The sequence below is a fragment of the Xiphias gladius genome, chromosome 11 (assembly GCF_016859285.1).
Source record: "Xiphias gladius isolate SHS-SW01 ecotype Sanya breed wild chromosome 11, ASM1685928v1, whole genome shotgun sequence".
In the NCBI taxonomy this organism is placed as follows: domain Eukaryota; kingdom Metazoa; phylum Chordata; class Actinopteri; order Istiophoriformes; family Xiphiidae; genus Xiphias; species Xiphias gladius.
The window spans coordinates 8,899,956-8,972,044 of record NC_053410.1 but is presented as its reverse complement, the minus strand read 5'-3'; the positions used below and the strand labels follow the sequence as shown (position 1 = coordinate 8,972,044).

At 40.8% G+C, this 72,089-nt stretch overlaps 2 protein-coding genes across 3 annotated transcripts; one reads left to right on the top strand and one right to left on the bottom strand.

Moving 5' to 3' along the window:
• The first annotated feature begins 16,821 nt into the window (after positions 1–16,821).
• atl2 (atlastin GTPase 2) lies at positions 16,822–33,746 on the top strand. 2 transcript variants are annotated; one of them, XM_040139458.1, is made up of 14 exons: positions 16,822–16,967; positions 22,261–22,427; positions 22,822–23,034; positions 26,113–26,244; positions 26,478–26,582; positions 26,688–26,738; positions 26,838–26,894; positions 27,332–27,424; positions 27,731–27,869; positions 27,992–28,119; positions 28,498–28,554; positions 28,679–28,750; positions 29,096–29,527; positions 33,210–33,746. In XM_040139458.1, exons 1-14 carry the CDS (start codon positions 16,895–16,897, stop codon positions 33,327–33,329), a joined length of 1,839 nt encoding a protein of 612 aa, XP_039995392.1. In that variant the 5' UTR covers positions 16,822–16,894; the 3' UTR covers positions 33,330–33,746. The 2 variants fall into 2 exon arrangements, with proteins under 2 accessions (XP_039995392.1, XP_039995390.1); XM_040139456.1 differs by having other exon boundaries at positions 16,823–16,967; positions 26,110–26,244.
• Positions 33,747–38,771: 5,025 nt separating this feature from the next.
• LOC120796602 (equilibrative nucleoside transporter 1-like) lies at positions 38,772–59,112 on the bottom strand. Its single transcript, XM_040139613.1, has 13 exons — positions 59,020–59,112; positions 50,490–50,580; positions 50,182–50,263; positions 48,900–49,081; positions 47,673–47,812; positions 46,041–46,175; positions 44,609–44,706; positions 44,214–44,295; positions 42,888–42,973; positions 42,424–42,532; positions 41,638–41,723; positions 40,341–40,540; positions 38,772–39,349 (listed from the first exon to the last, which is right to left on the bottom strand). The coding sequence occupies exons 2-13, from the start codon at positions 50,516–50,518 to the stop codon at positions 39,238–39,240; spliced, it is 1,341 nt and encodes a 446-aa protein (XP_039995547.1). The 5' UTR covers positions 50,519–50,580; positions 59,020–59,112; the 3' UTR covers positions 38,772–39,237.
• Between the last annotated feature and the right edge of the window lie 12,977 nt (positions 59,113–72,089).

Here is a 72,089-nt window from a genome sequence, read left to right as displayed (position 1 = left end):
GAAGACCATGTCACTCACAAGATTGCTGAACAACTCTATGTAGCAATGAGGATTCAGATATTAGAAATACTGTACCGGATACATTTTAAATAATTACAGGAAGTAAGCAATTTTTCTAAAACTTAGCACTGAACTTATAATAACTTTTTTGGGGGGTGGGGGGGCTTTAAGAAACAGCTCATGCTCAGTGGAAAACTGTGATGTTATGGATAGGGGGACTAATTTTCTTCCTTGCAAAACAAGCTGCGTAGCTTCTACCAGAAGAGCGAGTTCATCTGGTTCAGTTCCATTTCACTGTCCTCTGAGTCTTTTGCTCCTCTCTGCTCCATAACTGCCTGATCAAATACGTCCCCTCTCCTCCTCGTCTCTCCGTCTTCCTCCTCTTTCATCCCATCCTCCTTTCCCCTCTCTGCCAATTATCTCTCCGTCAGTCTGTCACACTTTGTAGTTTAATAAAGGCGTCCTAAATTGATGCCCATCCCGCCTTTATTCCCCTGATAAAGCACAACAATTAAGGCTCATGTCTCTTTGCTCAGGGCCTTTGATGGCGCACAAAGCTGCACCCAGAAAGAGGGAGAGGTGGTGGAGCTGCACTCATGTTAGCATACAGCTCTCTCTCTCTCTCTCTCTTTCTCTCTCTATCTCCAAAACCAATGCATGCACATACAGACAGAAAAAAATGTGTACAACACTTTATATCAGAGGTGTGGACTTGAGACGCATGACTTGGATATGAATCTGATTACTTTAGACTCGACTTGACAAAATCATAAAAGACTTGCAGCTCAACTTGGACTTTAGCCCATTGACTTGGAATGACTTATGTCCTCACTATGCTCAAACATTAAAATGAGCAAATCTTGAGTGGGCCCTTTTCTGCCAGCACTCACGGGAGCCAGGCCAGTCTAAGACTAAACTATGAAAATGTTATTTTTTTCAAGGCATAAGCACCAGCCAACGACTGATGACCAAAATCCGGGAAAAACACACTGCAGGTGTGGCAACAGCCTGAGCAATAAGCCACGAAGCAGCAGTCGGGAGACTGATTTTGTCAGTTTGACACACAGGCGCACACACACACACACACACACACACACACACACACACACACACACACACACACACACGATAAAATCTTTAAAGGCCTGCGCTCTGAAAAAAAGGCCCCCTACCACAATCAAAATAAAGCTCTAAACTTTTCAACAAAGTATTTTACAAAAAAAGACCATAGCAGCACCAAGATATAGACAACATTAAAAAAGATAAACCATAAAATTAAAAAAAAAAGGATTAAAACAGACTCCCCAGTTTGTCTTAATGTGAAAGGAAGCACAGAAGCTCTCAAAGCGTAAAACTCTGACATAACTGACAAAACTCTGACAGAACTGGCTGAACGATATGCAACTGGTGATATGTCACCCAGAGATATTTCACTGTTCTACCATTACCATCTGTGTCAGCCACGCGCTGTAGGCGTGGATCAGTGAGCTGGAGAGATATAAGGTGTGAAAGTCAGCAGGCTTCATCTTTTTTATATGTTCATGTGTCAGATACGTATTTGCTAAACATTTCATATCTGCTGCTGTTCATCTCATTTTCTGGTTTTAAGGGTTGTGATCAACAATTAGTAAGTAAGGAAGTAAAAGTACGTGAAATAAATTTATAAAGTAAATCTTTAGATTAGATGTCTAAAAGGAGTTTACTATAAAAGTTAAGAGAAAGACAGGGAATAGAGACACAATACAGAAATAATAAACAAAACAAAGATACAAATTAAAAAGTAAAAACAAATCAAGTCCAAGGAAAAGTCTAAACAGTTATGCTCCACCCAACTTGATGTTTCAGCCTTGTCAATCAACATGTGGAGATCTCAATTAAATCTTTGAGTTTGAGTTATTCTTAACTTTTGTTACAAATGTTTAGAAAGCTGAAGACACATTGGTTCAATGAAGGATTCAAAACTACTTTCAGATTTCATAAAATGCTATCTAACCCCCAAATTAGTCATAAGAATAATACTTGATCTAGTCATTTTGCCTTTAATTTTTTTTTTTAATTATTATTTGACAGTAATAAATAAAAAACAAAACAAAAAGCTTAGGACTTGGGCTTGACCCGGGACTGTATAGCCAAGACTTGAGCCTTTTTTGATTTGCATATGCAGCAAAACACAGTATACATAAACACAAACTGAAAACTAGAAAAACACACACAAACACACACCGTGGACTCAAAGCAGTTTACACTGACCTGCCATTAGATTTGGAGCTGAAACGAGACTCTACCTGGTATTCGGTCATAAACAATAGTACTGGACAAATGAGAATTTTAGACCTGAAGATGATGCTGGACTAAAAGAAAGTGATTTCAATTCATCCTGAGGGGGACATGAATGTCTGTTCATGGCGATCCAACCAATAGTAACAAACCATTACGAAGTATAAATGCGAACCTCACGGTGGTTCTGGAGAAAAAAAAAAAATCACAGGATCACCAGAGTCAGTAGGATTCAGCCTCAGAGCACCAAGAATGTCTGTACAAAACTTCATCACAATCCACGCAGTTGTTCTTGACATATTTCAATCTGGACCAAGGGGTGGACCAACCGCCCGAACGACATTACCAGCCCTAGGGCAATGCCGCCAGCACAGGTAAAACATAAACTAGACAGTCAAGTCAAGTCAAGTCAATTTTAGTGTCTAGGAGTCTGACGTGAGGGGGGTCGGTGGTGCGTACGCGGTAAGAAAGGAGAAGCAGGTGTGACAGTGGAAGGTGCTAGGCCCTCTTACGCAAACTTACATCACTGTCTCAAACACACGATGGTGTCTCAATGCAAATATCTGTGCATATGGTCAGATGACAACTTAACCCTCCAAACTGACATTGGTAAAGAGAGTTAAACCAAAATTAGCTTTTTATTTCTGTTTCAAGAAAGGCTTACCTTTAGCAGCAAGAAAAAACCTTGTTCAAATTTACATTTTTATCGAGACAGTCTTTCCAAGAAAAAAAACTACAGCATCAGGCGTTTCAGCTAATTCCCAGAAACAACATATGTTTACGCTGAGTGACAAAAGCCCTCTTGCAGCCAGTAGCGCTTGTATCTGTTGTTCTTGAGGGCAGTTACAAACGACGTATTTCGTTGTTTCACCGTAATGTATACTGTATATGTGTTAACTGGAGAAAAATTCAAATTACAAAGGAAGATTCATGTATAGCTTTTCATTTTTCAAGCCATTCTTGATTAAAAAAAAAAAAAAAAAAAAAAAAACTCCCTCCCTACTTCTGTAAAATTTTTTCTCCTGTTTCGAACAGTCATCAGATGCTCTGGGTGGATCACCTCCAGAAAAATTTATTTGGAAACGTTACCTTTATGCCAGGCATTCAAACTCCACATTTAAAGCATGTTTTATGAAGGATGTATCTGTTGTAAATTGTCCCACTCTCTTCTTCAGGCCCTATGACAATGTGCTATACTGTATGTAAATGTTGTAAATTATTTATGTGACTCATATAATCTACTCTAGGCTGCCATTTTGACCGGGTCTCTCTTGTAAAAGAGATAATGTATCTCAAGAGACTTTCCGGGTAAATGAAGGCTAAATGAACCCTGCTGCTAAGGTCCTCACTATTACATGAGAAACAAGACAGTGAGGAAAAACACTAGTGCCTCTGAAAGCATCAATGAGAGGGTTTATATAGTTAATAATATAACACAATGTAAGCATATTGTGTTTTTATATTTATATCTATCTCGATCAGAGCTGAAAAGAAAAAAGTCTTTACTTAGGAGCAAAACTTTCTGTTTCTGAGGAAAAGAGACAATTGTTTGGAAATGATTGATAAGAGTCTTGAAACAGCAAAATGTGGTAAACAATCATATTTACTCAGGGTATTTCAAATTTGGTCGATGAGGATTAAAGCATAGATAATTACTGAGTAAATGCAAAAACATTTAGAACAAAAAAAGGAACATTTAAAAAACACAGCATGATTCCTGCAAGAATGTTCAACATGTTACCTTTGTTTACTGCGCTTTTTTTGTTGTTGTTGTTGTTGTGTTTTGTTTTGTTTTTTTGTATATGCCATGACACCAGGGGGTAAGCTGTAAATTTGAATAGTGAGTGGAAGTAAATGGAAAGGTGTGAAGGAAAGCAGAAGACACATTAAAATCAAGAGTACCTCTGTTGTTATGCTAGACAACCGAAATCGTGTCTGCACCCTGTTATTATACCGCATCTTTTCGCCAGAGATGAATGTGAGGAGAAGTGAACACAAACTTTTCTACCCAAAGAAACACGAAAAGATCTAAGACAGAATATTTCTCTCAATTATTCAACTGTTGGATTAGAAAAAAATGAACTTGGAATGTTAATTAACCTGTTACCTGTTCTGTGGCTGCCTACAGAATTTTACAAGACCCTTCTGTGCCGTTCAAGAAATAATGTACTTTTCTCTGCTTATGCGCTGCCAGAACAATAGGAGAAGTCTCATTGTTTTGAGGTTGCTGAGTATAAAGAGGTAAGGTTTTCTGGTAACACTTTACAATGCTGGTGCATTAATATGCATTCATTAAGGCTTAAAATGCTTCAATAAAGCATTTAAATGTTGCACTATTTTCTGCATTGTTGGACAGTTTACAGTATTTTTTGTATGTCAGATCTTCAACTGTTACGTAACCAGTAACTACAGCTTTCGGATACATGTTGTGGAGTGGAAAGTACAATATTTTCCTCCGAAATGTAGTGGAGTAGAATAAAATGAAAATACTTAAGGATAGTACAAGTAACTCAAAATTGCACCTAAGTACAGTACTTTAGTAAGTGTACTTTTATACATTTCACCACTGGAACTGACACAGACACGGGCTTGTCTGTGCTCAGACAAGCTGCTTCTTGGTGTTGTCTGTTAGTTTAAGTTGACTTTGAGGTTTGAGTCCGTTGGTTGTTGTGCTTTTCCTCTTCTTTGGCTATCGTTTGGTCAATCCGCATTTTGCGAGGGGCAGCACCAGCTCAGCAATATAGTTACCTGGGATGCCGGGCCTTGTGAGTGAGTAATGTTGCGGACACAAAAGCCCTGACAGCAGAAGTGTGGAGAGAGTGATGAGACCCCCTGCCGGCGTGTTAGCTAGCCTGGCCTCGGAGCCTCGTCTCCGGCTTTCCCTTTCAGACTCCTGCCCCTGAGAGCTCGGAGCCCTGGAGACACCAGGGTCCTTGGAGAGGCCCAGCTCCTGCTTTACCAGTGGTCACTTCTGATGCAAATTTTGTAGGTGAATTGAACATTTTTTCAACATTTCTTTCCCAAGTCAGGAAAAACCGATGTGCATGTTCAACATTAAGAGCCTGCCCTACTGTACCCTACGGTGTTAAGTAACAGGATTATTATCAGTGTTGGAAGCTAAGTACAGTTCTGAGGTACTTGTACTTTACTTAGGTATTTTGACTCTCTGCTACTTCATATTTTTACTCCTCTACATTTCAAAGGGAAATATTGTACGTTTTAGTCACCTACATTAATCTGACAGGTGCAGTTGCTAGTCACTGACTACAGATTGAGATTTTACATACAAAACAACAATGATCATCTTATTGTTAGAGATTAAACTATCCAAAAGTATATAAAATACTTAAAATTAGCTGCACCTCAACCAGCAACAACATCATCATGCTTCTTACATGGCAATGCATCAATAATAATAATAGTATATAATAATATAACACTCTGAAAGGGACATTTCCACATAACAAGTTCTTTGATATTTTAGGTGCATTTTTTTGCTAATACATATGCACTTTTACTCAAGTAAGACTTTGAATGGATAACTTTTACTTGTAACAGAGTACCGCTCCTTAAGTAGAAGATCTGAATACTTCTTCCACCACTGGTTATAGTAAATAAGTAGGTGCCTAACTAAGCTTAAGATGAAATAAAAATGACACGACAGTGATAAATACTCTATACAGTTAAGTTTACTCACCATTTTTCTGGTCGTTCTGTATCGAACCAATAGTTTTGCCATTGCCCACTCACTGTCAAAACCAGCTTAGAAACATACCATGGAAACAGATTTAACTGTGTGTCTGTGCTCTGTTTGATGCTCTAGTCCTGAGTACGGTTTACTTGACAAAACAGAACAGGTGACAAGTGTTTAGGCCTACGGAGAAACCAAGAAACACTCATCACCTACCTTCAAACACAAAACCTCAGTGCAAATGTGTCCAAAAATAATTTTGGTTAGTGTTTGGATGCTTCACATGGGAGACCCGGCCTTCAACCCTGCATCTGTTAAACGCTCTGGCTACGGCCACGAGGTGACCCAGCACCACCAACTCCTGCTGCCGCCCCGGTCTTCGCCGGCCTCTTGTCGTTGCCAAGGTAAGCGTCATGGTGACCATGGGATCGGCTGCGGGGCTCAGAGGGACGCCCAGCCGCGATGGGGCGCGTGACACGATGCTCAACAATCAGACGCCATGGCAACCTGGCAACAATGCTGTCGATTCAGCATCCCGACCAAACTGTATGAGGGGTTGAGGGACAATAAACCTGTTGCTGAGTGGGGGCGACACAGTGAGGTGTTAGGATCAAAGGCTCGTACTGGACGAGGCTGTACTTTGATACCTGCAGAGGAATAACAGCAGCTTAACAGGTGAAAAATATTATCCCAAAGTATTTCAGGTCTTTCCGTCTTTTTGTGTCTCTCTACTTCTCCAGTGGTGGAAAGTAACTAAGTACATTTATTTCAAGTACTGTACTTATATACAATTTTGAGGTACTTTACTTGAGTATTTGTATTTTATCCCACTTTTTTATTTGACGCCACTAGAGTTCAAAGGGAAATATTGTATGTTTTACTACATTTACCTAACTGTTTTAGCTACTAGTTACTTTTCAGATTAAGAATGTAATATTAAGATTTTAAAGGAAAAAAAACATTTGATAAGCTCAAAAAATACAATATGTTGTTAAAGATTAAATTTGAATTATTTTGACATGTGACAGGTTACAGTCTATTCGTTGCTTGCAATTGCATTAAAGAGTGATTTCTCCTCTAAACTTCTCAGATGGTTTTCATTTAAAAGTTTATTAACAAAAGCAAATATTAGAGAAAAGTTCAAGAAAATTAATTAAAATTTGTGTCATAAATGTCCTTTTTTTATCCTCTCTACCCAATTAATTATCTCATAGCTCATTCTGGAGTTGGAAATAAAATCTGAAATAAGAAACTATGAAATGGGAAATCACCAGGGGATGATGGATTCACCACAGCGATTTTCTGTGGATGTGTTGTCTCATTTCCTTGTTATACTTTACAACAATGTGAGAGAGAAACATAAAATGGCAAAGTCTATGTTACTATAGTTGTAATACCAAGATCAGGAAAGGGCCCTAGGCAAATGAGCAGCTATCATCCATTAAGCTTGTTAAAATGAGTCTAAATTACCTGCACAAATTCTCACCATGCACTTGGAAAAGGTAACCCTTACTCTGGCGTACATAGGTAAGGTAGGCTTTAACCCTGGAAGACTTTCCCGCCGCAACACGAGGAGACTCACAGTGTATGTGATGTCGGAGCCAGCTCCCGCTGGATACTGAAAAAGTCTTTTATCACAAACCACTAGCCGTTCAGTTCAGGCCATTAGTATCCTATCTGATCATTAATTATCCTAGTCTCACATGCCTTTTTTTGTGTTGACACCGGAGCGTTTGACATGTGCACTAAGAGCCCTAGACAATATACTGTACGAGGTATCGCAATGTGTGGTTATGACTTCAATATACATATCTGTGCTGATGACATATTGTTAATGTTGTACAACCAGTGCCATTCATTATCATGACCGTTTAACATCATTAAAGAGTTTGGAAAGTTTTCTGGGTACAAAGTAAACTACAACACGAGGGAAGTGATTCCTGTGAATCAGTTTACCTTCTCCTCACATTTTAGTTCTGCCCAGTTCATTTGGAAAAAAATAAGGTATGAGGTACATGAGAATTAGAATATAATATGAATATATGATATTAGATCACTGATTTCAAAGATATCTGAAAATAACACTGCAGGTCTTTTAAACATGAGAGACAGCATCGCAGATGTTATTGTTTGCGATTTTTTTTGTGTATTGAATGTAATGTCATGTCATGGTTTATTGGCTTATTGTCTGTGATAATTACAAAATATAAATTTGAAAAAAACAGTAATAATATTAATATTTAGCAGATTTTACATCAAATTAAAAATATTTTTGAATGAATAGCCGAATTCTTTCTAGAGGGCCTGCTCTAATCATTCAAATACAGCATTTATTTATTAAAATAATGTTACATCCATGTTGTTACACATTTCAGTTGATTCCTGTTTTTTTTTTTTTTTTTAAGGCAAGGCGATCTTATTTGTGTTGCATCTTTCAAACACGGGCAATTCAAAGTGCTTAACACACAATAAAGCAAAGAAAAAAAAATTCAAACATAATAAAAATAAAAATAAAATGAATTAATATGCAATAAAATATGCAATATGCAAAAATATGCAATTTTGTCAAAAATGTTAAATTAAAACAAAATACCAATAGACAAAAATTATAATAGACCATAAATACAACTATGGAGTAGTTAATAAGTCGTCAGTTGCCCCAAAAGAAATTGAGAGTCCAATTTCAGTCCAAAAGAAATGGTTCAATCAAAGGCACAGGAGGAGAGCAAAGCTTTCAATTTAGATTTGAAAGCGCGAGCACATTAAAGATCACCAGGAGGTTAGTTCGACCTGTGTGCAGCACCGTAGCTAAAAAGTACCTTCAACATGTTTGGTCCTTACTACAGGCCTAATGCTTCATAAAGATCTAGCAAAACTGTTGGGATTATATACTTCAGACAGACCAGAAATGCATTTTGTTCCGAGGTTAATGATTTATAGACCAGCATCACCGCTTAAAGCTTTGCTATAACTAAGTGGAAACCAGTGTAAAGGTTTGAGAGCATCCGTTATATGTGCCCTTTTGAAACTCTGGTGGCAGCGTTCTGAATGAGCTGGAGTTGTCTAATGGTCTTTTTTGGGAGACCGGACCAGAGACTGCTACAATAGCCCACTCTGCTGGAGACCAACGCATGAATGACTTTCTTCACAATCTTGCCTGGAAATGGGACCTCCATATCTTTCTATTTGTTTGAGGTGGTAAAATGTTGACTTAGTTATCGCCTTGGCGCGGCTGCTGTAGCTCAGACCTGAGTCTAAATGTCTGGTCAAAAGAAAACACACAAAAAAAGAAAAACTTTTGCAAGATTACATTCCTTTTTAGGCCCAGATGAAATGAAAGCACATCAGGAGAAGCAGGGAAATATCAATATACATACGCCAGTTTTACAAAGTAGTGAGGCAATGAAAAACTGTGAACCTTGAACTCTGATTTGCCTCTTAATTCAAACTGACCACTGCACCAAACTCAACCAGGCCTACACTGCCACCATGTGGAAACAGTGGGAACTTGTTTTTCTTTCCTCCACAATATCCTGGATATAGTCTTTCTATTGATACATCTTGCAAAGTAACCCTCACATGTACGAGTTTAGGCTCATACAAGCATCCAATAGCAGGAGATGGATATTATAGTGTGTGATGTAATGTAACGGGGAGATGTGCCATCTGTGTTGTTGTATCCAGTCGATGGCTTGATTGTCTAATCAAAACCCGTGTTGGCTTCTGACAATTGATGAGAGATAAAGTACATTTTTTTACATTTTAAACAGTGAAAATTTATGGTTTTTTTGTCAGCTCAAAGAAAAAGAAAAGAAAAAAAAATGCTGAAAATGTATTCTTCCCAGCAGCACACAGGCTAAAGACACACAAAATCTATAAAATAGAATTAAAGAAATAAATATACATTGCCACACATGCCATATACATTAACTGTTGCAAAAGTGCAAAAAATAATTAGGTCAGAAGTACATCTCTGAAAGCCTGATAGAAAAACCCTGTAAAACGATGCTTACTGTATAGACACTGGCTCATTTGTGCAGTTTTATAAGCCAGAAAGATTGTAACCCACTAGTATAAAAGGTTGATGGAGAGACTTCAGAAAGAGGAACATTTAAATATTTTTCTTCTATTTGGGTACGAATATGTAGAAAAAAAAAACAACAAAAAAAACATCAATAACACACCTCCAGATAAATTATCCTGATGATTTTATTCAAAATTTTTCAAATCTTTGGTTAATTCAGGACACAACATGGATGCAGTTGGGTTCTTGAAGACCTGAACTGGGAGGTCATCTGCCTCCGCAGTCAATGATGCACCCTGAAAAGAGTCATTCAGATTTGAGCTCTTATAAGACTCAGTGTGCTGAATTTATCTTTTTGATTTACTAAACCTATTTCAGCATGAGGAGTCTGTTTACTTACAGCTGCAGCACAGCAGGATATCTCATCCAGTTTTTCATCACCCTCCAGGGAACTGACCTCTGGCTCCTGTTTATCAAGGTGAATCTGGGTGCGAGGTGGGTAGCCCTCAACCACAAATCCAATGAGCTCAGATGGGGGGGGCGTAGAGGTAGCAACCAGCAGTCTCACAGCCTCGATCAGTATAGGGGTCAAGGTAGTTGGAGCTGAAAGTGACCTGGTGCAGAGTCTTTAATATCCAGCTGCTTTCTGTGACCTCGGTGCTTTGGCTCATGCAAGAGGGAGCCTCAGCGTCAGTCCGCAGACTGCATGAGGCCTTCACCGGGGGAAAAAAGTCTTCCTTTAGGTGAGGAAAGTCAACACTCCAGCTGACTGGCTCCCACATGTGTGGACCTCTGAGTGCTGGAATAGATCCGGAGGGTCCAGATTCAGAAAAAGCAGGCTGAGATGGCGAGGAGAAGATACAGTCCAGCTCAGAGCTGTCGAGGGCTGGAGAGTAAAGATATATTGCTTTTTCACCAAGGACTTTTGTAAGATTACATGCAAAGTATTCATCATTGCCACTCTTTAAAGCATTGAAGCCACTGACTGTTTGCATCCATGCTGAAAGACAGGAGATATAGGAAAGCTTACAAAACAGCAATTAACTGTTAAAATTTAAGATAAATTTCCTGATTTTGCTATTAGGGCCTAGTAGCACCCGCCCTTTTAACTTGCTCCCTAGCTCTGTCGATGTTTGCAACTGAGCAGGGGTGGAAGGGGTATTCACATCCTTTACTTAAAGTACAAGTGGCGCATGTAATGTAAAAACACTCCATTAAGTAGAAGTCCTGCATTTAAAAGGTGTATCCTCTGTTCTGTTTGGTAGTTTAAGGGTTTATCAAGGGTTTAAGGGTTATCAAGGGTTTTCGTGTAAAATCTGAATCTGCAAAATAAGTATTAATTATAGGTGTCAAATAGTGCAGTAAAAAGTACAATATTAGCCACTGAAAGAGTGGAGTAGAAGTATGAACTGGCATTGAATGGAAAAATACTCAATCGTCTCAAAATTGAGCTTAAGTACAGTACCTGAGTAAATGTGCTCAGTTACTTTCCACCATTGCATCTGGTGTTTCAAAACATTAAATGTGGAATCTGGGGGAACTCTTGGACAAAAATCAGGGACACTGTTTCTAATCGGTTACATCATAAAGTAGATGAAACCCACGAAAAGACTCGCGGCCTAGTTCTAGTCTCAGAGACTAGACAACAGGCAAACATCCGTAGCAACGACTAGCCTCGCCGATCCAAGACCGAGGCCTCGAATGTCTTACTACGGTCGATGCTTTGGTCAGGACCGTAGGCGACGCTTAACTCGGGTTGGTGAGAGTGAACCGAACCAGGGGGAAAGTTTTTCTCTGTCCGCATCCGACCTCTACGAGCATCAATCACGTAATAATGACCTTCACTGCTGATGAACGGAGATATGACGTTCAGAGATTACGTTCATTCATATTATATTATATTATAATTTTGTTCTTCTTTACAATACACATCTTTGTGTCCTGGGTGTCCTTTCGTGATAATATATGAGCAAATCGAAGGTAAAAATTGCTTAGCACGTGTATCCTACAGAGAAAATATTGTTTCACTATGATCTTTCAATGGGGGGGGGTTATTAACTATCTGAAAGGCCTCTCAAGTGCAGAGATCTTGCTTCACTGCAATCTATGGTCAGTGAGGAGTTACTACAAAATTTGCAGAATCAATTAACTCTAAAAATACCTAAAGGATTTGTTCAAATGCTCCCTCGGGTTCTACCTTTGGAGCTACCAAAGTTTATGTCATGTTAGTTTAGATTCCTGGAGATGAAATTGTTTTAGAAGTGTGTCCAAAATCGAGAATTCAGTGACAATTTAATTTCTTTTAACATGTCCTCACTTGCCACGTGTGGTCGAACTCCAGAAAACATTTCTGCGTTGATCACAATCGTGTGTGATTTCTCTCAGGGATTTGTCTTTGAATTTGACAGGTCCCGCTTGGGAAGCTTGGTGTGTGTGCATCCTCCTGTTTCTCTGCCACGTTTCTGTGACACTTGTGCTTTAAAAGTTGTCTGATGTATATATGTCAAAACCATTTGCTTGGACTTACTTTCTCTCTCTCTTTCTCTCTCTCTCTCTTTCTTTGTCTCTTCAGGAAATGTATTTTACATTATAGGCACTAGAGGGAGCCTTCCAGTCAGGCGACAACATTTCCTGAGCTCAAATAAATGTACATGTATATGTAAAGTCCATCTAAACTGACGCCCACACAAGGCCAAGGGACTGATATAATAAATATGACACGAGTTTTGATATGAGGGAAAAGATGAGCCCAAAGCAGGACAGCAGGGGGAATAAGCCATCGAGAAAGGCCCCGGGCAGAAATACTTTGCACTCCTGGACAGTGCCTCCATACCACACTCTCACACACACACACACACACACACACACACACACACACACACACACACTCATACTGTACATTCATACAGGCCACACATCTGGAGTTCAGTACAGGTCTGGGGGTTCTGTCACTGTTCTCTGACACTCTCTCTAAATTTATCGGGCCTTGGTCACCACGTGTGTCTCTCATATTTCTGCTGGCCGACGGAACCGGCTAAGAATAGAAGAGCACTGACACAGATTAACACAGCTGGTCTCTCACTCTGCCTCACGTTTTCAAAAAACAAACAAACAAAAAAAAACTATTATTTTAAAGCTGTCACTCTTACAACCATGAACCTCCTTCTTCTGTGCATCTTGACCTTTTCCTATGTTTGACTACACTGACCTCATCCATTATAGTGCGAGGGAGAAGGGGGAGAAAGGAGAGGAGCTCACTGAGGAAGGTGCAGTCCAAATGAACAGTTCAGGTCCATAACGACTGTAGGTTTTGATCTGTGGGAGCAGTATATTTGTCAAGCATTAAAGTGGTTGTGGGGGCAGGCAAATAACTGTTTTCTCTCTTTTTTTAGCAGTCAACAAGAGGACAACACTGGGCTGGTGTATAATACCTCTTTACCCTTTCAATCTGGACTCATGGACCCGGATTCTGTTGTCTTAGTTTCCTAGCAAGACTTTCATATACAAATTCAGTACAACTGCCTGCAAAATACCCGAGTTTACAACCAAGAAATCTCCTTTCCATGAAACTTTATAACTACGCATGTGTAGTTGCACAGGACAGACAAGTGAGTCCTTCATTGACTCCTAAATGTCACATCTAATCCCAGGATGGAGCAGGATGTCCTGCATATGTGGGGTTGTTCCACAAAGAGAGAGTGTTGATCCAGCACTCAACAGACAGCCAATCACAGACAGCCAACTGAAACTTGATTGGCTCATCTGCAGGGTTATTTGTGGCGAGCTTTGAGTCAATCTTCAGTTTGCCTGTCCATTTCATTTTTCCTCTGTCCTTGTCTTCTTAGCTGTTTGCAAATGTGAAATTGACCTTGCTGATGCGTGCGTGTTGGTGTGTTCAGGTCATGTCAGCTACAGTTTCGGTTGGAAAATTACAAGAGTGTACCTTTGAATGCTTTCTCCAAAGGGCATCTTAGGTAACATCACTTAGTTGAGCCTTTAGATCAGCTAAATGCCAATGTAAACAAACCTCACTGCTGCCGCTAACGCAGACAGACCAAACCAAGCCTACTGACTAAAACACACCTACTGAAGCCATCGTAATTTATACATAATTTACTTGGCAAAGGATCTGTATCACGTACTCTTCCTCAGCAGATGGAGTTTGCTCAGTTGTCAATTAATTTTTCTAAGCACTTTCAGGACTTCAGAGATACCAAGTGAGGTTGTTTAGTTTCTTCAGTGTTGCATTTACCACTATAATTTAACTAGAAAAAAAGGTTACATAAGCATACCTTTAGACAACCGAAACCACAGCATCCTCCATTTTCACAATTTGTATTGTATAGCATGTTTACTGGTTTTAGACCTCACATCCTCCAAACCAATAAACCAAAGGCCAAGCATGCCCAGCCAGGTGGAATTTCACACAGGATTACAAGGCCTGAAGAAATGCCACCTTCCTATTTCCGTATCTCTTGTCAGCCCGATAGTCTCGCCACAATGTCAGTACAGCCTAATGCTGGACATGAACAGCTGGGTAAGTGTATCCACTGAAGTGAAGAGCTTTTATGACTTTTTGTTTGGCAGTCATCATCACCAGGAGCAGTTAAAACATCACATAGCTAGTAGGTGGAGAACATATCTCTACTGTTCCATAGATGTCTGTCTAAACACAAGGCGATAGGTCTTATCTTTATTACGAGAAGTCAGCCTGTGAGAGCAATATTAACCTTCAACAAGGTGGCGAGTACACAGAGGGAGGAAGTGTGGTTCAGTGTGCAGACATTATACTATGGTTGCTAGTGGCCGAAGGAGTTGGATAGGGTAACAGTGAGTGATTGAGTCAGTGAGTGAATAATCAAATATATGAATATTATATGACTGTCACCGTTAAAAAAAACTTAGTCTATAGCCATGCTACCAGCTCTGCGAGCATGCTTGATGTTTAGCAGATATGTTTACCATGTTAAACATTGTAGTTTAGCTTGTTAGCAAGCTAACATTAGCATTAACATTAGTACTAAACACACAGAACAGCTGAGGCGGATGGGAATGTCATCAGTTTTGCAGGTATTTGGTACATCAATGTCTGTACCAAATTTCATTGCAATCCATCCAACAGTCTTTGAGACAGGTCACTCAGAACCACAAATGTCAACCTCGTGATGGCGTCAGTGAAGTCATTAGGATTCATCATCTAGGGACCACGGATGTCTGCACAAAATTTCATGGCAATCCATCCAATAGTTGTTGTTCATTTCATTTCAGTCTGGAGGAAGGTGGTGGACCAACACACCCACAAAGTGACATCGCCATCCCTAGAGTCACACCGCTAGCATGGCTAAAAAACAACAATACATGTTTTTTTTATTTAACACTGTTTAAATTTGATCTAAAATGTAATTTATTTACTTGACATCTCAGAGCCAAAAAAATCAGTGGAGGCCAAACATGAAAACACACAGTTTTTTAAAGTATTTTTTAATCCTTTATGTAACAATTCCTTGTTTTATAAGATTATTATGCACACTACTGCTTTCATATGTTGCAGTGGATAATTCTGACTTTTCATTGTGATCAATAGAGAAGAAGAAAATAGCTGAAAGCTGTATTTGAAAACATGCTGCTTATGGCAGAGAGGAGAAGGGCCTAAACAAAATGGAACAAGTGAGTCTCAAGACACACTGAGGAAATGGATCCAATTTCCTCCAAGATTCCTATTTAACATTCCTGGGATGGAAAATGATGTTGTTGATAATGACAACATGAGCGGATGAGTTTCTCTGAAGACAAAAAAAAAAAAAAAAGACCATAAGGCCCAATACTATTAAAAGCAGGGAAAGATGGTGATACTGTGGTCATAAAAGTAGAGTTGCAGCTTCAAATGTATCACGTCTGCGAATGAATATCAGGTTGTGAGTCATCTTCTAACACTGAACAGAAAAGATGATAAATTATGACCCGTATTAGCTGATGAGTAAACAACACCAAAACTGCTGATCTAAACAAAAAACATTAGTTTGTCTTTTCTGCTTATAACTATTTTAACTTAGCTATCAATTTTGTGTTGAAAGCCCTAAAAGACCACTCAGCCTCTTGCTGTAAATGATAAGTAGAAATAGAAAGAAATATACATGTAAACAATCTTTTTATCTGTTTAGGATAATCAGGGTCAGGATCTCGTAATTATATCTTCACTTGTGTGGACTGATGCCAACTTTTACAAGAAACAGGATGTATAATGTTACCGTTGATTCACTGAGTTAGACTGTGTGTTAAAACTTGAACTTCTAGGTCTATATGTGTTTAAATTTTGGAAAAATAAGTCTATCAAATTAGCTATTAACAGTTCCGTTTTGCCTTGTGCCATTAAAAGTACTGACAACTATCAATGAAATACTTTGACACTGTAGAAATCTTAAAACCCTGATGATTCTCAGGTAAGTTCTGAAGCGCTCCGATTCCCACCCCATTAGTCTTCATTATCTAGTGATTGTGAGCCAGGTAAGCCAGTAACAAAAAAAACAAAAAACAAAAAAAAACTCTCTCGTGAATAAAATGCATTTCCCTTGGCCAAAACTCCCATATTTCCAAAAACAATACTGGTGACATGCACCTGGTCCCCAGCCCAGGGCAATACTCTTGAAGGGGTGCAAATTCTTTGTTACGCCCCTGAATTCAGGCTACAGAAAGTACTTTTATGTAATGCTAGTATACTTAAAATAATATGTGCGTTTAAAATTATGAAAATAAATAAGTGTGAAATTAAAAAAAAAAAAAAAAAATAGCTTGCGTGGTTGTGTTGTTGACCCAGCTGCGGAAGCCTCGGGTCAGTATGAACTCCAGCGTGAGAAGAAAGAGGCATCTTTGACGTCAGCCACGTTAGATTTCAGTAGTCCAAGATGGCGGAGGTGAGCGGGTTGAGGAGCAGAAATCACTTTGAGCCCAGCCGCAAAAGCAGAGTCGTTGACGAAGGTAAACCGGTGTTGATTTTATCGAGTAGGTGTGTGGCGGTGAGCCGATAAGGAGTAGGAAGCTGAGGGGAGGGGAGTTACAATTTAAAGCGTTTCTGTTTCTGTCGTCTTTGTCCTCGGCAAACTCTCGCTTTTCCGTTAGCCAGCGTTGTGTTTTCAGTTGGAGACCCGCGGTGTCTAGCCAAATGTGGTACCCCTGCTAGAATGTGCCTCCTCTAATTCGTAAAACTAGAGAAAAAACACAACCTAAGCTGTATAAAAATGACCTAGAGGGAGATAAGTTTTGATAGTCTGCGCTTTCTCTGCGTGTAAACATGTTTCCCTCCGTAACTCGGGCTGAATAACTGATTCTGACCCGGATACAAAATTCAACCGCGACACCTGTCGGCGCATTTGTCCGGGCGATCACTTTCACCTGGCCCACAGAGGATCAGCGGCTCGTCTGTGGTTTCTTGTCTCTGAAACTGCCTGTAGTTACAATCTCCCCGAATTGGCTTCAGCTGCGACGTTTCTGAACTTTTATACAGTCTGCGTTATATCAGTTTCCCGTAAGGGGTTTTCAGTCTACACACACCACATACAGTATGTTAATCTACTCATCCCACTAATGACTCGGATATTTTTAAATACTCTATTATTAGTCTCTTCAGTTTGCCAGCAGACTTATCCGCGTAATTGCGAGGCTAATTTTGTCGTCTGAATATAACTAGATACACCAGTGTACAGTATAGGCATTTTACTCTCAGAAAAAGACAAGTAATTGTTAAAGGATGAGTTCCCAATTTTACAAGTCTGTCCCTAAAAAAAGTAGTCAGGTGCCCGTATGCACACTGAAAAACAGCTATTATTTGATCTAAGCATTCCTCCTGTTCGTACTGGCCATTAAAAGATCCCCAAATGATAGTGCACTTTTAGTGTAAATGATGGTGGAGAAAAATCCGCAACCCTCAATATGAGCAAAAATGTATTTAAAAGTTAAACTGAAGCCAGTACAAGGATTCAGCAGTCTCAGTTAGTCAAATTAAGTGGGTATGTTCTAGAAGTGCAACGAATAGTCAATTAATCAATTGGTTGATTGACCGATAATTAATCGCAATATAGTTTGTCCCCCATCACTTATACTGAAATAGCAACCTAACTACTGTTTTAAGACAGACTCGAGAAATTGCATGCCGATCCTTTAATCACTATAAAAGGAACACATGATTCCTGATGCTGGCTTTTCTTGCTCTGAGGTAAATGCACTTTGGTTTGGTTTGGTGTGGTATCTAACTCAGCTTAATATTGAATATCCCGCAATGGATCTAGGGTAGTTATAAACGTGGATATGATTAATTTCTCTTTTCCCAAGCTTCTGAAAGTAAACGTGATAACTATTTCTTTGACTAGGGTTCTTGAGCTTCAGTTTTGAGGTTGTTTTTAATATCAGGATCAAGGTTGTTTGGATCCATCTCCCCATCACAGCGCTGTCCTTGAATAGGATTTAAGGCATCGCAAAGAACAGTGTAGAGCTGAAACAATAGTTCGATTAATCAATTAGTCAATTGACAGAAAAATAATACGCCACTATGTTGTTAATCGATTAATTGTATTAGTAGAGGCTTAAAATAAGCTATTTCCTGCTTCTAAATTTGTGAGGCTGTGTGGCTTTTCTTTATCTTCTGTGATGGCAAACTGAATATCTTTGGTTTTGGACCTTAGGTAGGACAAATCTGAAGCTGTCAGCTTGAGGTAAGACTGTTAAGAAATGTGATTTATTTATTAGTTCATTTATTTAATGGGATATTTTATAGGCTAAACAGTTACTATTACTCGACAGAATGATCTGGAGATTAATCAATAAAGAAAATAATTATTTGCAGCCCTAGTATGTGGTGATAACTGCTTCGGCAAGTGGAGGAAAGAAAGCCACTGCCAGCAACCTGTTTGTCAATACAGATTCGGTTTTACTAAGCTATAAGAGGAAAAACAGTCCTTTTCCCCTGCCTGTATGACAGAGGAATAAAAACGGTGAAAAGAAATGTACTCCCGCACAATCTCCACTTTAGTCTGTTACTGTTACCATTCTCTAAACCTTGTCGTGACTGGTAAGCAAATAGTAAATAGTCGGTCTCCAAAGCTCATCACTGAGATAAGGACTCCCTTATGATAACCCTTATGCCTACTTTCATACAGGCCATCTGACTCTGTGGCAACAGCATTCACTAACTGCGGCTGCTCTTAATCTGCACTTTGTCCTCACAGATTCCTGCTTGGTCTGCTTGCTGCAGCTGAACATTTGCCCTCCTTGACTCGTGTCCAGAGAGGCCGAGTCAGGTTGTCTCTCGGTGCTGGTGTGCAGGGAAGTCAGCGTACCTGCATCTTAATAAGCTACAGCGGATTCCTCACTCTCTTTCATAACCTCAGTCTCTCAAGTCTTGACACAGAATAAACAAATGCTGTCGGGTCACTAAAGCAGATTTTTTCTAAATTGTTTAAAATGCATAGGCTGGATGTCACAAGGCTAGAGGAGCATGTTGAAACCCTGCTTGAGAAGCTCTGGCACTAATGATCAGTGTTGCACCACTAGAGAGGAGATTTTGCATGAATTGTCCCTGCTTTCTAAACGCTTAAAGTGCCAGTGTTTCTCTCTCACGATCCAAATGAAAACGTCAGATGTCGTAACCAACAGGGCATCAGCAAATATTTTACATAATCTTGCCTGCTTTACTCCCAAAGGTTTGTTAATTTCTTCATTCCCACACTAAATATCTTGAAAAAGCCAGGGAAATCGTCTCTTTAAAAGTGTGAAACCTCCTATATTTAGACAGCTGCTTAAGTTAAGTGGACCATGGCCTTATCAAAGTCTGCTTCAGATATAGTGCAGGAGTCCAGGGAAAGGAGAGCTGATTTGGGAAGCAGGGCTGAGATGTAGGGTAGCTCGCATAGACACACACTATTCTTGCCATGTATAGTTAAAGATAGACACCCATCAGAACTGGTAGGGATGCAAGACTGAAACAGCTTTGTGTTTATGTGCGATGCTTTATGCTTTGTGTGCGTGATGTACTAAACAAACTCCTCTCATCCCTTGGTAACTCGGTGTGTGAGTGTATGGGCAGGAAAACATGCAAGCCAGTTGACATCTGCTTGGTGCCTCCATAAGATAAGTAAGGTGGCTAATTTTAGTTGTGCCCTCGTTTTCTGCAAGCTGAAGAGTAGGACAGTGCGTTATTCACTTTATCATGAAGTGTGAGTGTAGTAGTAGGTGAAGATATCAGCAAAGCTAATGGTTTTTCACTGGTTGTTATGCTTCCTTGCATGCTTATTGTGTGTTTTCTCTCACACACATTCGGCTGCAATACAGACTCCTCGCAGTCCCAGCAGAATAGTGTCTTTGTGTGGGTCTCCTCTATGGCTGCAGTCTGTGCCTCTTCATTCGGCCGAGTGCTGCTCTGGGTTTGATGGGAACCTGCACTGCCACAGATTGAGGAAATGTGCAGGGCTAATTTGTGTGGTGAGCAGATTACTGTAACGGCCCAGTGCTTACAGCTGCTCTTCAAACAGTAGCACAGCATTGCTGCTGCCCTTTGCGAATTCTTAGCACCCCCCAGGTTGCTCTTTCAATGTCCATTTTATAGTTGCCCCCTTGAGGGAAAATATTAATTATTTTACTATAAAATCTATAAAATTTTGGGAAATAGTGAAAAATGCCCAATTTGACATCCTGTTTTTGTTTAACAGTCCAAAATCCAAAGGTATTCAGTTTACAGTGATATAAAACATAAAACGCAGCAAATTCTCACATTTTTAGAACAGGAAACATTGAATTGTTAGCATTTTTACTTGGAAAAAACTGACTTTATTGAAAAATGACAATTATAAAATAGTTGATTATTTTTCTGTCCATCAAATAATCATTTCCGCCATAGCGTAGACTAGTGGGTTGACAGTGCACAGAACTGTTGATTTTGCCAATAGAGAACCAGTTTTTTTTTTTATGGAAATGCTTGTGATCTACCGATGTACTTGTGAAAAGGGTGTGCTCTCTGGCTCTCTTGTTTTCTAACTAAGGTAATGCGAAATCTAATTTCTGTGCTCAGTGATTAAATGAATAATAGCGCTACCTGGAGCATAGTGGACAAGCTTGTAATGCACGCTTTTATACAGTATACACTGCTCTCTGCCTGTGTCAACTACACGTGGGGTTTCAGCATCCAGCTGTCATCACTGTCATTGCTCTTTCAATAAAATACACAGACTCTTGGAGACATTTGATAAGATTGATAAGTTGATAAGATTTTCTGCTTTTCTTTGTCTGATGTCAGTGATTCCAGACTTAGGGGTCAGGACCCCAACTGTGGGTCACAGGGTAAATCTGTGGGGTTCATGAGGTGCCTCAAAGGATAGGGTAAGAAGGAAAAAAAACATACATTTGAATTCTTGTCTCCAGTTTTCCTTTTTTTTTTTTTTTTTTTTTTATTTTTGATAAACCAAATAGTTCTGTCTCTTTGGGCTTCAAAAATGTATTTAAATGAGACAATATGAGAGGTTGAGATGTCAAAATTTCTAACTCATTGACTTCTAACACCTACAGTAATGGGTCTCAATTAAGATCTGCTTTATTACAAGGGGTAACAAGCCTAAAAGTTTGGGATGTGTTCAGGAGTAACAGGAGCTCATAGAAATCTGGTGCACTTAAATAATCGTTTGTTGCAGCCCTAAAACTAATGCTACCAAGACAAGCTCCTCATCTGTATCCAGTTCAGTTTGTGGTTCAGATCACTCGCTAATACTGCCACCGTGGCATTGTGACAGGGAGGAAGGACGACAGTTTTAGAGGAAACGTGCCTTAAATTTAATGGAAAGACATCAACATCAAAATGACCGAGATGAAAAATGTGCAAATGCTATCCTCATAAGTTCCTTTTCATGTGTCCTTTTTGCTGGCCCTTTGTGATTTTCAGTGCAAAGCTATTTTCGAGCTTGACCTAGATGGGAAGTCCAGAGTGGTTGACAGTATTTAGCCCAGCACAGAATGCTGGAAAGATTCCTGTCCACAATTTGACCCATATAGGGCATTTCAATTTATCTTTAATTTGAAACAATAGTCTCTCTCTCATGTAAACAAACTTATTACAATGAAACTTGTTCCTTAGAAAAGCAGTTTTTGATTTTACCACATAACCCTGCGTCCGAATTCTTCTCCTCATCCTTACTTTTCGCCCATCGTCTGCAAACTAACATGCAGCATGGAGTTATATAACCAGTGTAATTTTGTCTTTCTCTCTCTACTTTGTCCTTGTTATCCAAAGGCTTGAGTGGAATGGAAGATGTCCCCATTTTTCGGCATAAGCAGAAGCCTTGTTTAGCCAGGCCCGAGGACCTGGATGATGAATTGCTTCCCAGGACCATGGCCTCAAATTCGGGCAAAAATGCCAGCCTCACCCCCTCACCAGATGAAGGGATTCACGAAGAGGAGGTAAAGTGTTTCCTTTTTTACACATGGATATGGACCAGAAACGTTGTTGAAAGACCAAAGACACATTTTAAGGAAGGGAATAGGCAAGAATGGAGAATAGTCCAAATAAATGTTTTCCATTTAACATAAGTTAAAGGCAATTAGGGCTGTAACTAATGGTTCATTTTAATATTTATGAATCTTATAATTATTTTCTTGATAATTACAAATCCTCGATTTCTAGCTGTGTCTTTGCTTTATGTCAGAGTCCTTAATGTGTTCTTTTTGCCTCATTTTCTCCCTAATGCTTTTTTGGCTGATCGATTGTTGGCTGTAATTTTAAATTACCTGTCTCCTCCATGAAACCTGCCTTGTCAGCACAGTGTTATCACTTGAACCTCTCTCATGTCTTCAGGCTGTGATAGAGGAAGAAGAGGCCAGGCCCATCCAGATTGTCCTGGCCAACGAGGATGAGCACAGCTTTGAGCTAGACGCTGCAGCGCTGGAGAAGATCCTGCTGCAAGATCACGTGAAGGACCTGAATGTGGTGGTTGTGTCTGTGGCAGGGGCCTTCCGCAAGGGCAAGTCCTTCCTGCTGGACTTCATGCTGCGATACATGCACAATCAGGTGAGGTAAATAATGTGTGATTTTCATGCTGTTTCTGGACAAACAAGAGTGCATATTCCTGTGGGGGTAAATTCAAAAGTCACACTTATTCAGTTAAGTCCAAAACACATCTACGATCGTAGAAGACTAAGGAATCCAGAAAATATTCACAGTGGAGAAGAAGGAACTAGTGAATTTTGTTTTGTTTTGGTTTTTTTTCTTAAAAATGACTCGAAACAATTAATTGATCATCAAAATACCTGCCTATTAATTTACTATCAGTTGACCGATAGAATAATCGTTGCAGCTCTACATGTATAGTTAAATCCTCCACTGTTTCTAAGGAGATAAATTCATATAGATGTGACATTAACTTTGTCATAACGTCTTCAAAAATCTTGTGACATGAAAGTATCCTTGTAAGATGCTGACTGCCACAGTGTATTTTTTAATAATATCAAAAAGGAGTAATCTGATCTGTTGAAGAATCACAGATGTTTTTACAAAGGCGCAGACATTGAAATATCGATTTAATCAATTTTAAACAGGCCAGTGATGTTCTCACTTACATATACACTCAGTGGCCACTTTTTAAGGTACACCTGTACAGTCTAATGCAATCCAATACAACAGCCCAGCCATAAAATCCACCTTTACAAAGCTCATAATGTAGGTCTTTGGTGACATTGTCGGAAATGTGTAAATTCAATTATATATTTATTACTGAGGTCATAGTGAAAGGTGATGTTGTTTTGGACTACATTATATAGAGAGGCGTTTCTAATTTTTTGTCCACCATATTTATAAACATGAGGGTGGCAGAGTATCAGAAAGACCTCTCAATATAATGCTGTTCAGTACAACACCACCACTAAGTATAACATCAGTGCTAAAAGATCATTTAATTAACAACTGAACATTATGGGCATCATAAAAGTAGATTTTATAGCAGAACAGTTTTGTTGCATTGCATTAGACTGGACACGTGTTCACGTGTCAGATCTGATACTTAAGGCACATTTTTAAGCAATTATTTTCCAATGCTTATAATTTAATCTGACCTCATAATCTTTTAAAGTCGTACACAGTGTCAGCGAGATCAGTAAAAGAAATTTTTCCCATTTTTACCATTTCAGCGAGGCCTCTGTTGGAGGTGTTGAGGTATGTGCTCAGTAAATATATAACAGCTTGCCCCTCCTGTGGGGCTTAATATTTTGTAAAATTGGCAGTCAGTTGAGATTGTGAAAACAAAGGTGGGCTTGATGAACAGGTACAGCAGATGAGATTACAACCAGTACTAGCATGTCCACCAGAATGTGACGAGCAGAGCCAAGTGCTTCTTGTTGGGTCCCATACTCAGACAGGTGAGTCAGACGTGCAGCAAGGTGCATGAATAAAACAGGCAAGGCGGTTTAACTAGTCTTAACCTCCTGGTTGGGTGAGTCTTGTACTGTTGTTCATTATTTAGAGTTTCATAATGGGAGTTCTAGACTTACAGTAAGTAATTTAATATTGTAATAAAATCGTTGTCAAATGACTTTTTTATTAAGAGTTTCAGTCTTTTGCACGGCAAACTAACCACTTTGTTTAACACAAGTGTCAACAACTAGTCCTTCAGACCTTCTAGCAGCAGCTTTACACTCAAAAGCAGCCGGGATCACTTTACACACTCTTGCTTATTCTCTCTTACGCGCGCGCACACACACACACACACACACACACACACACACACACACACACACACACACACACACACACACACACACACACACACCCACACCCACAGGAAAGACGGAGGAATGTTATGATCCTTTTCTCACAGCTGTTGGGCAAGCATGATCTGGGCATTCGTGCAAGTCTGACTGCAGCTGCACGTGTTCACATTTTTCCCAAACACTGATGCTATTTATTCAGCATGTGCGTCTTTACATTCAGCTATATGCAGTGGTTAGTGTTACAAATCATATATGTACAACCTTCACCTTCATGATTTATGTGGAGTACTATTGGACTGCAGGAATTTGCTTTTATCAAATGACAAATTATTATCTTTCTCTTTCATAAGATTGTGGTTAGTCATGCAGGAGACATGCACTGTAATGTTTTAGTCACCAGGAATCTGTGTTCATGCATGCTTTGACTTGCAAATCAGGTATTTGCTTTTGAGTTTGTTTATACATTTCCTATTTGTGGTTAGTAGCTCTCCCCACTTGTCAGCCAGAAATACAGACTAAGTCACAATGTGTTGCTTTTAACTGAAGCCTTTTTTTTTTTTTTGAATTTTATTTAGTTTATTTATTTATTTATTTATTTAGTGGTGGATGGGGCTGGTTTTTAGAAGGAATGACATAAAAAGTCACCAAGATGACAGTATTTGACAAAAAAAAAAACATTAAATTTTGTGGGAACTTTTAATTTTTGTTTTTATCTAATACTGTTGTACTGAGCAGCCACCTATCATTCAGTGTCTTTCCGAGTGATCTGTTCACATCTGTTACTGTGGGCGCAATACACTGTAAAAATCATGAGTATGATGGTATAACTCATGTTGCGTGTGATACTACGGTGCCCTCTTGTTGGTTAGATTAGCAAACAGGCAAACAAGAAAGAACTCAAGATTAGAGACCTTTACCGAGTCCTAATATTCGTTTCCAGTTAACGCTTACTAGAAGTATGAATGTGCTGATGAAATTCTAAAAAGGGTTTGGAAACATTGTGGTCACAGAAAAACAAACACACTCTTTTCTCTGGTGAAGGAAATTTAATGATAGTACAACACTGCAATACAATTTATCATTTCACCACATGTACCTGATAATAACAGCTATTGGTGAAAAGTGAAATTTTCCCCAGGTGCTAATCTCAGCCAGATGCTGGTGGACTTCAGTCAGTTGACCTCTAGCCTGTTTTTCACTCCTCTTTTCGCTCGTACCATTATCTCTCCACTTCCTCTCCACAATCTCTCTCTCTCCCGTCCTTCACGCTTCACCCCTCATCTGTCCTGCTTTTCTGTCTCACCTAATCATCATCTTTGTCCATTTCTTTTTCCTCTCATTTAACCCCCCCTCCCTGTCTCCTCCCTCTTTCCCTCTGCAGCAGAATGAGTCGTGGATGGGAGGTGATGATGTGCCCCTGACAGGGTTCACCTGGAGAGGAGGCTGCGAGAGGGAGACCACAGGAATTCAGATCTGGAGCGAAGTGTTTGTGGTAGACAAGCCAGATGGCAGCAAGGTAGGCAGTTATCAAACAAACAATAAAGTCCTTAAATGAGCTTCATGAGAAAATGTTGTTACACGTGGTTAAAATGTATTTTTGGGAGAACCTGATAATTATCAGATTTGTATTCTCTTTGTGATGTTTACACGAATACAACTTTGAAGCAAATGCACAAAAAACAAATACCAAGCAGGATGTAAAAGATGAAGTTGGCAGCATATTATATTTGTTGTATCTTGTCCCAACAGGTAGCTGTACTCCTCGTTGACACTCAGGGAGCATTTGACAGCCAGTCCACCATAAAGGATTGTGCTACCGTGTTCGCCCTCAGCACAATGACCAGTTCTGTACAGGTAAGACTTATAGCATGCTTTGTTTTTGGAAAATATCCTGTTCCTTTTTTTTCTCTTGGAATATCTACATTGAATGTTTCATGTTGTTTATTACTGTGTTTTCAGGTGTACAATCTCTCCCAGAACATACAGGAGGATGACCTGCAGCATCTACAGGTTGGTGTAATCTCGTCTCCCTCCAGGGAAAAGCAGCACCAAAGTCTGTTACAGTATCCCCTGTTTTCTGATCGTAATTTGTTTTTCTCTCATATGCAGCTCTTCACAGAATATGGTCGGCTGGCAATGGAAGAGATCTACCTGAAACCTTTCCAGGTACTGGCTGCTTCTGTTGGACCGTGTGTACATGCATGTAGTGGGGGCATTTGCCCAACATTTGTATACTCCTAATTAATGAATGCCATGTACCATTGAAAATACACATAGGTATAACAATAGCTATTCAATTAACTAAGTAGGTGCATAGCACAACGTATTTTATTTTTAATGAATAATAATAGGGGATTAGTAAATATCAGAAGTGAGAAATGCAATTTCAATAAGAATGGACCCTGTAACTGAAAACAACAAGGGTATGGACAACAAGAGTCAGAAAGTAAAAATCTTTTTTGTTTGTTTGTTGTTTTTTTTTTTAATATTTTGTTCCCTTAAAACATAGAAATCAGATCACTAGATCAGATCTTAGCTTTAATTCTTCTTCCCAAAATCAAATAACGTGTCTAATTGTGTCTCCGTGCTGTTGGTTGTTTCAGTCCCTGATGTTCCTGATTCGGGACTGGAGTTATCCTTATGAACATGACTATGGCCTGGATGGAGGAAACACCTTCCTGGAGAGAAGACTACAGGTGAGAATAATTTTTTGAATCCGTTGAAAATGCACATTTGTTGTTTTGAGCATAAAGTTTGTTGGACGGAGGAAATATTTTTCTACTGAAGATATTTGGGCAGCAAATCACACTCTCACTTTTCCTCTCAGACACACCGCACCTCTTTTTTGAAAAGCGCAAACATTGTTAACGTCACTGTCTGTCTCTGTTAGGTGTGCACAAATTTGCTTAGTGCAACATGTGTTTACACATTCGCACAGCAGTCAATGACAAAGACAAGCACACACTTTCACTATGAAAATATATTGCTGTCTGCTGAAACAGGTAAAACAGAACCAACATGAAGAGTTGCAAAATGTAAGGAAGCACATCCACTCCTGCTTCTCCAACATCGGCTGCTTCCTGCTGCCACATCCTGGCCTCAAGGTGTCCACCAACCCCTACTTTGACGGCAGGCTGAGAGGTGAGAAAACAGGAATACACGTGTACTAATGAATAAATAATGAAGAGTGATAGCTAAAGCCTGCTTGACTGAAATTTCATGCTCCGTTGGGACAATAAAGGGTGTGTGTTTGTGTGTTTCAGACATCGATGGTGATTTCAAGAGGGAGCTGGCCAAGCTGGTGCCTCTCCTCCTGGCCCCAGACCGACTGGTAGAGAAGGAGATTGGAGGCAACAAGGTCACCTGCAGAGATCTTCTGGAGTACTTCAAGGTCCTGCAGGATTTAACTAAAGTCCAGTTCAGTTTTCACACTGATAGGTCACAGGCTGATAAATATAAAGCCTCAAATTGTACACTCTGCTAACTACTCTGCTAAGACAGAATTAGTCATTTAAGGGAATAAACGACACACAATTGATATTTAGCCACAGTAGACTGATTCTGTAAACAGTGGCATCCTGTAGAGAAAAGGAAAAAACTTGAAAACTTCAGTAATAAAGTGAAGACACAGTGTAAAACCAATGACACTGGTTACCAACAGTATTCCCATTTTGCCATCCAATTGTGTTTTGCAAAGCTTGGTGTTAAACTTTCCATTTAGTTAACAGGAAACACTGGTGTGATAATCTATTATTTTACATTCCTGCAGGCTTACATAAAGATCTACCAAGGTGAGGAGCTGCCTCATCCAAAGTCCATGCTGCAGGTTAGTTTCTGTCTCAGAACTGAAGGATCTTATTAATAACGGGTCACACTTGCTAGCTTTTATTTCTCATCTTCTGTGGTCATCAAAGATATCTTGAATCTCATTGTCTTTTCCTGTTTCTCAGGCGACAGCAGAAGCCAACAACTTGACCGCTGTGGCAGGAGCCAAAGACTTGTACAGCAAGAACATGGAGCTGGTAAGGACATGTCCGTCTTTCACAATCGTCATGAACCACAATTAGTTCAATGACCCAAAGGTTGCCAAAGTTCAGGGAACAGCGGGTGTCATTTGAAGGATAGCAGGGGGTAGTCTTGGTTTAATTTTAGTATTGTTTACAGGAAGGTTGCAGCACACTAACAGAATAGTTTAAAACATATAATATCTAATAAAAAATCCTGCAAAATGGGGCCTAGTGAGTATCCTAGTTGCATGCTACCAAGAAGTCTGAGACCATCTTTGTCTTATCTTTTTGTCTTCATCTCTTCTTTTAGTCACACACTCTTCCTCTTGTCACTTTTACTGACATGTCTGTACTTCTCAGATCTGCGGTGGAGACAAGCCGTATATCGCCCCGGCTGACCTGGAGCGTTGCCACGAGGAGTTTCGCGAGCACTCAGTGCGTTACTTCCGCTCCGTGAAGAAAATGGGCGGCGAGGAGTTCTGCCAGCGCTACCAGAACCAGCTGGAGTCTGAGCTGGACAAGGCCTACACCAACTTCTCCAAACACAACGACGGCAAAAACATCTTCTATGCAGCGCGCACACCTGCCACGCTGTTTGCAGTCATGTTTGTCACCTATTTGGTGTCTGGGGTGACGGGCTTCATCGGGCTCAACACCTTAGCAGCGCTGGCTAACCTGGTCATGGGCGTGGCCCTGCTGTCGCTCTGCGCCTGGGCTTACGTGAAGTATTCTGGAGAGTTTCGGGAAGTGGGAACAATGATAGACCTGGTGGCCGAGACACTCTGGGAACAGGTGGGTTGATGATGTGAGAGGTGGGAGGAGTGCGTGTATGTTTGTGTTTGTCCAGGTCAATCCACATGGTGAGAACAGAGATTGTCCAGTAGGAAATAAGTTACTTTTAAAGATTTGGCTTATTTTTGGTTGAAGGGTAACACTCTCAACAGTTAAATGATTCGTAAATTCGTAATGGTTGTTGTTGTGACATTTAGGTATGAAGATTGAGTTGTATCAGCTAATCTAAGCTAGAACTGATACACTTTAGGTCAGATGTTTTTCAACAGGAAATGTTTGGCAGATATGGAAAATGGAAATGGATTAGATATTACAGCAGTTGTAGGCTTATCAAAGGTTGTGCAGTATCAGCATGTATCTCCACCAAGTAACAAGAAATTACAGTACGGAAAAGCCAAAGATATAAGAATCATCTGTTGATTATTTCTTTCACTTAAACGTTTAGACTATGAAATACTGTAAATGGTGAAAAATAGCAAATCTTTATTTCTGAGAGCCAAAGGTGATGTCTTCAAATTGAAATTTTTGTCATACTGGTAGTCAAAAAAATAACAATGTTCCATTTAAAGTGATATATAACTGAGGAAAACAACAAATCATCATTTTAGAAGCTGGAACCAGCAAATGTTTGACTTGTGCTTGATAAATAAGTTAAATGATCAGTCAGTTATGATTACAAAAAAAAGTTCTTGTACGTCTTAAAGTCCTAGTAACAGGATCCAAAAATCATGACTAGAAGAAAAAGCAAACACACTGTGCATCACTTGTACTCACTTTATTATCGACATTTCCGCCTTCATCAGGGAAAATCCATAAAAACCATTAGTTATGAGTAGCAGGCACGACAAAACTGATTTACTGTCAAAACTGGTTTATTGTTAAGCTGTTAAGTGAGCCATCAGTGTATATACTTTCTGGTCACAACTGTTTAATAGCCTAATTGATGCCTATCAGAAATGTTGGGTTGTTATGTGTTCAGTTCTGCCTTTAAAAATCCACTGTTGGTCAGGCTTTAGTATTAGATTTAGATCAGATTAGGGCAATTACATTTATGCACTTTCCAGTAAAATAAAAAGTCAAACATTGTCGGTTTACTGACACCTTTTCCTTGCCCTACTGTGTAATGTTAGGGGCGAGATTTAACCAAAAATGTTTTAAAATGTGTTGGTAGTGTATGTTTCTACAAGTTGTGATCTTAAGCTCTGTGTGTGTTTTTGTTTTCAGTTCTTTTTTGGTTTTTATCTCATCTGAGAAATGCTTTTGTTTTAAAGGACCATCACTGCATACATAAACATAATCTGACCTGATGCAGAGTTTATGAAAAATTATGAAAACAAGAGATTAGTTTCAGTTAAGTTTGAGTTTAGGTTGAAGTCAAAGCTTAATATAACAGTCACATTAATTTTTAAATGAGTGTCTTTTATTTTTAATTGCATCTTCTTTCTCGTGGGATAAAACTATATATAGTGCATGTGCATGCGTGTGTGTGTCAACGCCATTGGTTTCTACTGTAGTTTTCCATATTAGTTCGGTTTTACTTAAAGTTCCCCTTGTTACCTTTTATTTCTAGGTGTTTAAAAAGCCTGAGACAAGAATCCTCCCTTTGGTTTTCCTTCTGTCTGCTACATCCCATCATCCACTTCACAAAGTCTAAAGAACTGTTGTTTCATTTCACCTTTCAGTTCTCCTCCCCACTGAAATTCCGTCAGCACCTACTTTTAGTTTTCTCTCTCTATCTTCATTCCTCGTTTAGTTGTTGACCCCAAGTGAATAGTGTTTGTGTTTCTTATCTTTCTGGAGTTTCATCGGTGTTTGGGATCCACCACAAACTCAGCCTTTCACGTATCCTCTGACTTCTTCCTTCCTTCCTCTGCTTCTATCTCTCTTCCCCCCTCCACTGCTTTGCAGAAGACGGTTAGAAAGGTGAGAGGTGCCGGCTCCCGTTTTTCTGATCTTCTGCCTGCCATTTCAACATCCTGCCTGATTTCCTGCATTTCTTTTCTCTATACTTTCTTCTCCCTGTCCACCTCCTGCCAGAAGTCTCCTTTGTAATCTTTCTATTGAGATCAGACCCACTTTTCTCACTCTGTCAACATAAGCTGTTTAAATTTTAAAAATCTCTCATTCTTCATCTTCATTTCATTTGGTTGACAACAAAACTGCATCACAGCCATCTGATAAGGAGTGGGACACGCAGCCGACTGTGAAAATCATTATTTCATTGCCGAGATGTGGTCTGACAAAGTTCTCTTCTTAAATTAGTTGCTGAACACACACAACCTGGTCACTCTGCCAAGTGAAAGCTGTTACACCTCCATTCAGCCTTCTCCTGCTCTGTCTGATCCCCTATGCTGTGTTTTAATGCAGCCAAAACCATTATACAGTTGTTCTCATTTACATCATTTTCAGTTTCTGTTGTCAGACAACAGAAACAGCAAGTATGAAACAATTATTTAATCGTGACTCATAAATGCTACACGTTAACGAGAGGTCATTCCAGCGCTTCACCGATAAAGTCCTTTAATTGTGACGTCATCTGACAAAATCAACATAACATTGGCAACATCTCCACTGTGTATTCAATTATATTAAAATTTAAAATGAACAGTCACAGGTGACCAAAGCTTGTCTTAACTTCAATACCACACAGCCTCCAGCACTCACTGGCCTGACTCTTTGCTTTGGAAAACTAACCCATACGCACTAAAACACCAAGCCGATTTTTTTCAGATTTACACATTCTGGACGTCGATTTTGGAAAAGCTCAGTTTTGAGGAGGTATCTGTCTTAGTCTGGATGGAGGAATGTAACAGAGAAAAAAATATGTTTACAAATTGAATTGTGTCAATGTGGACGTACTCTCTGTCCTCTTCTTCTCTCTTTTTTTTTTTTTTTTTACTTTTGTATCCTTTTTCCTCTCCCTGAAATTCTGCATCTGCCTCTCTCAACTTTTTGTCCCCGTTCTGCTCCACTGTCTGTCAGTCAGTCCCGTTCCTTGTTTAACTCTCCCGTTCGTCCCTGCTGTCCTCTCAGGTGTTTTCCAAACTTTTGGAGCCCGTTACGAGCCGCCTGGCGTGGCCCGCCTCTCTCCTCCGTTCACTCCCATCAGGAGCAACACTGGGACTCAGAGCTCTGACTCCTCTCAACAACAACTACAAGAAGACTGACTAGCTGCTTGCCAACCGGCGGATTTGCGGACTGTTAAACTTACTTCTCAAATCGAAACTTCTGCAGTTTGCCTGCTTCCTTATTCTTAATTTTCAGTCCAGTGGTGCTGGATTCTTACTTTAACCTCTGGGTGTGGACATAGATATAATCTGAACACTGACCAGCCAGAATCATCTCAGGATCTAAAGGACATGGAGCCTGCCCAAACGGTTTTTAATAATCTTATTCTGATGAATGGCGAAAGGATAGTGTCTTTCCTTTCTTTTTCTTTAATGGTCTTTTCAGTTGAAGAGGTTTTGTTCAGTTGTGTGGTGACTCTTGTTTTGTTCGAGAAGCTCGCGTGTCTGTGGTCAGCATGTTGCACTATATTACCTTAAACCTTTTTCTTCCCTAATCTACTTTCTTTCAGTTTCTTTGTCCCCTTTATAGAATGTTTTTAGACGAGTTAACTTGATTTGTTCTCACCCAAAATCTTCTTTTCTTCTTCTTTCCTCTCCTCTTTCCTCTCCTGCAGGTTTTGAAGCCGCTAAGTGAACATTATATGGAAGACAACGTCAGACAGACAGTGGTTAACTCTCTCAAAGCCAGCCTGACAGAACAGGGCTCGCAGCACACTAAGTTAAAGACTCATTGACCCTCTTCCTCATCTTCTTCCTGTTCCTTGTCTCCCCAGTCATGTCCATCAGCCCCCCCCCCTTCCCTCCTGCCCACTCACTCAGTGTGTTCAGTCCTAGAACTGTGGAACTAGTTCAACACCAAAGCTGCCCCCCGCCCCCGCCCTTAGAAACACCCATCATGACATCACTGACCCGTTTTTACATGAGCAGCATGGACCTGTAGGCGAGCTGTCTGTCTTGCTCTTCATCGCCCCCCAGTGCCTCTGAGCAGAAACTGCACGTTCACATGAGAGGACTGAGCAGAGAAGCCGGCAGTGTTGCCTCTTGCCAATACAGGACCTGAAGGAAGGTCATCTTCTCCTGTGTGCCACGCTGTGATAGATGTTACAATGCACACTTTAGGCTGAGACAGACACACACACACACACACACACACACACACACACACACACACACACACACACACACACACACACACACACACACACACACACACACACACACACACACACACACACACACACACACACACACACGCACACACACACACACACACACACACACACACACACACACACACACACACACACACACACACACACACACACACACACACACACACACACACACACACACACACACACACACACACACACACACACACACACACACACACACACACACACACACACACACACACACACACACACACACACACACACACACACACACACACACACACACACACACACACACACACACACACACACACACACACACACACACACACACACACACACACACACACACACACACACACACACACACACACACACACACACACACACACACACACACACACACACACACACACACACACACACACACACACACACACACACACACACACACACACACACACACACACACACACACACACACACACACACACACACACACACACACACACACACACACACACACACACACACACACACACACACACACACACACACACACACACACACACACACACACACACACACACACACACACACACACACACACACACACACACACACACACACACACACACACACACACACACACACACACACACACACACACACACACACACACACACACACACACACACACACACACACACACACACACACACACACACACACACACACACACACACACACACACACACACACACACACACACACACACACACACACACACACACACACACACACACACACACACACACACACACACACACACACACACACACACACACACACACACACACACACACACACACACACACACACACACACACACACACACACACACACACACACACACACACACACACACACACACACACACACACACACACACACACACACACACACACACACACACACACACACACACACACACACACACACACACACACACACACACACACACACACACACACACACACACACACACACACACACACACACACACACACACACACACACACACACACACACACACACACACACACACACACACACACACACACACACACACACACACACACACACACACACACACACACACACACACACACACACACACACACACACACACACACACACACACACACACACACACACACACACACACACACACACACACACACACACACACACACACACACACACACACACACACACACACACACACACACACACACACACACACACACACACACACATTTAGACAAAACCTCTTCAAATATCTGCCTTTCCCTTTACTACTTTGTGATTGTAATACTGAAGAGAACTGTAGGAAGCCTTGGGCCTATCAGCTGATTTTTAAATTGTAGAACTGACATGTTTTATCTGGCCTTTGGTGTCTCGTAGCAGACCTGCCAGTGTTTGGCCCCCTGCATGGTGTTGTAGCATTAGGCTAGCTAAGAGCTTTTGGAGCCCAGGTACGGTCACTCAGCCAGGGAGGGTTGTCATTTTCAACCATGTTCTCCCTTCCACTGCCTCTCATTAAATCCACTCTAGCTCTGGCTGCTTCCCCTCGCATTTTTAGGATCTGCAGGCTGTAAGTTTGATTCTTGCTTTTGGGGAGTTAGAGATGTGGATTTTTTTTTTTTTTTTAAGCTCAAACTCCTATTAAAGGAATAGTCTGACATTTTGGAAAATCTTGTTTATCCGCTTTCCTGGCGAGAGGTAAATAAGATCGACGCCACTCTCATATCTGTAGGATGAATACAAAGCGACAGCCAGCAGCCGCTTGCCTTAGATTCCCGCTGTTTCCAGTCTGTATGCTGTGCTAAGCTAACCGGCTGCTGGCTGTAGCTCTGTATTTAACTGGCAGACATGAGATTGGTATTAATGTTCTCATCTAAGCGTCAGCAAGAAAGAGAATAAGCGTATTTCTCAAAATGTCAAACTTTTCCTTAAACTGACAACGATTATTCTATCCACATTTTTTCATTTTCTCTAAAGAATAAAGAAAGAAAGAGAAATCTAAATCACCGGACTCTTATCTTCCTCTTCAGTGAAACATCCATCAGAGCTGGGTCTCCCAAAAGCAGCTCGATTGAAAATGCGTTTTCTCCACAGCAGGAACCCGACTTCATGAAGACACTCGCCCCTTTAATGTTGATGTTGGTTAACACACTCACAGCTGCATCACATCAGTCTGAGCTCTTTTGCATCGATTCCATCCACAGTATTTCTCACCTCAAGCACCAGTCTCGTACTGTACAGTCTCTCTTGTTCTGTGTTCACATATTACAGATTGGGCATGTATGTTGGAATAAATATTTAAATAAACTTTGTATACATTTTATAGTGAATCAGTTGACAGTGGCCATTTTTATTTTCTTCTCATGATCAACTTAACAGTCTGTGGTTTGTTAGAGAACGATAAGTTGCTGCTGTAGGGTTTACATTAGTTCCCTCCTTTCCATGAGGATGGACGTTGATAGAAACACGTGTGAATATTTGGATTCTGATAGGAAACTGTTTTAATTGTGATGAGTGGGTTGGAGACCATGTCTGTCTGCCTTTTAAAGATATCTGGTAATTTATTTTTGAATAAAATGTTTACCTTAAGAATAAATCATCAATACAATTCTCTTTGGCTCCTTTTTGTTTGTTCTTTTAGGAGATCATTTCTGTTTATCACATTTCAGTTTAACAGTTTTCTAGTGTGTTTTTTTTGTTTTGTTTTTTTTTTTTAACTCCAGCACAATTCTCAAAACCCATTCCTCTTGTATCTCTGAACCAGTTTTGCACAACGCTGAACACATTGCATGCATTACACAATTGCTACTACTTTTTAAGCTCGTGAAATGAAAAAGGGGCGGTGCATTAACGTTCAGTTGTGATGTCTGCTTGTTGCGGAGGTTGTATTTACTTCTGTCTTCACTCCAAATGCAGCACAACTTGGTTTCTGAATGTCGAATGTTCCCACATACATATTTTGACAGTCGTTTAAATTAAGTCCAGCACTTCAGTGTTCAAACCATGTGTTGTTAGACAATATTCAAATCATCATTTATAAGCAGGATGTAAACATGTAATAGATGGTTTATAACACACTAACGTAGTTTGAAATAGATGTGCTTTTTAATGCATTTGTCAACAACTAACTTCTCCTGTGAGTCGAGGCTGGGGTATAAACAGATTATGGGTTATAACATAGTAAAAGAAAGCTCTAATTATAGAAAATAATCATTTAAAAATAGCCTCATAACTACATTATAGCTTGTTATAAACCATTTATTACATGTTTGTAAATTGTTACCCTTGTTTGGTCTCTCTTTCAGAGTGTCATTCAGTCACATGCAGGGGCAGCACAAGGAAGAAAAAAAAAAGGCATCTGAGGGGTGCAGCTGGCTTATAGTGTACGTCCACTTGAATTAAGCAGTGGTGGAATGTAACAAGTACTGTGCTGGAGTACAAATCTGAGGTATTAGTACTTCACTTGAGTATTCTATCCTCCGCAATTCAGAGGAATTAAACTTTTTGCTCCACTACAGTCTGGTACTGGTTACTTCACAAATTGAGTTTGTAAAACATGATGCTTTGTTACAGATTAAAATACATTCTATACAAGTAGCAAATGGCAACTATTTATGTTATTTTTGATGCAAAAAAAGTCAAACATTGCCAGATCTTCTCGAACCTTATCAGCATTGCGTTTCCAAAGAAATGACCAACAGGAGGTGCCATATTCTTAAAAATACAGTTTTATTATATCACAGAACTGTTCTAAGATTTAATATGAGTAACATTTCAATGGCCAATTCCAGGTTCCCATACCAACCAAAACACCAAGCACGGAAGAACAGACCAACAATGTACTTTTAAACAAATAGGCTGTAAGGACTGTGCAGCTGGTATTATGAATAATGTTGTGTACAACTAAAGCAGACTTAAAAAAAAAAAAACATCAAAAGGCCACAAAAATGCAAATAGGCAAAAATATCACACTGACAGGCAGATGGGCTTTTATCCTCCCCCCCTTATTCATAAAAAAACAAATTCAGTGAGAGTTTGAAAAAACACTAAAAACTACTTCTGGTATAAAACTTATCTTCCTTGAACATGTTTCATGGGAAATGGCACAGACTGGAAAAAAACAAACCAAAAAAACCAAAGACTGAGATTTAAAAAGTCTCAATTTGCACATTTCACTGCGTTCACAATACATTCTGGCAAAGTCTCCTGTGTATTTTATCAGGAAGACAGTAACAATACCAACCTCACATGCGGGCTGAAAAAAATAAAAAATAAAAAAAAAAGACAGAAAATGTGACCTTTGTTTCCATTTGGTGAATCACATCATGCTGAAGTAACAGCAGATGCTTTCAGATAAAACAAACCAAGGTAGAGTTGTACAAATTCACCTGAAACTACAGGACAGACATTTACAAACACTCGCGAAGAGAATCATTATTCAGCAGGAAGGTTTCCAGACACTTAGTGGCCCAAATTATTGAATAAAACCTCGTCTTTAGGATTTAGTCCATCCTTACATTCACTCAGAATTTACTGATTTGTTATGAGAACCCTTACAAAAATACAACTGAACCGAGTTAACACTCAAGTAGACGGAGGGAGCGAAGCGGTTGACGGGTCCTGGCCTCCCTTCAAAGTTCACCATTTTCCCACGTTGTCTTTGTGTATTTGGCTTGATCAGAGTCAAAAGCTGCAACAGTCCAGAGTGATGTAACTCTCACGTTTCACGTTTGATGCACAAAACGTCACACTGATGATCACACTTAAACGCAATAGTTAATGCAGACGAGCCAAACACCAGGATCTCAGGGCCTCATGTATAAAAATGTGTTAAGACTTTATTTACACACCATCGTAACTTCATATGAATTCTAACAAATGTGATGTTTCAAAGAAAAAATGTTTTACCTTCACTAATCCAATCTAACATCTTATCTTTTTTTTTTTTTTTACATAAATTTTGTGCAAAAGAACACTTTATAATTGAGGCTCTAGGATAGTACGTGTACAGGCCGCCTTCGTTCACTGCCGGGCCTCAAGATTTTGCTTGTTGAGTTGTTACTCTTGACTCTTTAATTTAACTTGACACAGCATCTTTGATCAGTGGCATCAATTAGAAAATATCCCCCAGGCGAAGCAGCTGAGTTTGGAGGAAAATAAAATATAGTCAGTAACATAATTCAGTTTATATTGTTGCTAAAACGGCTGGATGAGACCAATCTCTGCTGTACACTTCAGAAGACTGAGGTTCTCTGGTCTTCTGAGGTTAGTACGGCTAGTCCAGTCGTTGAAAGGTTCTCCTGCGAAGGGTGGTGACAGGGAGAGTTGGTGGAGGGCGGAGTGGGCTACTCTACATCTACTGCTGGTTCTACTGAAGGTTTTAGATTATGGCCCGGAAGGCAAATGAGACTGCAGCACCCAGCGCCAAGCCCAGGGACAAGAAGAAGGCCATGATGGCCCCCGCCGTCTCTGCCTCATGCTGCGGCACCTTCCTGCACAGAGACAACAGAGGCACAGAATTCATCAGGAATCAGTGGCTCACCATTAAACACAAATGGTGTTTGTGATAGAGCATAGATATAACTATCACTTAAAGGAACAGTTCAACATTATGGGGAAATATGCTTATGCACATTCTTTCCAGGAGTTGGATGTTAAGAGGCTGTCGTCGATGCACATGGTTTTATGTGAGCATGTGTGTGGGGTTCTTCATTACATATTTGTTTTTCATATTATATGACATGCAATATATATATATATATATATATATATATATATATATATATATATATATATATATATATATATATATATATATTATTATGTTTTATGTTCAAGTCTTTGTGTGATCTGAGTTTTACCTGTGTGCAAGACTAACTGTATTCTCTCCAAGGAGAAGTTTTAAGGTTAAGTTGAAGCTTGACCACTCTCATGGCAAGTACGCCACTACAGCCTGGAGCTAGTTAGCTTAGCTTGAAGACTAGAAGCAGCTACCGTAGTTTGGCTCTGTCCAAAGTTAAAAATCTGCCTACCAAAACCTCTACCGCTCAGTAATTTATGTTTTTATCCCTTCTGTTTAACTCAGGCATAACTCCCTCTAAAACTACACATTGTTTTTACATTTCTGTTGGTGCACAGATTTAATTAACAGAATACATTGAGCTAATGTTTCAGTTTTAGAGGTGCTGGTAAGAGTATTTTTGAGCTTTGCTTAGAGCCAGGCTAGCTGTCCCCCCCCCCTGCTTCCAGTCTTTATGCTAAGCTAGGCTAATCTCCTCTGGGCTCCAGGCCAACACTTGCAAGAGTACTCCCAATTCCTTGTCAAAACCTGGTGCTTGCATTACCCACAGTGCAACACAGCTACCAACAGTTTGGTCTGAGATTCGGGTGTGTTCCACTGGGTCATCTGCCAAAGCTAACACTAGTCAGTCTCCGCGTACACATCTCCTCAAAGTGTGCCCTGTGCATGCACGTGGTCCTTACTTGGGTCCAAAGCACATGCAGAGACTGGCCAGGTATCCGTTGGAGAAGGAGAAGACGATCATGAAGATGATGTACCAGGCGTCGTGGCCAAACAGCACAGGGAGGTAGTAACGAGGCTGGACATTACACAGCATGAAGAGAGGGATGAAGACAACCCGCAGACCCACCAGGACAGGAAGCCAGATACTGTCTTTACCCGGCTAGAGAGAGAGAGACAGAGAGACAGACACACACAGCAACATCAGCCACATGGACAGATGAACAGACCAGAACTCATAACTCCAATTTCTGTAAACACTGTAACATACTTTTGGGTTTTTATTTCCTGAGTGTGTCTGTGTCTGTGGATAAATCTGGAGATATTGTGAGTTACATGCATCTATATTTTATTTATATATAATTTCTTTACGCCCGTTGGTGGGGCTGGGTTTTTTTTTTTTTTTTTGAGATTCGGGTTAGGGGGTAGGATGGTTTGAGGAAGGGGAATGGCTACAGCATGATGTATTTACAGCTACAACAAGTAGTGGATGAATTGAATAGTGTATCGTCAGAAAAATAAACTACAACATTTTGATAATTAATTATTCGTTAAAGTTCTTTATCAAGGCAGATTGCTGCAGATTCTCTGGTTTCCGCAGTAACATGGGAGAAAGCAAGCAGAAGACATGACTGACCAAAGGACCTGGAGTCACAAAGCACTTCATTGGAAACCATCAGGATCCTGATCAGTCTTAAGTGATGATGATAAATAAACTCACATGGTCCTGGAGCAGCTGACTGCTGTTATCGACACTAATACCAAGAGGCTGCATTCCAGTGCAAGTAAGACCGCGTTAACTCTGAATGGCAGGAAATGAGACTTGAGAATCTGTTCATTTCTGGACAAAGTTTTAAGAGAGCTGAACTCATGCCATGCCCGAAAAGACATGAGAGGAAAAAACATTGGTAAGTTAATCACTGTGTTTGTACAAGGAAAGCTGCCTGACACACTGAATTCCGTGAAAAGAGAAGAGCAGAATAGAAATAAGATAGAAATGCGTTCATACCAACAGGCACAATGCTCAGATGTGCAGCAGGGCTTAAGGCTGTTTAGCAGTTCAAAAACCTCTGAGCTGCCATCAGAGGTTTTCAAGGGCCTGTTTCAAGACGCCAGACCAATGAGCCAACCAGCTACCTGGGGTTTCGATCCAGGCTTTTTAGTCACGATGTGAGCTCACCTGTACTGCGCAGCTTATCTACGGAGCAGGGAAGAAAGACCGAGCATGTTGGTAAAACATCTCATTTGTGTTTAACTGACCCACATACAGACGGCCGTCAGACTCCTGCCGGCCCAGTCCATCACGTTGAAGAGGAGGAAACATGACACAGGGATGAAGTAAGTATCTGAAAAAGGAGCAAAAACAAACAGGCTGCTGTTAACAATGCCAAAAGTGCAGATGTCTCTGCTTGAAAGAAAGCTACACCTACATCCAATACCCAACCTCTGTGGGCTTGAATGGTGGAGCTGAAAGTTTGTAGCTTTGTCCTTCTTGGAGGATGGCAGCTACTGTCAGTCTGGATTCACAGCTGCCAATCCAGACTGACCAGTTGTGACCCAGAGTCACGGTGCTGAAAGGATCAAAAGATCCTAAGGAACTTCACCAACTACTTTGTCGTTTTGATACTTTTTTTTGCTGCGACTCCAGATCATGTGAATCAAAGCTGACAACAGCTTCTGCGCTCCATGAGGGAGAAAGCTGCGAATGTTTCAGTGCTAAACTGCAAGATGATTTAATAAAAGACAATTTTTCAGTTTTCCTTTAAGGAGATACTGTATGTGCTTAAAAGATTAAAACTAATTTCAGTATTTTTACAGGCTGCTGTAATATTCATGAATAAAGCCTTGTCCACAGCATCCAAGTGACGAGAGGGTAAAATAAGCAGTATTACAAAAGAAAGAAGGGAGAAGTTAAAAGATCCAAGTCGGTCCATACAACTGTCAAATTTGACACCTAAGGGACTTGGCAGTGATCCCTCTGAAATGTCAGATTAATAAAGTTATTGGCTAACTAGCTTTGTGCAGAGGGAAGAAAGGGAGACTCACTCCAGGCGCCTCCGTCTGCTACTGTGGACTTGACCTCGACGGTCACGGCTGGGAATGTTCCAATGGTGACAGTGAAGATGAAGCACACTGACAGAGCCATCACCCAGATCTGATTAGAGAACAGGACAAACATTATTAATATTATGTAACCATTTTAATCGCTGTCATACAGTTGGAAGGTGGAAAATGCATATGAAGAGGTGAAAGGAGCTTGTTATGGGAGGTTTTACATGACCGGATGGCAGGCTGTACACCTACAGGTTGATCTCATAGCACGGGGTGAAGTTTTAAATTATGCAGATGTTTCATATCAGAGATGACTGTGAGGACTGTTGGTTGCTTAAAGAGCCGTCATTATTTATAAAATATTCCAAAAAGTTTGGACAGTAACAAAATCAGAATTTGTTAGCCATGCACATTGATTTGTGTTCATTTGTTACAGTGCGAGAAAGTCGTCATTTCACCTGTTTGAAGATGTTAAACACAGACATGCTGGGTTTGGCCTCGTCCTCCATCAGACTCACCACCGGTCGCTTCTCTGCTGGACTTTCTGAGAAACAAACAGCTTCCTATCATTATGTTGGTCAAGTGACACATGGAGTTAAGACCATCATTCCCATCTTTCAGTAGGTGCACGCACAGGATTTCCATTGTTATATAACATAGGGGTTCCCATTAGAAAGTAGAAAGTAAGATCGGACTGGTCACACTGGTCAGGTCAAACTGTCGCCAAAACACAGACTGAGCAAAAAAAAAAACACTTTCAGTCGGTTTGCTAGGTGTAAGCTAAAGATTTCTCTTGATAGAATATTCAGCAAATTAAAAACAGTTCACATTGAGATTCTGGATCAATTTAAATAAAGCATTTCAACTTGGTAACTATGGCACAGTGTTTTGCCCCCATTTGCAAAAAAGCAGTGCATTAAGAGCCACCACACACATTAAATTGACAAATAAACAAGACTAGGTCAAAACTTAGTATATGGGTCAACCGCCCTTTATCTGTTTCCCTCCTATTCTCTGTGCTCACATATACACTAATTTAATGTAGCTGAATTCAAAATAAGGCTGTTTTCATTTACATGTTTTCTGTTCCTGTTGTCAGACAACGAACAAGCATGAAATAGTGACTGAAACGTGGCCCTACATCTGTCGCTAGGTGCTTTTGTGAAGAAAAGTCACTAACAGGGTGTGAAAAGTCTCTAAATCTAGCCACAAAGGCAATAAGTTGGCAACACTGTTTGATCACCAATTCATTTTGAAAGAGCAAACGACTAATGGTGTAACTTAGCACTCAGTCAGTCAGTCACTTGTGTTTATAGGGCTGGCCCCGCTGTTGTGCTCCAGCCAGAAAACATGATTTCTCATGCAAAAAGTTGAAAAAAAAGAATTTAAAACTGATGGCCTTAACATAAACCTCAAGTATTATTAAATTATCCAGAACTAACTTGTTTTTATGTTTAGGATGTCAATAAAAGAAAACTTTGAAACAGGAACTTAAACAAGAGAAACCAGTTTCTCCACCTAACTTTGTAACTCCACATGTGATCTGGGTTATTGTGGCTCTGTACAGTTCGAGTTGGGCCCCTTGATTAAAAAAAAAAAAAATGTAATCAACGTACCCAGTCCAAGATTTTTTTTGCATGTTTAAACCAATATCTTCTGTAACATAAATGCTGAAGTCAACCCACAACAAAAACATCTGTCCACAGCTTCAATTTCCATAATTATTCATTTCTGGAAACTGGAAACGGGGTATCTGAGCAGACCTGTGAGCATTCTGAATGTACCTTTTTTGAGTAAGTCCATCTTGTTCTCCTCATCAGCAGAGGGTCTGGATCCATTACTCTCAATGTAGTACTGGAAAAACTCCTGTTAACAAAATCCATAGTAATGAGCCAAGTCCACTGAGCCAGTAGAGTTAAGATAAAAGAGGACAGCGTGTTCCCTGAGATGCTGCAAATTCTCACTATCAGATGTGTTTTCTATCTCCTCACACACTGTAGAGGCACTCAGCACTTATCTCAGGTTTACAGAGTGCTGTCCAAAAAGGTACAAAGTTAGTGAGAGCAAAATGGGAACACATTTGAAAGAGGGAGGAAAAAAAAGGCACCTCACGATAGAAACACTAGGAAAAATTTAACTCTGTAAAACAATGTATAGTTTAGAGAATATGTGGTCTTACCATCCTGGGCAGAGTGAGGTAGGACATTATGGCCAGGAGAATAACAACACAGGCTGTGATGAAGTAACCAAAAGCACTGTCCTGCAGGGCCGATCCAGCTGCAGACAGAGACAAGCAACATAGAATCATTACTGTTTTTAAGACGACTACTGATTTAAGTCAGGGTTTTTCTTGTGGGCCACAGTTTCATGCGAATATCCTGTGAAGTCTCTTCCAGTCAGTATTGCTCTTTTAAAAATACATTTTAATTGTCATCAAATTGCTTGATTTCCCCAAACAAAACTTAATGGTACTTTGCTTACTATTGAATAAGGCAAAGAAAAAAGGCAAATCTGGAAAAAAAGGGAGCTGGAACCAGCAAATGTCTGTCATTTTTCTTTGATAAATGATTCACTGACTGTCAAAATAGTTGAAGATTATATTCCTGTTGCTCGACTAACCGATCAATTAATTGATCACTTCACCTGTAAATTTTGCTGCATTTGAGCCTCAACCACCAGCAACTCAGGCACTTACATGGACTTAAAAGACATCGAGGGATATCTGCTCATCAATACTATAGCTACAGCTCAAAAATAACCGTCAGGTCGAAGAGAAACCTTACTTTCTCTAAAATAACCAAACATTGTAAGTATTTATGGCTGTACGGTGAGCATACTGTAGCATTTTAAAATACGAACGAACACAGTAGCGATCTAGTACTAGCAGTATACTAAAGAACTTTGTGATTATCTTTGTGTGTATTTATGTATGTCTTTACATATGTCGCCAATTCCTAACTGCGACATGATGATGAAGTTACTGATCAGATCAACAGTCTCGTTACTTCAAAAGTATAAAAATGAGCAGCACTTTTCAGAATTCACCCTCACAGCCTCTTCAGCTAATGTTAGCATATTGTTAGCGTAGTGACACGGACTGAGAAGCTGAGATGTGTCAAATTCAGCGCAGTCTGCCGTAGCAGCTCACAGCTCTCAAGGCAAATTTGACAGAAAAAAATAAATAAATGAAAATCTCGAGTGCCAAAGGGACTTATGAGGAACTAATTCTGTATTCTTAATAAATCTCTCTAGGAGGCCTAATTCAAATAGAATGTGAATGAGTGAATGTGTGTTTCAAACTTTCATTTAACGGTGGAAATAAAAATGTTAGCTACAAAGTTTAACTCTGTCACTTTGTATTTTATTAGTAGTTCAAATCACACATTGTGTAAGATATGGGAGGTCATATTTCTAGAAAGAGCATTATAGTAGAAGGAGCATGCAGTGGTATTGTTTTGTGCAACAACATTTCCGACGTATCTAGCACTGATGCTACCTCCTAAAAAGGTAACGTAAAGCCCTGATGGGGCCCTGATCCTGTTGTACAGTGTGGTTTTGTGGTAATACTAAGGATAGAAGAGGTGTACTAGCACATTGTGTGTGAGACATACTGGCCAGCGCGCAGATCATGGAGAAAGCAGCGAAGGTGCCGGCCAGTCCCTGTCCACTCATGATGGGAGTGGTGTATGAGGCAGGCAGCATCCCTGCTAGCCCAAACAGACTGCCCTGAAGAATCGCCCCGAACGCTGGGGACAGGGGGACAGAGGGAACACGACGAGGATATTTGAGAATTAATATACTTTAAACAGTCACTGTGAAACAGAAAAAAACAAACAAACACATTGTCCCAAAGCATCAGATAAAGAGGCCCAGAAAAAATGAACTGCTATCAAAAACGGGGAGAGATGACACGGTTTCCGAAAACTACGTGGAGCAGAGTAAATGTTTTCATAAATGTTATATAATTACTGTTTTCCTTATCTCACTTTACACAAATCCAATAGGCCTTTTCATACAAACATGCATCACACCACTGGATCACAACATCTTACACAGCCAGTTTGGAACTTAATTAGCCTCAGAAATCTTGCAAAGTGTCCACTTAGAGGAATGCGCCAATGTTGACATCAAAGCTTCAAGATCACGTCGTCCTCCCCTCTAACCCACTCAAAATCAAACCCCATGGGCTGTTCCTCATGAGGATCCGGGGGTCAGGACTGAATGGGGATAGGGAGGGGGGTGAGCTTATCCCTGTTGCTCATGGAGACATTGTAAATAAACAAACACAATGAGATTACAGAATGTGTTCTGAAACTCAGTGTGGTACAACAGCATGTGTGTGCCTCCATATGAGAGGGATTTTCCCAACACAGTGGGTGCAGATGATTTTTGAACAAAGAGGGAAAAGACACATGGAAATAATTATTTACTTGAGTTCAACGTCGAAATGAGGTAAAGGCAATCCTTAAACTAATGCAGTCAAATGCAACAGTCCTGCAATAGATCTACCTTCATGACGGCTGCAATGTTTATTTATTTATTTATTTATTTTTAGAGATTTTGATTCAGGGGAGGTGTTCCTAATATTTAGTCTCCCCTCATTGATGTAAATGGAGTCTAGTGTCAGGCTGTCTGAGAGTTTCTAAGAAATCGCGACAGACCCAGAGTGAAAACAAGAAAGAAATTTAATTTTACCTCTGTTTACCCTGGTTAGAGGACCAGCTGACCAATTAGAGCTTTGTAGGCAGGATTAAGAAGGTGGACGCCATGTTTCTACACAGCTATCCAGCTACATTCACGAAAAAATACCAACAGAAAACAGTGTGGATAAGATCGACACAGCTGTAAAAGTTTTAGTTAATGACTCCTTGCAACTACTCCCACAGCTTCTGTGTCAACTGAAAATGACAACTGTTGGATGGATACATCATTTGCTACTGACTGGTTTGGGCAAACACGATAAAGTAACAACCTTCCCACCAAGAAATCGGCTAACATGAACACAATGTCAAGCTGAATGAATAAAGTGAAACAAAATGAAAATGCAGTCTGATTATCCAGCTAAATATTTCTCTGGACACATGTTTGTGATGTCAAGTAGACTAGTTTAGGAAGGGCCCTGTTGTCTCTGCTGTTAAATAGTTTCATATAAGTTGGAGCTCTCTTTTGAGTAGGCAGAGAGACTTTCCCTGCAGTGACTACTGAAGGATCATACATTATTAGTTATGTATTTAGAAACTCACAGTTGATGCAGATAATTTTGATCATAGTGAGGGTGAAGAAGGGCAGTGGGGCCATGTCCACCTTGACCAACACGGCTGTCAGCAGGAAAACCACCAGGATTACTGTCAGGCTGCCAGAGATACGCAGCTTCTGAGGAATCCTGAGACACACACACACACACACACACACACAAATACAACTTAACTATCCACTGCTACAGAGCCAACCCAAAACACTGGTCAAGAACATTAGCCATACCCATTTTAGGAAGCTTTAGGAGTTTTGTTTATAAAATAAATGTTAATAATAAATGTTTTTAAAAAAAATAAAATATTAAAAGAACATTTTAACAAACTTCAGGTAAACAAATATTCAACTTCTTATATCCGTCATATAATGGTGAAAGTGTTCATAGAAAGAAAAATAAAAGTAGGAGAAAAACAGGAAGAGTTTTTAAATCTAACAGGAAAAAGAAGAGGGGGATGTGGAAAAGTGGGTTATGATTCATTCTTGAACAGAAATGTTTTCTGATTAAAATAAAAAACAGTGTTATTAGTCTTCTGAGAAGCTTAGGTCATTCCAACAGAAAGTACAAGAAAATGGAAAATAGAGAAGTTCTAAACCAAAAGGTCAGCAGAAATAAAGTGAGTATATTTAGGAAGAGAGGGACAGCAGAAGAAAAAGAAAGGAGACTACATTTGGAAGAGAAGAAGTAGAGGAAGATGGGGTGAAGTGGGGAATGTAAATAGCATTCCTGGGTGTGTTTGTGCAGGGGAAAAGTCAGCTGTGGTCAAAGTCCACCCCAGATCTCTCTCAATCCGACTCTAATTAAAGCAAACAAACTGGAGACATGCAGACATACATCCACATAACAGGATCATGTTATCTATAGTGGCATGTTGAGAGAACCAGATAAGCAAGATGGTAGGCAGAAAGAGCGGGAAAGTTCATCCTTTGAATGTGTTGTCTTACCAAAGTTCTCTTTGTAATAAACTAAGATGTGGTTGCTACAAATCTTATCCAAAGACAATAGCATATAAGGTGGACACGGATCTCTGTCTCAAAAGGACACCAAACCGACTACAAAGGCTCAGGGTCTATATATTTTGGCTTTTAGGTTTTAACTCTTTGCTTCCTGTAGGTGGAGAAGTGTACATGCCACACACAAGATTGCAAGTTATATAAATCTACATGGGCAGTTTTTTCTTCTTTGGTGCGAGCCTGTCAGTATGCAGCAGGGAGGATACCTCTGGTGTATGAAGGAGTTGAGGCAGGTGAAAATGAGCAGAGGCACCATGGCGCACAACGTCATTACGTTGTTAAACTTTGACTCCAGCACATTGCGAGTATCTCCGCCCTCTAAAGTCTCGTTAGCCGTCTGATTGGAGGGGAGGCCAGTGTGTGGGTCCTTCAGCCTACTGGTGAAGAACTGGGGAGAAATGAGGAGGAATGTACATTTATAACGATGGTTATCGGCTCTTGCAACTTAACAGTAAGAGTTGCAGTGAACGATAATTTAGTGAATATGGAGTCACAAGTTTGTGTCAAATGAATGTAATTTGTAGACGTGTAAGAGGCATATAGCTTGTTTCACAAGCGGGAACTCTACTCTAAAATAAGCCATCTACCAACTTTAGCTTCCCAGAAGGCCAATACTGAGTTTCTAATATTTTGCCCAGCCCACTTATATCAGTGAAGGTGGACTATAGATTAAAAACACCTCTTGACATAACACAATTCAAGTGCACCACACAGTACCACATACCATACAGTCAAATCAACACCTCTTTAAAACAGACAACTGACAACTGAGACTTCATGAAGGTAGGATTTATAGCAGGAATGTTGTATTAGACTGCATTAGTTTCACATCTCAAGAAGTTAAAAAATGCACAAATAAAACAAACTTTCAAGTTGCAGAGCAGAAAATAGCTGAATTCATGGCCTATACATGTAATTGTGATGCATTTTAAGCTGGCATGAAAATCTTACATTTCTAGATGGTCTCATTTGTCGGCATACAGCCACAAAATAGCTATTTTTATTAAAGTGGCTCGCTAACTTTCCTTTTTTAAAGCAAATAAATGCCATAAGCTATTTAAGCTTCAACAAAAATCCCCCCCTAAGGATGGGTCCAAATTAACTCCCCCAGGAAAATTAAACTGAAATTCCACATTTTAAGAAGTTAACCCTTTCAGGCTCAAAAAGAATGGCGGGGGATTAGAGAGGCTATACCACTACTATGGAAATCTACATAGATGGAGTCAGGTCAGCCATCCTGAGTGAAACCAGGTGGTTTTGGAACGGAAGGTAAACAAACAATCTTTATTTTTCTATTATTGTTTCTAAGTTAGGTGACCTTCCTCTAAGTTGAGCCCAACCTTTTAATTAACTTCACTAACCACAGGGCTGCCAACAGTGCTCTTCCTTTTACTTTCATCTGTCTGTTATTTCAAGGAATAGCTGCATTTACCTGCTAATATTCTCAGATTCAAAAGATTAATCATGCTAAAATGTTGCTTAACTTACCATTGTTGCCGTCATGAAGAAATTCCATGGTAAGAGGGTTCCCAAACCCAGGATGAAGAAAATGATCCATACTGCATTATATCTGGGAAAGGGGAAAAAGAAAGTTCACATGAACGTGAACACTGAAGTCATTCAACTCATCATCAACAAACAAGTTAGAACAACTCATTCAGTTGGTCTCATCCCAATCTCATTTTACACATACACATAACACAAGCAGAAAATGAAAAACATTTTGACACAAATAGGTCCTGACTAGACTTGAACAGAGAAGGAGTTTCCTTCGTTTTAAAAAGAGTTTCTCATACCTGTCTCGAGGTGCATTGATGGCCGTCATGGTCGTTTCGAGTGAGGTGGTGGCACGTGTTCAGTCAGAGTTGGATCAGGGTAGAACCTAGTCTGAAACACAGAGATAACAAACGTTTTCAGCTCTTAAAATATCTAAACTGTGCCTGCCAACATTTATCATCAGCAGGCATATGTCTCTCCTTTCTGTCGTTTAGATTCCATTTTAAAGCAAATGTATAATGTAGTAAATGTGTGGACTGACACAGTAATTTAATAATGGGCTATATAATGTAATTTGAAGTGAAAGAAATACAGTAAACCAATTCAGTTTAAACTGTCAAATCTGCCCCAAATTTGGTGCATACCAGCACCAGTGGTAGAAAACCTCAAACTTTACAGTCACAGTAACAACTTAGCTTCCTATTTTTGTGTTATCTTAGTCATTAGAGAGTGAGAAAACCTAGCCAAAACTGGTTAAACACTCAAACAGACAACAAGATTCAAAGAAATCATGCCACATTGTGGTAAAGTTGCACAACACTTATAAAATTCCTGAGACAATGTTCACAAAGAATAAAATAGATGGAAAAACATGACAACTTTTGCTCCCATTTAAACCTTAAGTGAAATCCCTTTTTATAAACTTACTTACAGCAGAGTTCAAACAATGAAAAAAGTCTCCTCTTTTCTCTGGTCAGATGCACAACCAAGGCAAAGGCCGAACAAGCTCTGCATGCTTCATTTTATACCATACAGAGGTTTACTAGGTTGACACCCCACTGTCTGCTGTGCATTGGACCTGCCCCTCTCTGCATCTCAGTGTCCATCCCTCCCTCTTCCTTTTACCTCATAACACTCTGTTCTCCTCCACCCAACCCTTCCTACACATTTTCACATTTACATTCCAAGCATGTGTGACGCTCTCTGGCATATAGACGTCAACGCCCGGATTTCTGTCATTTCAAGCAAATGGTGAATAGCGCAGGGGTCGGAAAAAGCAGCAAATGTAACAGCTAAGATGACGTGAAGGGTTGTTTTTTTTAATCATAATTAGTCCACAATGTTCGTGAGTCTCTTGCCTTTACATTCCCATCTGTTCTCCTCTCCGTATGATCTAATTTTTCAATCTGTACACCCAGGTCTTCTTAATTTCTTCCTCCATTTCCCCCCGTTTCCTACTGTCTACTAATTTCTCAGCTCATTGCATCCGCCGTTTCTCCTCGGCACCTTTTTCATTATTTTCAGTCTGTTGCTCCCCTGCCCTTTATTGTCTCACTTTCTCATATGATCGTCTACAACCTCCCATCCTTAATTTTTCTATTTCATTATGTTCTCATCTCAACTCTTAACTTATCCAAAACTATTTAGACTCTTGCTCCCCTCCTTCCAAGCGTCTTTTTCTCTGGATCGGATGGAAGATGTGCTCAGATAGCTGTGTGACACCTTCTCCAAACAGAATAACTTTTCCTTAAGATGCTTCCTCCTCAGTAAACACAGACCAACTTGGCATCAAATCAAGCTAAACAACACAAGGCATAGTTAGGTTTGTCTCAGTAAATACATGGATCATGAGTACTTAAATGCACTGATGCTGGTCAGTCACCCATGGCAATAGGTTAATAAAAGATTTAAAGGGTACGCTGTGGAGTTTTGGATACTAGTAGTGCTATGGATGTCAGTTTTTATGAGTGGGTCGCAGTTTGTTCTCATGCGTGAGGACATGCATGGGTGACGCGATATGCTTTCCTGCCAATGGTTTCACACAGGGAAAGGAAGAAGAAGACTGCTAGCATGTCAACCCAGACAAAAACAATACAGGTTTCAGAAATTTAAGGAAAGTCTGCTTTGCAAATATTTTTGCGCAACGAAATGCAGATATCGGACAGCTACAAGTTTCAACATTCGCCAAGCAGTTTTTTCTTAAATGCATTGTTCCAGTAGCCAATCACGCTCATAACCAATGGATATGGCCAACAGAAAACCTGGTCCATTCATTAATTATATTATTTAAACATTAGACTTGCATGTACGATTTGATTTGATTTATTCCCAGCTCAGTAAATTGTGTTTGACAGCGCTTACAAAGCATGCTGTCTAGCTTCTTTTTGCTGACAGATATGAGGAATCCAATGGTTGATCTGGCTGGTCATGAGTATACCCTCAGGAAGGACAGAGACTGCTCTTTATGAAGGAGGCCACATACACACTATAGCCCATTAAGTACCATGCATGTAAACTATACTGGTTGACAAAGTCTGCAGTCTAACTGAGAAACCACTGTCTATGAGAAAGGTCTGTATGGCATTTGAGATGGGACAAAAGTCCAACAGACTGTATGTCAGACAACAACAAGTCCATATGTGCTTGCTTACGCAGAAATTTACCGCGAGACAATATATCAGCCGATATTTGCCCATCACATGTAGTTAGTTAGCATATATATTGGTCAATAAGTAATAAGAAGTTCCTGTACAAAAATGCCAGCATCTGCAGTACATAGTTTGTCCACCAGAGAGCCCTGACAAGTCTAATTTTCAACTGTGCAGTGTTCAGTTCAGTACATATATTGGTCATAATTCTTAAAAAAAATACATATAAAAATGTTTGTTATTTATGGAAAAAAAAAAAGAAAAAAAGAAAAAAAAATTCTCGGCCAAAATATATTATCATCAGCTGTTTTAAAATCTCAAATGTCAATATGAGTATTGGTCTCAAAAATATGATAAAGGGAAAAAACCCAAGTGATTGACTATTTCTTTCACTTTTTGTGTGTAAAACGAGTGCACCATTATGAATGACTTCTAGGACAGGCTGTTTGAAAATGTGGCCCATTTTCACCGTATCTAGCGATTACTGCATGTGCCCCCCCCCCCACCAACGACAGCTGGCTTTTCACTCTGCCTTCTAGTGTGGCTGTTCAAAAACACAACAAACAGTTTCCAATGTAGTCAGACAACACGTCATATGAACTAGTTCTTTTCTAGCTTAACCCAGCCCTGTGTGGCTCCTATATACTTCTGCATTGACAATGCCTCAGCCAGTTCTGAATGGCCTTTTGAGAAACCCATAGCCCGATTAGCCTTTTACACTTCTGTCTTCTTTTTCCTCTCTTATGCCGGTTGTCATGACATAGTCAAATCCCACACGACCGCCCTAGTCAGGCCAAACTTTATTATTGCCAGTGGTATTACAGACGCCGCTGCGACTCACAGTTTAAAACACACTGGCTTAGTCATGTCCCAGATTCCTGTATAACATCGCTCTCTCAACCTAATACATCACCAAACGAGCCAGCTGGCAGGCGTTGCCTGGTGCTGACATGGTGCCCACCACACACAGACACACACAGACACACACACACACACACACACACACACACACTTGCATGGGCACTTTGCAGTCTGTAGAGTGGTACGAAACTGCAGTTTGGCATTAGTCTGACACTTTAACTGGTTCACCTCTTATCGACATATAACTCCAACAATCAGCACTCCAATGGAAAAAAGAGTCACAGTAATGTACTGTTTCCTCCTATGTCAAGGTAAGAAATATAGATCCAATTTTGCCAAACAGGGGCAGATTAAACTAGTCTGCTTGCCACCTCATCAGGACAGTGCTCACAATTGTGCCCAAAATTTTAACCATGTGACATGAAAAACCTGGTCAGGTCACACCGCACTGATTTTTTTTAAATTCTATTTTTTTTTTTAAATCTCATATAGTGTTATAATTAGCTAAAAGTAAATTTTCTACTTGATGCTTCTTACAGCACAGTACACTGTGTTTTCCACAAATATCTGCTGTTGGTCAAATGATTACTGAACTTTATTCTATCATCTTAAAACCTCTGCTCAAACCAACGGCATTTTTGAAAACTAAGTTGGCATATTATTATCAGGTTGGCTTGTCATTCTGTGTTAATAATTTTTGAATTATGTTTCTATGTTCCTTTTCTTGACACAAAGTATATCCAAAATAAACAACTGCAAGAATTTTAGCATAAAAGTAAAAGGAGGAACTGGGGCTCTTCTGTTTTAAATGTTGAAGGACTGATGCCTTGGCTACCAAAAAAGAAAATTGCAGTGATTCCCACATACAGGCTTATTAGGGCAGCTTCTGACTCAGTTATTTTGTATTTTAATATTGTAAAGGTGCATGCTGAGGAGGAGTTAGGGGATAAGTTAGGGTCTTTTGTTGTTGAAATCAAATGTTTGTATTTAAAAAGAAAAGTGTGAATTAGATGCACAGGTGGCACTAAGCTTAAATTCCCACTTTTGTTCTTAGTAGTTGCTGGCAGGTGAAAAAAGGTGACTGGTAACACCAATGTTTTGCACGTCTATCTGCAGCCCCCCCAAGGCCAACATTCAGGACAATAATGACAGGGAAAGCGGTGCACGGGAAAGGAAATGTGAAATTGATTTTTTCAAGTGTGACCTATGTCTTGGAAACAGGGCAAAATCTTAATAGAAAAGGAAAGGAGTACATTTTTCTCACTAGCAGACCTCTATAAACAGGGTTGCCTTTATTCCCAGGCTGACACACAGAGTAGTTTGATGCTGGGCATGGAGGGAAGGAAGACTAACTCCTTTCCTCAAGGTCATTTCCCAGAGCTTAATGAAGGGGAACACCGTCAAAGTCATAACATTTTCTCTGCCCAGTGTTCAACTCAAATGCCGTTCTAGAAGTAAATGAATAACAAGGAAGTATTTCTTTTTGTACAGGCGGAGATAAATTCCATATTAAACTGAAAATTGGCTAAATATATAGGATGTAAAAAAAATAAAATGAAGAAAAAAATACTCAAAATTTAAAAATGAACACCTCTGAACGTTGCATAGCTCAAACTATCACCAAAGCTAGAGTTTCTCAAACCTGGTTCTCAGGATCCAAAGACCTGCTTGTTTCCATTCTAGTGATCAAATTATTTCACAAACGGGATACAACCTGAACACAGTTAACTAGCTTTTAGCACAGAAAACCAGCTGTTAATTGGGGACAGGGGAACACTAAATTTAAGTGCTCACATCAGTATTTGGCAAGTATTGTTTGCATTTTCTGAGTAAAATAAGTATTAACGGCCCCTCTGAGAGTAAATCCTGCACTTAAATCTTGTCTACACTGTTAAAAAAAAAAAAATAATGCGGTTTAATAGGTTCTTTGGTCGCATAAAAAGTGAAATTAACTTGGTCTAATAATCAACCATCTCTTCTAAGTTTCTATTTTAGCAGTAGAAGCAGGGATAATGTAATATTACAGTACTCTAAACTGAAACCAAAACTTAGAAATTGTCCTCTGTCTCCTTTCCAGTGTTCACGTCACACAGACCGGTTTTCTCTAAATATGTAGTCCTAAAAATATAAACAGCCGGGAAGCACTACTACAGTGTACACAACAAAGAGCGATTTTTTTTTCCTCATATGGGAATTAATCAGTCTCTGGGTATTGGGTTCACATGGCAACAAACTATTGGGGACCTGGATCAGAATTAGCCAGACTCAACTCTGTATTCGCTGAATGCCATCAGACGTCCAGTCTTCAAAATCATGACATGGATGTCAGACCATTTTAAAAAGCTTTGTCGGACAACTCATAAGACCGGGCAGTGATGAGTCATGTGCCGTTCACATCTGTGCCTGACGATCAAGTTTCCAATTTCACATCATTCCTAGAGTGACCAACACGCACATAAGACATAAAATGGAGCTTGCTCAGCAGCCCGGTCCGAGGATTGCAGTACACTGACTTTTATGGCCCGCATTACTATTTCACACTGTGGTTCATCCTGCTCTTCTTTCAAGGACAGTATTACTGACTCTGACCTTAGCCTGCCTGTAGTGAATATATTAAAACTAAATAAGAGACAATGTGAAAACTTGTCTGAAATGTTACATCGTTGAGAAAAGCCCGAGAAACTACCTTCTCTCAAGATGTCTGGTCTCTGTTTATGAACATATACATGTTGCACGTCCCAAGAAACTCTACAGGATCACAAGGAGATGACGCTGTATTGATTTTTCACCAGTTTTTCCAACCCCTAAAGTAAATGCTCTCATTTCAAATAATTAAAACACTACAGCTTTTTTCTTAGTGGGTTAGTGGAAATTAAAAACCCCGTGTACATCAAGATGGCAAGCTGGAGTAGGTTTTACTTGGAGCAATTACATTTAATCAAATAATGTAAAACTGAGTAATTATCCTCATTGTCGTCAATAAAATACTCCCCCCAACATGGAGTAATCGAATGAAATCTGTACCTACAGGTTGTGCTTTCTGCGTGTTAATCACTGCAGACGACATATGTATATTAGACACGGTGTCTGCAGGGTTCACCAAGTTAAACTACAGGCTTCAGGCTATACCTGCTTCACGATCGTACTGTTCAAAGTATAAAGGAAAACCAGTGGGGACAATATGGTCGAGAATTATTTATTCTTACTGTATATCATGTTTTTTCAGTACTGGCGATGAGCTTCCTTGCTTCTGTGGGTCGCAGAGGCGACAGAGTTCGCTACAGGTCGAATGGCGCTAACCAATAATAATTCATTCCATACCAAAAGAGGGAGGGAGCATAAAAGGTCTCCAAATCCATTGTCTTCACCCTGACCTGCCCCCTTTATGCCCCAAATCATTTCCCGCCACTCAGACACAGCTTGGACAAAGCCTCTCTCCAGCTGCCTGTCTTTTTAGCTGGTTCAATTGGTCTAAATAGCGGTCTGGTGAACTGGCGGGAGGAACTCCACTTACCCCCATGACTAAGCCACGGCCACAGCACTGATGGGTCCAAATGAGCAAGACTAGGGGCGGGGCATTGTTCGCCATGCGTTGGCAAAACCTAACTCCCGCTCCCATAAGACAGATGCTCGTGTGCACCCGGCGGTGGGCCGATGCTGCCGTCCCGTCAGCTGTTCGAAGGAAAACAAAGCCACCATTCTGGAGAGCGCCTCTCCTCGCTTCAGGGTCAGGATGGTCGCAAATAGCACAGACACGTGTGACGTGGAGGCAAGCCAGGAAACACTCACTCAGAGCCCGGGACATACCTCATCATTTAGAGGCGCTTTAGTCATTCTGTAGTAAGTCTTAGAAGAACACCGCAAAACTATCCCCAACACTATCGTGCAAGACTGCACCACAACAAACCAGGCAGTGCTACATACGATTAAGTATCAAAATGCAACTAAGTTCACTATCGGCACATTTAAAGTAACGAAAAGAATATTAGTGACTCGTATTAGTGACCTACATTTGAACAGATTTCACCCACAATGCAGAGGGACTGTCTGAGCCCACTATCAAAACCGCACTTCCACCCTGCGTCACGACTGACACGCTTATGAAGCTTTCAAATGACTCCTTTCTTATCTTTTACTGCTCTGAGATCCTGTGATACGGCGACCGACCACGTGGCCGCCACTCCAATTTTCATTAGGGCTGCCAGTCACGCACATGCCTACCCCGCGGCCAGCAAAAGTCATGTTCCCCATCACTCATCAGCCGGATGCACGGAGAGCTGGTATAAAAACTTAACACCAATTCATCGAATCGTTATAACCACAACCATTCGTTTAAAAAAAAAAAAAAACTAACTTGACTGGCAGACTCCACACCCAAAATTAAGCAGAAAGGGCGACATTCATTTGCACAGATTCAGCATTGTTTAATCCCAACTCGAGCCATTAAAAGCAAGTCTTCTGTGTGACAGCGTCTCCCTGAGTGAGGATGTGTTGCTCTTCTCCATTTATCATCAAAGTGAAGTGAATACTTCTCTAGTGCTGCACTGTTGGTCAGGCGAAAACAGGCCATTGGTATACCTCACTTTTGACTTTTGGAAAACTATAACATGCATTTTTCACTATTTTTTCTTATACGTCATTGACCAAACGATTAATCGCAGATTCCTCTACAGTGAGACTCATCCTCAGTGGCAGCGCGTTAAAATTAAAACAAATTAAGCAAAATTTGAGGGAATAAATTTGAACCCATCTGCTCACCAGTGAAAATAAAGCTTATAAAACAGTCTTTTTTTTCTTTTTAAGTCTCCAAATAGATCCATCCGTGCGGCCTCACTCACAAAACAGTGTTACCTTCGAACCCCCCCGCCGACCCAAGTAAACGGTCAAGCTAACGTTAAGCGACTCGTCCCGGCGGGACTGACCACGCTCGAAGCTGGCGCTAAATTTAATTCCGCCAGCTGCAGTCAACAAAGGAGGCGTGCTGCCGTCCTGCATCCAAACAAAAAAAAAACACACAAAAACGGCACCCTCGTCTTCATTTTTGTCCCTCGGGGACAGTTAAGGACATCAAGACGGGAGCGTAAAACGAACAAAATCGCCCCACGAACAGCCGAGAGAAGTGTGTGTGTGTGTGTGTGTGGGGGGGGGGACGCCATCCGAAGCAGGCAACCGTTAACGTTATTTTAGATGCAAATTCGCCCCTTTTCAAGGTCTTGAATTGAGCACGGGTCCGAACAGAGACACCGGGCGCAACCGACCGCCGGTCCCACGCTTTTCAGACGAGACAGGTTTTAACGTAACACACGCCGAGACGTCCTACCTTCTCATTACCGCGAGCGAAGCCTGGTCGTGTCGGATCCAGTCCGTGTGCTCTGGGTTCCCGGGGGAAGGAGGGAGGGAGGGGAGGGAGGAGGGAGGAGGGGAGGGGTGCCTTCACGTGCTCCTCGAAAAAGTCAGCCTCACGCAGTCCTCCCACAGGCACACGGAGACGGTCTCGGTTACGGGTTCAAAAACATGAATCTCGCAAGTGAGAAATGAAAACCTCGTGACAAGTAAGTCATTCAATACCGTGTAAGGTTGCAGAAAACCTTTAAATGTTCTTACATTGCAGACTGCTTCCGTTGTGGTATTCGCCAAAACCCCCAGTTTGTTTTAGTGCTCGAATATTTCAAATTTCTTCTGCTTTGTACTTCTCCTCCACTACACTTCAGTACTTCAACTACATTTATGTGATAACTTTGGTTGCTTTGCAGATCCAGATGAATAATACAGAATATAACAGACAGATACATTATGTTATGTATACGTTGAGACAATTCAAGACTTCCACAGGGGGAAATTCACCAGCAGCAGGCTATACAAAGTCATTGAAATCAGCCCGACCTTAGCCAGCTGCAAGATTAAAGTGATGTACACATTAGTGCATCAATAATATACATTATTCCGAGCCATTCTGCATAATGAGTACCTTTGCTTTTGGTACTCCATCACAAATACACACTCAGTCCCGTGATAAATCCTCCCCTGCATGAAAGTCCTGATGTTCGGTTGGTTTTAGAGAGAAGTCGACTCACCTGCAAGATCATTTCGGAGGCCGTAGTTTGTGGTGCCGTTGAACTGTATCGCGTTATATCAAGGGGTGCTTCTGCTATTTAGCCTACCCTCGAGGACATAAATTTGGGTGGAAAAATAAGAGACACCCGTGTCCGTATAATGCAATACAGTTCGACAGCACCACAAACTACGGCCTCAGACGTGATCACAGGGTTGAGTCAACACCTCTCCGAAACAGTTCCAACACAAACTGAACATTAATGCTCCATGAGGGTAGGATTTATTGCAGGGTGGTTGTAGGTTGTATTAGACTGCTTTGGTTTTGGGTAGGCGTACCCAATAAACTGCCCAGCTGAGCGTATATGTACTAGCTGTCCGCAGTCAACTGCACTGGAATCGCAACCTTTTCATTTCCGACCGTCTCTGAAGGCACCAGCAGACCCGTAACTCGCGGAGGAAGTTTCCAAGTGCTTTGATGGGGGATGACATTAAAATGTCACCTGCTACCCATTACTCTCTAGATGTGACTCAGTCTGTCAACTGTTGCATTTGTTCCGGAACCGGCTTTTTTTTTTTTTTTGGTGAATAATCTGTGTACTGACACATCGTAAGAAATGTGCAGCTTGCTGTCATTCCGCGATAAGAGCGACGACTTTCATTTCAGACCCTGCCCCTCCCACCTGCCTACCTTTCCCGCCAGTCCTGCTCCTGCTCCCCACTCACCTGCTCGCCTGCTCCCCATCACTGTGCGTTACGGTTAGTTACCAGCTCACCGTCCCCCGGATTGTCTTTTTGGGATTTTTCATTTGTTTTTTTTCTCCAAATAAATAGTCTTTACATTGACATCTTCTACATCTTTTACACCTGCTTATCAAGTCGTGCCCTCGGTTCGACCTTTCTGAGAACCGTGACTCTAGTCTTCTGATTTAAGACACGTTTTGCACGCTGCTCAACTCACGTTTTTCTGACATACTGGTAGAGATGAAAGAAAAAGGAGAGTCACATCTGGAAGCAGCAGAGCAAGACCGAGAAAAATCAGAAAATCACAACCACATGCGCGCTGTCGGTGCAGCAGTGAGCACCAAACTGGCCAGATATGACTTGCTGGAAAGTCACGGACTGTCCATGTTCTGTTCGTTCCTGTTTTCCCCAAAAGCACGATAAAAATATGCTCCAAAAAAACTGAATGTGTTGGATGCTGACACCAATGGCTGTGTTTTAACAGTCTCAGGCAACTAGCCAAAGACAAAACCGCAAAAACAAAACACCAGGATAAGAGAGACAGAGTTTGCCTGAGCGGGGAGTATTCGTGCACATTTGGAAAAACCGATGAGAAAGCAAGGGGTTTTCCCATGCAGAAAGCAATTACAAGCACTGAATTCTTGACCTGAAAAAGAGATAGAAAAAAAGGTTTCGTTCTGGAAACTCTTCAACCAGTTCATGCTATTATGCAACACAATGTCCTGCTATAAATCTGACCAAAAAATAAGACAAGGTAAACACATCGCAGTCCTCTCTTCTACTGCTTTTAGAGAACAGCTTGTATTTCTTGGGTGTCTGTGAGAACTGACACCAATGTATAATTTCATCATAACGCATGGGCCTGTCCGAGCTGCTCTGCCGAGGCGTTGTTTACAGCCTGTTTTTGTGCTGCCTATGAGTCTGGACACGCTAAGTGTTGGTCTCCGCTGTTTGCTCATACAGTGGCACTAGGTAAACAGTCATCCACACCCTGTCTCCCCCATCTAAAAAAAGCTTGCCGTGGTTTTGAAAAAAAAAAACATCTGTGGAGGAGCACTAGTCTGTCTGCTTCCTCCCTAACCCGAACCCAAGGAGGAGCCATAGAGGACTGAGGGGACTACTGTGTCTCTCCGCTGGTGTGAAGACATAAAGCTACACTTCATTTCCATCAGTGTCTTTTGTTTCCTGTAGTTCAATATGTCTCTCTACTACTGCTTTCTCTGAGCCTCAGGCTTGTCCACTGGCTTGTGCAGCTAAAGGAGCAGTCAGCAGCTTCTCAGTGGAGCAGGACATAGCCTTGACTGGGTTTTTCCATGGAGAGGAGAGAGACGGAGAGGGGGGGAAGGAAAATAAGGAACAAGAGAGAAAAAGGGGGAAACAATGAAACAGAGATAAGAAAAAAGCGAGAGGATGGTTTCATCAGGCAAACACTGCACATCCATGCAGATGTGTGAAATTTGAGGGGGAATGAAAGGAAGATGTCTGCAGACGATAAGGAGCAAAGCAAATGTGAACTGCAGTCGCAACTGTAGCTCAACAGGTGCCTGCGGGACTGAGGCCGCTAACTGATTTCTGTGAGGCACCTGTGTGATAATGCATCAACAGCTTCTGTGGGGGCCCCCGTTTTGAGTCTGCCAAGGCCAAACCAACATTTTAATAAACCCCCTATTTTCCCATAGTAGCATGTAGCCCATGCTGTGAAGAGGGACCTGTAGGAACGTTGAGCTTCAGTGGCCTCCTTCTTGTTGCGCGGCCGTATGCAATTCTATTGTTAGACAGAAATCTTATGTGATCAGCTCTGTCATTTCCTGCCGACCCCGGACAGTTCCCCCTTCTGCCATTTATAGAACACAAGTTTGTGAGCAAAATAAACATCATGCATGTCTAGTTAAAGAATATCCTGTGAAGTCTGTGACACACGAGGCAAACTCAGGGAGAGGTGGAGGGCACGACATGAATGGGCTGGAAGTGGCTTTCGGACCTCATACTGAGATTTAGGAGGACAACGGCAGAAAGAGGAATTCCAATGGATGGCCTCTTCAGCCCCTAAATGGCTCAAGAGACACAGAATGAGTGAAGTAAATCCCATTTGGGATTAAGAATTTCGAGACCTGGCTCTGTTTTGGAGGATTAAGGTTTGGATTGAAGCAACAAAGAAAGACAAACAAAGAAAAAATTCCTCGGGGAGGCCTGCGAGAGCGAGATACCTCCCCATCCTTACATTTGGAGCCCCCCTTCAAATTCCCGACAGAGTGTTAGTGGTCTGCAGGGGTCACGCACTCGTATGAAATCCCTGTCACGATGGTTGATCCACAAACCTGCTGCTGCACGGGCAGTGAATTCCTCTCAATCCAGGGGTGCATTTAGGGACAAGAGCGACACTTGAGACAGTCCATTATGGGATTCACCTCTTTAGTGTAAGTCCAGCAACCTACAACTGACATTAGTCCCGAAATTCTGCACTTGTGGTGGGTCCTTGCTGGTGTTCTTCTCTTTGACCTCAGATATCACCCGAAATCCTCAAACGCATTGGAGCTTTTACGTGTCGAATTCATTCCACTCGGGCTGAGTGGAATCTTTACAGTCCTCATTTATCAGTTATTTAGTATGTGGTAAAAGTCAACACAGCCTTACATTTTGGGTGCAAACCTACCTAAAAAATGAAGCAACCTTGCCAAATGTATTTTAGATTTAGTAGCCTGTAGCTGAGATGTTTATTGCTCCATGAAATTCCGATACACCCTCACTGTATTTTAGGCTCTTACTTGGTTAAAAAAAAAAAAAAAAACAAAATGTCTCCATCTATCAGCAACGTCGTTATTCATTTCAGTAAGGACAAACACTTATCATCATTCATGTGACATAAATTAGAAGAATTGAGACAGACCATGAAACAAAGTAGGACTTCACTTCAATCATTTTGGCCAGAAGTTGGTTCTTGATCTTCTTCCAATGGATGCTGATAAAATTTAGGAATAAAAAATGTTGACAGTCCAGATTTTGCTCTTCATATGAGTAGGAGGACTGTGTGAGCGTGCATTCCTCTCATTTCCAAATTCCTGTGCTGTTAATGCTTGAATTTAACGTGCAGTAACAGAGCTGTCCCGATGACGGGGTCAAATCCAGAGAGAGCTGGTGTTACACCCACACTTACTCGCATGGGCAGAAAAACCCTCTGCGGGCTAAAAGGCAGCTGAAACTTTGGCTTTAACGTCTGTCCTCGACCCGATCATTGACATCACAACAGGTGTATTTCATCATTGATGAAGAAGTTAGGGTCTCCGACGGGTCATTTTTTTGTTTCTTTTAATGCATACCCTGGTGGCAATCTCAAAACCTATTGTTAAATCACAAGTCTCCATGACTAGTATTTTTTTCACTTGAACCATCACGTCAAACTCACTGCTCAGACTGGCGCTTCTAATTAGATACTCCAGTGAAGTTGTAGAAACACCACGCTTTAAGCCTGTCAGTCCCTTTTCCTAGTAAATGCTTGTGTGAGCAGAGCAAAAAAAAAAAAAAAGATCCTATGGACTTATTTAATTTGGTTAATATTTCATGGAGTTGTTTGAGCTTTGCCTTTAATTGATTGTTTTGTATTGGATTTATGTTAGTTTCCAACGTTAAGTCTGGCCCGAAGATGATCTAAATGGCAAGACAGTGGATGCTACGGTCATGTATGTCAGCTCATTCCTTTGCTGCACACATGATGTGTCAGATTTACCATACAGCTTAAGCGTGCGCCTGTGTGTGCGTGTGTGTGTGTGTATGTGCAGGTGTGTCAATGTGTTTACTCAAACGTATGTGTGCTTGCATGCAATCAGATATGTTATCTGTGGGCCCGTTCCCACATGCGTAAAAAATCACCTGTTAAATGAATTTCAGGAAAACTGAATTCCCTGCTGACAGTCCCAGCTGTTAAAATATTCTGCCCCTGTACATATTTCGCTTTCATCTCATGTAGATCTCCTCTTCTCCTCAGTGATTTGTGTCTCTTTGTCTGGCTTTTTAAAAGGTCATGCTTACCAGTTCTCATCCTGGTCCATCCATTTATCTTATAAAAGGCTGTCCGCCATCCTATCTGCCTGTCCTCGTATGGATAATTATTTAACAGAGGTAACTGAGGGTAAAGTCTTATCTTTTTAAAATTTTGGTGCGCTGCCATTAGCGTGTTTTCTGTGCTGTGATTATGTCCATTTAACATCCTGTTTGCCCATTTGAAACCCATTACTCAATTGTTTTCTCTATCGCTGCATGAGATGGCACAAGCCGTATGTTTCCATTCCTACTGGCTGATAAACCAGCCCTTTGAACCTCGACTGTTTGCCTGTTTGCTTGACCTCTCCGGATGCTGGAGGCCATCTGTTGAAGCCGTCAGATCCAAAAAAGACAAACCCAAGGTTATTATTGTTGACGACAACTTCAACTGAAATTAATAAGAAAAAGAATGTGGTGATTAATATAATGATATTTTTAAAACGAGGACAAAACGTAGTTGCAGACTGCCAGAAATGAGTATTTTTCCATTTCAAAATACAAAATAAAGTCTAGAGAAAGTCACCAGAAAAGGGTTTTTGGCCTTGATTGCTTGGCAGCCTCATTAGGGGTCAATTAGTCTGTAGGAGGTGGCCTCGATGATTAACTGATGACAATCAGCGCTATTCATGTGGACTATACTTCTGTAGCTCCAATGAAAACTGTTAACAATGTGTGTATTATCCAGAGTGAGGGGGGCACGGTTTGTGGAAAAAACCTTTTGCTGATGATTTCTTTAACCTAACCTTTTATCAATGACGTGAGGAACACAAGTAAAATTCCATTCATCTCCACTGCATTGGGGTGGAGGTAGACATCCCGAAACACAACTCAATACTTACCCATAATATCTGCATGGCCAGTTACAACCAAAGGTCAGACAGAACATATATTTTTTTTGTACTGTGGTTTGAACCAACCCTTTAAAGTGTAATTTAACACCAATGCATCACTACAGTAGATTTCACACTGAAATCATCATTGGCATCAACATCAGTGAGAGGTTAAGCCACTGGAAGTCAGCAGAAACAAGACTCCCAGCTGCTGTTACATTACTCTTTAAATATTGTTATTTGATACAATGTTAAATAACAATACTCAGACATTGCAACAATGTGAAAGGGGTCTTGTGTAGTGATGAAACTACAGACAATTATCACCTGAATCTGCAGCTCCCGTCGGCTTTACAGAGCTTTGTGGCGAGATTCAGCTCGTTGTTAAGCTGTCCAGCCGGAAACGCCACTGTTTTGGGTCACTCTCACTGCTCTCATAGCGTCATTTTTTGGCCGCAGCAGTAAGGCCCGTTTAAGAGACTGGCTGGGGAACATGGTGGAGAATTTAGCATCTTAAGAGCCAGATAGTTCCCTCAGGAGTTGGTTGGAAACCAAAAACAGAGCTAAAGGAGAGTGTATTTTGGACTTACATTTGGAAAGGTGGCCAGAAACACCAAACCAAAAGAATGATAATGTTGCTCTGTAACTTAAAAGGTGAAAATGTGTCAATGCTGTGCTCACAGCTTGTTTCCACAGCCCCGAAATAGCCGAAAAAAAGAAAAAAAAAAATCAGTTTTTGCGGGTTTGAAGGCAAAATTAGTAGAAATTGAACATTTCCAATTTTGGCTCCCGTCTGTACACACAAGGATCCAACCTGGAGGCCCTAGGATGAGTTTCCACTGGGATTGCCTTTTTGTAGTGAAAACACGGTCTCCAGCTTCGAGAGCATCTCTTAGTTAGAGGAGGATCATTTGGTAGGTTGCATTTAATTTTGAAATTTTTCTGTCATGATATGACATCGGTCCCTTCATGTCCCCGTGGTCATGGGGGAATGTAGGGTCTCTGTAAATATAACTATGAAGAGTACGGTCTAGAGCTGCTCTGTATGAAAAGTGCCCCTGCGATAACTTCTGTTATGATTTGCCGCTATATAAATAAAATTGAAAATTGAAATTGAAATTGAAATGTCATACCTAACACACAGTTATACGGAGAAGTCTCCAAAAGAGCTTTTTTGAACTTGTAAAAAATCTGTTTTGAGTAGGCTTTCGCAAATGCTTATTGAAATCGGTTTGAGTATTTGAGCATTTTAATAATATTTTCACCCATGTTATAAGAGTCCTATCATAACTTTGAAGGCCCTACACATTGTCATAGGTGTTTTCACTTATTCTGACTGAGAGCTCTGCCTGAATCTGAGCAGAGCTAGAAATTTCATTAGGACACCAAAGCCCATGCACTAATATTAGTGGTAAGGGTGTAAGCCATCCCACCCAAGGCTGTTCGGGACTTTTCAACTCTTTTGTCTTTCACAATTTTGCTGCAAAAAAGCACTGAATGACAAAAACACATTTATTATCTATGTGGCCTTGTTCTGTTCTGCAGTTTTTTTTTGTTTTTTTTTACAGGCTGAGGTAAAGTACTTTCAGAGGCTGTCACCTTATCCATCAGCTGCGTGTGGATCACATGGTTGTGTGACACGCATATGATTTAGCGAGATGCATCTGCCGCACATGTCAACGACTGGGTGTGAAGCTTGCCACGGGCCACAAATGGGGGTCGGTGAGGGTTTCAATTCCACCTTTCTACAATGCAAGATCCGATAGCTATATTATAATGTTACCACTAAAGACATCTTACCTTTAAATACTTTTGAATTCTTATACAGAAAAGCTCTCAAGTCGAATTCAAGTCAAATGACTGCATTTCAGTCATGGCTTTGTTGTTGTCACAGTCCTGTTTTTAGTTGTGCACTGTGTCCCTGCATGGCTCAGGGGTCATTATAAGACACAATGTAAGGTGAAACCTCAGTTTACATATGGACACCACAAGTGTCTGATATTTACAGATAACAATAAAAGATCACAAATGTAGCCTGACATTAAGCAACAGGATGTCTCTTAAGCCTATTTTTGTAAATAAGCTTATAAGTACTGTTTAGTTTAGTTGTCTTTGAGTGAGGTCTGTCACCTTAGCTTAAAGTGAAACTGTGGAGATTTTGACCACTGGTGGCGCTGTGTTTACCACAAGTTCCACCGGTACAAAGAAACACGTGCGCTCCACAAGCATGGGGTTGATGTTATACACGTTACATCGGACTGCAGAGGGTGTTAACATACGTTACATGAACGGTTAGTAGCGGGAATGTGCAGTAAAAGGTAGAAATGCAGGAGGAAAAGACCAAAGACGACAGCTGAACTAACAGTGCGTTTTAAAAAAGGCTTTGCAAATGTTTTATGAGTAGGGAAATAAATTCAGTATTATTGCAACGCCTTAAGGGACTATTGGAAAAATGTCAGCATCTTGAGCTTGGAAGCTACTTATTTTTAACAGAAACCCTGTGTTACAAACTGAGACTGCTGTATTTGAAAGGCATGGAAGTTTACCAGACAGGGAGGGTCTTTTAATAATAAGTCAGGGGGTACCTTAAAAGTCCTATCTTTTGCAAACAACCAGGGATTCCAATTATTAGCAAGTATGCTGACATGTTTTCGATTATATCAAAGATAATCACAAATTAACAGAACCTAAATTGACAATCCTACGATCCAGAGGTTACAATTTCTCAAGAAACAGAGAAAAGCAAACTCATCCTTTATTTAAGACGCTACAGGATTTATTACTTAAAAAATTAATTTAACCAGTTGTTATCAATCAATTGCCTTCTATGGGTTTAACGAGTTGTTTTGATTAAAAAATAAATTAATATACATTAAGTTAAAAGTTAAGTCCAGTTAAAAGACTACCAGACTGGAATAACACTGAATAACACAGCCTGATACGTGTTGTGACAGTGTGAAAAAAAGACCAAAGGAAACTGATTATAGACAGGTTATATTTATAATAATGTAGGCGGAACATGGCAGAGACTGTCCAGGGCCGTGTGGTTTCAAAGCACAGGAGCAGGCCGGAATAAGCGAGTTAGCTGACTAAGTGATGACGTTAAGCTGTGGTCGCCAAGAAAATAAAGCAGTCGAGCCAGGTTGATGTCAGAATCAACAAAACCACAAATTAAAAAAAACAGAGTGTTTGAATGTCTGCTTGTGAATTTGTGTTGCTCAAAAATGGCCAAACACACACATACTGTTTCAGACTCATCCAAATCTTTACTTTTGAGTCTTTCCTGTAAAACAACCCATGGTTATGTTTTATTGTTAGGCGACATCTAGTGGCCGTGGTAATTAACCTAACCATAACGTGGCGTTCCACAACCTCAACCACGTGTTTATTATTGTTACCATGACGACGAAGGTATGGTACGCCTGCCGCCGGTGCGCTCCTATGAGTCATATCCGAAGGGAGGCAAAAAAAATTACCTATGTGGTCCATTAGGTTGGAGGACTTGTTGTAACTTTTGCATTTGACTGACCTATAGATAGGGGCTTTTTAGCCTAGATTAGAGAAAATTTGTTTGATTTGAATGAAAACAGAAAATATTGTCAATCAAATCACCCTGGAAGACTTGTGCCTGTAATCCTTTAAGTTTCAGCCCTCGGCTCCGTTGCTTTGTGTGGTCTTGGCTCTGTCTCACACAACACAAACTTCCCAAATACATCTCAGTATCGAAAGCAAATCCAACCATTGTTTGGTTTTTGGGAAACCATGTGCAAAGGCTTAGTCAGCAGTATGTAGTCTGAGCTGGCCAAAAGCCTGAGGTCCTGGCGTAAATAATGTCATTCTTGTGAGCTGTCAGCATTTCGAGGCATCGCCCCAAACCTCTTTCAACAAGTACAGTATCGGTCAGAAGGCAGAGCAATTAGATATTTCACCAACGCTTAAACCCTGACCTCGATTCCATTGTTTTCAGCGGCAAACTTCTCCAGTGCACCCCGAGACCGTAGGCCTGTACAACCACACATACAGCAATATCTTTGCAGCACAACTAATGACACCCAACAAGACAAGCTCCGAACAGCCAAAAAAGTCTCCAGAACATTAGGCTTAAAGCATTGGCATTAAACCTAAGAGAACAATGACAGGCAAAGAATTGGCAGAATCAGCGTTCTTGTCCGACACTGTTGCAAGCTCTCAACACGGGTGTGTCATGACCAAATGGCAGTGACCCAGAGCCACCATATTGCCACAGAAACTCAACAGATACACAGTACCATTGTCGCATGCTTCCTACAAAATACATGCAGACAGAACTGACAAACCTCTCCATTATCTGTGAAAGCATATAATCGTTCAAAAGCGCAATTGATTTGGATTATATTCTGAATACTGTATTTACGTTGCTAAGTGTTTAAAAAGATGTTTACTTCATTATGAGCAGGCTTGTTCACTTTCTGGACAGTATGCGTAGAGCAACCAACATAACGCCACACACATGATGGCTGTTCCGATTTTTTGTTTTCAAGTATAAAATGTAAAAATTATTTCTACGAAATTCCCTGAAGCAAACTCGGGCAAATTATGTCATCTCATCTCCTGATGAAAAATGGCTTTCTTGCGATTTCAGTCTTACATTGTACCGCATTCTTTTAGTGTGAAATCTACTGTAGTGATTTCAGCAGGGTGGTGTTTGATATAAATCTGTGTGAACATTTGCTGATAAAAGCCAGACTGACAGCAATTCACCTCCTCTAAACTCAACACATTCATGTGTGTGCATGCCCGCGTGTGTGTGTGTGTGTGTATAAGTTGCTTTATTCAAGATGTAAAAACAAACCTAAGCTTATTTACTTATGGAAAGTTAATGAGACCACATTCCAGTGTGTTTAAATTAAACTTATCTTTAGCAAGACTTATTTTCTGAACAAATATGCTCAAAGTATTTTAACTTAGGGAATTTTTAAATCACTATTTTCTTTCGGATGACTACAGGAGCTCTCTTAATTCCACCATCCCTGCCTCCTTCCTTCCCTCCACCTTTTAGGCCTCAGGTAAGTTTACGTGTGATAAAACATCATACTGAGGACAAACTAAACATCTGGACGGACCACGTACACGCACGTGAAATTAAGAAATACAAAATATTAGTGCTGAAACAAAGTCATTATGATACGTCGTCTGGGAACCATGAATTTCTGTACAAAATTTTGTGGCAATCTAGCAGACGTTGAGATATTTTACGCAATAATTGAAAAATTTTAACCTAACCTGCTGTTGACGCTTGAAGAAATGTCAGTTGATCACCAAAGTCATTAGGATTCATCCTCGCGGAACTGCGAAGGATGTTTTTTCTATTTTGACATTTTATAGACTAAACGATTAACAAAATAATCAAGAAGTAATAATAAACAGATTGGTGTGGTCCTACAAAATACAGTCTGCTCTTGTTTTCTTCCCTGCTCTTGCTGTGCCCTCAGTAAATCTCCTTGATTCATCAGTATTCATAACCTTGCGTGCCCGGGGGCATCTGGCTTTAAACACAGACGCGGTTTTCATGAGCCAGTCCTGGTCACCTGGTTTGGCTCCTCTGCATCATATTACCTCGCTACACGCCGCCGTCCCTGTCTGGTTTTCAGATAGAACTTTCTAATTATAGTCGTCGCATTATCTCAGGACACAGGGTCCCGGGGGGAGATCAGGTGTTTGAGAGAGACCCGAAAAGGGACGGTACAACCGGGTTAAGGTGGAGGCATCGCTGAAGGCTGATTTCAAGGCTGTAGGAGGACAGCAGCCTTGTAGGAGCCACAGAACAGCTTATCACGGTGAGAATAGCAGCTTTCTCAGAGCCCCGGGACTGCTGATAAACAAGCAGCTTCAAGAGTCATCAAACACACTCCAACAACATTGTACCAAGCACACTGTGGGGAGGGCAGTTTGAAATAGTGTGTGTGTGTGTGTGTGTGTGTGTTTACATGATACAGTAGTGGTTTTTAGCTCAGTGGGGTCTATTCTCAGAGCTCTTTCATGCTGTCCCCTGCTGTGGAGTGTGTAAGGAGGATCTATATTCTCCCACTGTCACCTGCTGCGATGCCTCAGCTCAGAGACCGAATACAAGTCTCAGCCTCTGAGTCCAAAGCCAGGTCAGCTTTCAACTTCCTCTGCAGCTATCACAACATGCTACTGGCAGAGAGAGAGATCCAAGTGTAGACCGTTAAGGCAGCAGCGCACATGCATTCAGACGGTCTGACATCACATACCAAGCAAGACAGCAGTCCCACATCCGCGGACACACTTGGGCCGGCCACGTCCGAGCAGCGCACTGCGACTTGGTGACCATTTGACCTTGTCACTGTCTCTGCTGGAGCTCAACACCAGCTCAACAGAATCGGCTGTGAACTAAACATCTGCATTACGTCGGTTGCTCAGCAGACAACAACTACGTGCACGTTGTGGGCATCCCATACAACCAATTTAGTCGCCCCCCCCCCTCCCGTCCCCCGGGAGCTCAGTGTTTTTGGCAGGCGGTGTCGGCACAGCCTCAACACCGCCTCTTACTTTCTAGCGCCGACTTTAGAGAAACACAGACTTACCCTCATGCAACCGGCCGGCGATGCCCTCGCGCGTCGGGTCGTGGGCAAAAACGTTGACGCGTGCGGTCGTCTGCAGCAACACTCACCTCAACGCTCCGCATCCGTGCAGTTGGCACGGAGAGACGGGGCTTGGGGGAGGGGGG

Excerpts from the sequence above, each read along its gene's own strand:
- LOC120796602 (XM_040139613.1), bottom strand. The coding sequence starts at position 50,518 with ATGACGGCCATCAATGCACCTCGAGACAG. Across the intron at positions 47,813-48,899 it reads AACTCCTTCATACACCAGAG|GATTCCTCAGAAGCTGCGTA; the intron begins GTATCCTCCCTG and ends TGTGTGTCTCAG. Across the intron at positions 42,533-42,887 it reads TGTTTAACATCTTCAAACAG|ATCTGGGTGATGGCTCTGTC; the intron begins GTGAAATGACGA and ends TTCTCTAATCAG.
- atl2 (XM_040139456.1), top strand. The coding sequence starts at position 16,895 with ATGGCGGAGGTGAGCGGGTTGAGGAGCAGAAATCACTTTGAGCCCAGC. Across the intron at positions 23,035-26,109 it reads TGCGATACATGCACAATCAG|CAGAATGAGTCGTGGATGGG; the intron begins GTGAGGTAAATA and ends TTCCCTCTGCAG. Across the intron at positions 28,555-28,678 it reads ATCCAAAGTCCATGCTGCAG|GCGACAGCAGAAGCCAACAA; the intron begins GTTAGTTTCTGT and ends CCTGTTTCTCAG.